The sequence below is a fragment of the Lissotriton helveticus genome, chromosome 6 (genome assembly GCF_964261635.1).
Source record: "Lissotriton helveticus chromosome 6, aLisHel1.1, whole genome shotgun sequence".
Lineage (NCBI taxonomy): Eukaryota > Metazoa > Chordata > Amphibia > Caudata > Salamandridae > Lissotriton > Lissotriton helveticus.
In genome coordinates this window covers 1,796,387,201-1,796,459,289 of record NC_136067.1, presented here as the reverse complement: position 1 = coordinate 1,796,459,289, position 72,089 = coordinate 1,796,387,201, and positions in this window count along the sequence as shown.

Below are 72,089 nucleotides of genomic sequence, written 5' to 3'. Positions count from 1 at the left end.
CATATTGATCAGGGAGCAGCAACCATCGCAACAGACTGAGCCAGTCTGGATACCTTTGAACAGGCGTTAGGGTGGTGGAGGGGTTCTAGGGCACAGGAGGGCAGGTTAGAGTGGGATGGAATGGGAGGAAGTAGGGGTAGGGGTCTTAAGGGTGTTAGGCACAGGGTGGAGGGAGAGCAACAACAAAAAATTGGAGAGGGTGCAAATAAAAATTTTGAGAGAGCAAATAAAAACAATCAAGAGCAATTACAGTTGAGAACATCATATAATTTAAGTGGGTAAATCATCATCTGCTCAATTAATGTTGGAGGACTTAATGATAAATTAAAACTTATCAGGGTTGCTGAAGTATTAAGAACGCTAAAAGTCGACATTATATGTCAACAAGAAATGCACATTCCCTGGGGCAAGCAAGACATTTTAAGTATAAAAGGCTATACCCTCATAGCATGTTCTACTCAAACCTCGACCATTAGAGGGGTAACAATTCATGTAAGAAATAGCATTGGCCCAGCTAAGCATGTCTTGGAAGATAAATGGGGGAAATTGGGGAGATGGGCGATTGCATTATTGCCTATGGGAATGACGATCTGCACGATATACAGATCAAATGAGAATGATCCACACATTTTTTAAGATTTAGAAATTGAGTTAGCACTATGGCAGGGCCCACTAATAATATGTGGAGATTTGAATATTCATTATGAAACAGGCAGTGTTAGAATTGAAGAATATTTGGGGAGAAAATCTCATGTTCATAAGGCTCTATCAGCTCTGAGGACTAGCCATGATTTGATGGATGTGTGGGGGGTAAAACATCCTACTGACCATAAATATACATATTTCTCAAATCCCCATAAGAAATATGTTAGATTAGATTACTTTTTGGTTTCTTCATCTTTGATTTTGGCCGTAGAAATAAAGAAATTACCGGAATTATTATCCGATCATAATCCTTTAGTTATGTACTTAGTTTTTCAAACCAAGGGCCGCTCACATATTAAATGGACATTTGATAGAACGTTACTAAACAATGAGCAGTATCTGAAACATATTAAACAGTGGGTGACAGAATACTATGAGACGAATCAATATAGCTCTTCACGTTGCATAGTCTGGGACAGCTTTAAAGCGGGCCTTCAGGGGGAAACAATTAGCTTTGTCGGTAAGGCCAGAAAGCAAGAGAAAAAAGAAACTAATGCTTTGATTGAAGAATTGGTAGAGCTAGAAAAAGAACATACTAGTGCAATCAGGCAAAAATAGGAGACTGTGGAGTTTTCATTCTGGCAGAAAATAATGGTTGCAAAAGCCGAAATAAACAGTTACTATAGCAAGAAAGGGGCATCCGCTTTCCAGGCACATAAAAGCGAGAGTTATGAATATGGGGAAACAGTGGGCAAGATGTTGGCTCTGCGGACTAAGCAAAGAGGTGTCAGGAATAACATAACTGAAGTTAAGGGACAAAATGGTACACAATCAAACAACAGGAGAGTAAGGGTATAAGTATTCACTCTCTTACCCCTAGTATTGGTATGGGGTGTACCATTTTGTGAAACAACATAAAGACACCTCAAAAAATCATGTGAGGGACAGACTGGGAAAAAGGTGAAGAGAAAACACACAGATTAGTTTTAAGAACCCTCACTCACCAACCTAGTGGTGACATGCTTCATCATCGGGTTCCCACTGGAAGGACCTAGCGTCCTTCCAGTGTGCTACAATGCCTGATGAATCATCCGGGCCGCGGCGGTGACAGGCTAGGTAGCCCGAGGGGAGTCGTCAGCGTGTCAATAACGCGGCGTGAAGATAACCCCCTGCCTTGTCTGCCCATGCAGTGCGGTAACATACGCCTCTTGTAACTGGCCTCAGCAAATAGCTGAGTTTGCCTAAAAACGGCGATTGCCGTGAGTATAAGTAACAGTTTTACTTTTTACTTTTTTCACACTAATATCCTCACGGTTGGGTGCACCTTAGCGCGTGCATACCGCCGGAGGATCACACTACTGGTCCTGAAGAATGCTGAGCGACTCGGGCTCTTTAAGCAGAAACATGTTGACCAAATTTGATTAAATTGAGGACTAGGGGTCTCTAATAAATGAGTCTAAACCTATGAGTCCATTCATCACCTGTTTTTAACTAGTGCTGGTTGGACTATTAATAAAATAGTTGACAGTCACAACTACGCATTTTTTAATTTCCCCCTTTTTTTGCACTCACTTAGCACAATTGGGTTATTTTCACCACTTCAACACACACAAGAACCAGCTCCGCTGTAATCAGGCGTTGTAGCACACTGGAAGGACGCTAGGTCCTTCCAGTGGGAACCCGATGATGAAGCATGTCACCACTAGGTTGGTGAGTGAGGGTTCTTAAAACGAATCTGTGTGTTTTCTCTTCACCTTTTTCCCAGTCTGTCCCTCACATGATTTTTTGAGGTGTCTTTATGTTGTTTCACAAAATGGTACACCCATACAGATATAAAAGACATTATTAAGGTTTTTGAGAAATTTGTTCAAGATTTGTATCGACAAGAAAGTCTTGATTTTTTATGTCTAATTAAACTGAAACAGTTCTAGGAAGACAGCGTAGGGTCAGTGAAGAAACTAAGCAACAGATGGAAAAAGAGATTACAATAGAAGAGATCTAATCAGCCCTATGGTCCGTGGCTCCAGGAAAAGCGGCAGATCCCGATAAAATTCCTTTGGAATTATATAAAGCAAACCATGAGGAGATAGCTCTGTTACTGTTAGATCTGTTTCTTGGAATAAAATACAGTGCAGTTCCTCCTGAATCCTGGCAAGGTGCAGATATTGTGGTCTTTTTAAAAAAAGGGAAGGCCCCTGACAACCCTGCATCCTACAGACCTTTATCCCTCATGAAACACTAAACTTTATTCAAAAGTTCTCGCGACTCTGCTAGGGGGGATCATAGCTCCTTAAGTCTCACCATGGCAACCCAGCTTTATACTGGTAAGAGGCACAACAGACCACATCAGACGTGCTATAGCCCTGTTTGATATAACTGAGATAACCAGTGAGAAGATTGCTATGATCCTCCTAGATGCAGAGAAGGCATTTGATCAAGTCTCATGGCAATATGTGTGGTCTACTACGGTACAAAAAGAGATCAGGCCTGGTTTTATAACAGCAATGTATAACAGCAATGTATCATAGATCGCATGCAAGACTAAATATAATGGGTCAAGAATCAAGCCACATTGACATGGCAAGAGGGACAAGACAGGGATGCCCTTGCTCTCCTATACTATTTGCCCTATATATCGATATTTTTATACAACAAATCCTCCAAGATCAGGTAATCAAACCAGTCCGCTGCAACGGTTATGAATCAAAGATAATGGCCTATGCCGACGATCTTGCGATGGTGACCACCGACCCAGAAAAGGCAATCATCCGAATTCAGAAATTGGCTAGTGATTATGGCCATAAATCCGGTTATATACTAAACACAGGGAAAACCCACATCTTATGTAACTCTAAAACTCCCTGCAATGATCCCTGAAGGCAAGATGAGCTAACTTATCTTGGAATCAAGATAAGTAGTAACGTAGATTCCATTTGGAAAATAAATATGTTGCCTATGATAATGTAAGATCGGTACGGATTTACGGTCTTTAGATAGACTCCATCTTTCACTTATAGGAAGGGTTGTTTGTTGTACTTGCTTTCACGGACCGTCTGCTGCTTGCTGGAGGGAACACTGGGGAGCCTGGGGGCAATCCGCCTCCTGTGAGGAGCTGCTGAATATTGTGGAGGTCTCCTGCTGCTGCCTTTGATAGCAGCGACACTCTGGTGGAACTCAGAGTACCAGAGTGCAACGCCGCTAATCACCCACACCTGCTGAAGGCAGAGGCGTCCCCATCACGCTACAAAGTGTTGCCTTGCAGCCCCGCTGCGCGGGATGCGCCGGGTGGGCCCGTCTGAGCCTACCCGAAACCGATTGAGCTGGGCTGGGCCACCCCCTTTAGTGCTTCCCTTAAACATTAACAATCACCAATAACCATTGCTGTGGGCTGAGGAGGCCTGGATATTAAATAGCCATGGGAAAATTTCCCCCCCCCCCGCTTACAAGGCCAAATACCAGGCAGAAAGCTCCCTTGTTAACTCCCATTGTCCAACCAACTGCTATTGACAAAATGCTGCAGAAGGCATTAGGAGCCATTACCAGTGAAACAGAGCGCACTGAGAGACGTCTCTTCCTAACACCGATCTGTCCAAATACCCTAACACCCTTGGAGCCAGAGTTGTCACACTCATCTGAAACACTAACTGTCCCCATAGACTCGGAGCTGCTGTGCCCCCAAGAACCTATAGCTCCAGATAACACTACTATGCCCTCCATAGAAGGAGGGGCTAAAAAGAAAGGAGGAACTAGAAAGCATATTGTCCATAAGGAAGGAAAACAAGTGAAACATACCTCTGGGATGTCATCAAACCGACCATCAGGGGACCAGTCGCTGATGAGAGCAGGCAGGAAACTTCAGAGCCCCCACCATGGGTATCTCACATGGCAATGGAACTTAAAGCATTTTTGGTTCAGTCTATCAAATTCAAACTTGATGCCGTAATGAGATGCATCGATAATTTAACAACATTGTTGGGCACATGGGGGAGTAAAGTTGATGTCATCTTACAGTCTATGGAATCTATTAATTATATAAATGGCACCACAATGCAACCAGGCAATTCCACTTGTTGTAAGGGCACTACCTCCCTCCAAAGGGCACAAACCAACAGTGCAAACCAATACGCCCACTGGGACTAAATCACCAGTCCCACAAAACCAGGACCTAGCCACAGGCCCTCTCATTGCACCGAAAATGCTTCTGATAGACAATCTCGAGCTATGCCTCTTCCAGGGGACATGGTCAAGGGCAGAATTACATAGAGTGGGATATGCCACATACTGTATTCCAGGGGGAGACCATCAGGGGGCCTATGCACCTGGGTTGGCATACATCTGGGATGTAATGTCAAAATGATAGATACCTCTTTCCTTGACATCTTGTGCATCCTTCTCTTCTTTTACAATACCCTGAAGATTGTTATTATCAATCTCTACTCTCGCCCAGTGAGACAGGGACAAACCTCTAATACGTTGGACTTTCTCGCCACCTTTCTCTATACTTTGCCAGAGAACACTCATGTAATTATAGGTGGAGACTTTAATTGGCACTTCGAGCCCCTTAATGGTATCACTACCACCATCTCAAGTGAGGAAGATTCAGTCAGGTCAATCCCTGAAACTAACATCCAGCCAACAAGGGGCTGGACCCCATTAGTGCTACAGATAAATTCAATCACATATACTCACTCACTAAGGGCATGCAATGGTCGTTTCCCTTCTGATAGTCCTGGAAATTTTACTTTTAATAAGTTAGGACAGGCATCTATAATTGATTATATCTTGGTAGACGTAGAACTATGGCACAAAACCAGAGACTTTTTTATCAAACCCAGACATGAAAGGGACCACAACCCGCTGATACTAGAAATAGCTTTCTCTGTACCCAAGGACCATTGTAGTACACCAACACATCCTGCTCCAAATCTAGTTTCAATCGAAGGAGGTAGAAGAGTACGCTGGGGAACATTTGTACAATCATCGGAAAAAGTGGCAACCCTCTACAAACAAATCACCCTCTTTCTAGAAATTGCATTTCGACTGTTCAAACACAACTGCGGTTTAGAAACTTTGTTGGCAATAGGACAAAATCACCAGGATATTTTTTTTTAAATGGCTGAGTTTTTCTACAATAGTGGTAAGTCTAGACCGGATACCAAACCTAAGCATCCCTGGTATAACAAAACGTGTAGGAAAGCTAAACATGCTCTACTAATGGGCATCAAAGAGAATGATAACTCACATATTAAAGAAACCAGGGCCCAATATAAAAAAACATAGCTAAAGCTAAAACTATCTGGGAGACAGATAAATGGGAAGCAATCAAAATAGCCTTAGATAATCGAGATATAGGAGGCTTCTGGAACCTAGTTAAAACAGGGAAACCTGAAGGCAACTCAGCTATTGCAACAAACTTGGGGGAAGAAGCCTGGAGATCCTATCTAAAATGTTATACTAAAGGTCTGTAGAAGGAGCTGTAACCGATAGGGAACTATTAGCAGACATAAATCTTCCAGACATTGAAGTGCCCCCTTGCACAATGAAAGAGATTTTAGCGGCAGTGGGTAACTTACTTTCAGCTGAAGAACCGGATTAACCCACTTACTGGGTCTCGGCGGCGGGGGAACAGCCCAAGTCTTCCATACCTTCCATACTTAGTAAAAGGAGACACAGGAGCCTTCGTCTGCAGGAGGAACCCAGATTTATTCAATAGCCCGGGCTATGGAACAGAGTCCCAAGCTAGTCAGAGACAAGACAGACGAGGCTGCTGCTTTACTCCGCAGCTTACAAGCCTTTTATACATTTTCATTCCAGTCTTTTGGCTGTTAGTTCATTGTTCAATCAGGGCAGTGTTTGCAGTTGATAACCAGATCCAGACGGCGTTTGTAGATGGTGACCTGGTCAAGGCTTGGTACACAAATCATTGTTCACTCGGCTTCACCAAGGCTCAGTCTTTCAGGTCATTGTTCAATCGCCTTGATCAAAGCCTGGTCTTTCAAGTCATTGTTTAATCACCCTGATCAAGGCCCAGCAGTCAGACCATTGTCCAGATAACCTGAACACGGTGTCAAGGATGTTTACCAGGCTGGGAGCAGGAGATGGAAAATAAATCATTTACTCAGGGTGTGAGTGTCTTGTGGCTTTCATTTTAACTGCAAAGAACAGGGGGGGGGTGCGACAGTTCCTAGGCAAAAATGCAGGCTGCAAGATGGCTGTTGTCGTGTTAGTTAGATTTTCCTCAGGCATCAGCAGAAACGACCAGGTGGGTCGTGTGGAAGTGTTTGACACAAGATGGCAATGAAAAAGCAATGGAGTCCCGCTACAAATGATGCCGATCAGAAGAACACTTTTCCTCACAGCCAAGGCACCGGGACTGGACAGAATTCCAGGTGACCTCTTTCGAAATGAGCCAACAGTGTGGACACCTTATCTATCCATCCTACAAGGAATGGCGCCGCCCCCGACCTGGGCAGGTGCAGGAATTATTCCTATTTACAAAAAAGGCACACATTAAATCCATTTACACCAACAAAAAATAGCAGTGGGTCAGGGAGCTAACTTAATTATGTATCTAAGTGGAGGAAAAAGAAAACTTGATTTGTTCAAAAACAAATGAAATCTTGCCTAGGGTACTCCCTCAATGTGAAAGAATTCCCATCAGTCCTCGACCGAGACCGCGCTTCATCATCTGGGATCCTTCAAGTTCTGAAGGTAAAATACCCACAACAGATTGGCAGATGCTTTGAACCTAATCTGAAGCGAGTATACCAGTGATAGATAGTTGAATGTGGGAGTGTGTCTGTGGACAACTGAGTAGCAGTGCAAACTAAAGTCAACGTGAATCAGTGAAAAGTAGAATACATTAAAATTGGGTAGTGAAAGAGGAAAAAAACTTTATTCTGCACCCCTTCAATCCCAAATCAATAAAAACAGTGCAAATGGTAGTGTAACAAATAACTACTAATGAGTATCTTAGGTCGACATGTTTCTGCAGACAGACGGAGCCAAATGGTCTCCTGCTGCTTCTTCAGGACCATTAATGCTACTGCTGTGAAAAAAAGAAGAAAACGGAATAATATCACCTGAGAGTGTGATATATTTTCATCCTCTTGACTTCATGGTTCAATGTAGATGAAGTAGTCCATCGGACAAAATCCCAGATACATAGAAAGAAAGACAGACAAACAAACCACAGTCAGTATCAGTGGTCTTGTTCCAGAATCTTTGGATCAATTAATCCGACTCTTAAGCCAGCTTGTACATGCCAGCCAACAATGGGCAACCATGTCTGCCCCATGTGTTCATTAATTCCATGCTCACTCACCTTTGTGGCAGGAGGGAACAGCCCCACCTCACCTGGCTTCCGCTCTGGTGGAAGGAAAATAGAAAAAGTGCCATTTGAACTGTGGGATTTCGTTTCCCAGAAGCGACAGTAATCAGCCAGTCATTCACGTCACCGCAAGGTACTGATAAACCTCTCACACAATCACACTATGGTAACGACTTCAGCATATATGAGCCATTAAAGGACATGTTCCTTACTGTCACAGGTATAATACTGCACACAGTGTATTACGTACAGTGAGTAACCAATCTCAGTCACATGTCCCCTGCTCAATGCAATTGTATAGCGGGATGCTTCTCACATCCGATACCCCTCTAGATAAGCCAGGCGTTCGGTATAGTGTTGGCCAAATACCATAGATGACTAAAGGTACTATCAGTTCGTTCTTAGAACAACACTATTGGTCACTGGCTCATGCCCATAATAACCTCTAATATAGTTGCGCTCTGCTGCCCGTTGAAATTAGCCTAAGTCTGACAGACGTACAGACGCTATTTGGAAAAATGTGACCCCCACTCACCTGTCTGTTGGCGCAAGCCAGCGGACAAGGGCGGAGCGATAGTCCTTTTGGACTCATGTACTTACCGCAATGAGTGCTTGCACCAACTGAACAATACTAAGGCCTATCGTAAACTCACCACAGATCCCACCGACAGACTCACGATGGTGATTGGACACATAGTAGAAGAAGCGTTGGCCGAAGGTTGGGTTACCAGCAAAGAGGCTCAATACCTCTGTACAGTGAACCCCAGGATGCCATATTTCTATGTACTGCCAAAAGTACATAAGGCACAACGGCCACCTCCTGGGCGCCCCATTATATCGGGCATAGGTTCATTGTTAGAACCTCTATCCACCTTCGTCGACTATTTTCTGAAACCACTAGTAAGGGAAATGCCAACGTTCTTAAAAGATACTAAAGATGTTCTTAGAATTCTCCCTGATATCGAGTTTAACAAAGACTTAGACATATTAGTGTCTTTCGATGTCGAAAGTCTATATACATCCATCCCCAGACTGAAACGCTGGAGGTCATTGAGGGGCTCCTAGCAGAGAAAGACCTGAACTCCATCACGCCGGTAAGATTAATCATGACATTAGCCACCCTGGCGATGACTGAATTTTTTTTTCAGTTTGAAGAGTCGATCTACCTGCAGGTTAGCGGGACCAGTATGGGCAGCGTTTTTGCACCCAGTCTCGCTAACCTGTATGTTCACAGGTTTGAGCAGGATCACATTTTCTCAGACACCAATCCCCATCTAGGGTGTCTGCGATTATGGAAACGGTATATAGACGACGTTCTAGTCGTCTGGCGTGGGACAGTGGAGGAGCTACAGCTTTTTCATACTTGGCTGAATGATAGGAACCGGTTCCTCAAATTCACAATTGAATTTGATGAACACCAGCTGGCGTTTCTAGATCTACTCATTACATCTACAGCAACAGGTCTACAATCTGAATTGTATCGGAAGCCCATGGCGAGGAACCCCCTATTGAGCTATGAAAGCTGCCACCCCAAGGCACTCAGGGATAATTTGCCCTATGGGCAATTCCTTCGAATACAGAGGAATTGTTCCACAAAGTCCGCTTTTGAGATCCATTCTAGGACGTTAGCGGCTAATCTGGCTGAGAAAAATTATCCTAAACGTTTGATTCGGAGCTCGAAGAAACGGGCCTCAAACAACAATAGGGAGAGCCTGCTAGAACTTTTGCCTCCCAAGCCGAAACAAGAACGGATTACATGTGTCAACACTTTTTGTACACAATCGAATCAAGTTCAGAAAATTGTAAGGAAACACTGGAGGATTCTGAACACTGGCACTGACACACTGCCGCCTCCTCTGTTTGCCTTCAAAAGAGGACAGAGTCTGAGAGATCAATTAGTTCATACTAGACCAAAAAATACCATTCCCCGAGCAGTAGGGACACTCTGGGATCTGCCGGCCGTGACGGGATATCACCCATGCGGTAACTGCGCAGCCTGTCCACAAACATCCAAGACTTACAATATTGATATCGGCACTGACCGACCGTGGCAGCTCAGACGATTCACTAACTGTAACAGCGCGAACCTTATATATCTGATCACTTGTTCCCGCAACAAAAAATATATAGGGATGACGACCAGAAAGATTAAGGTGCGTATCTCTGAGCACAAGAGTTCGATCAGATGCTCAAAACAAGCTACTAGATTAACTAACCACTTCTTGGAGGTAGGACATCTGCCCACTGACCTGCACTGGACGGTACTAGATCAACCATTGATTTCACCTCAGGTAACAGGCATAAGTGCCTTTCTGTTCAGATGCTCACAGAAATGGGTATTCAGGCTCAAATCTGATAAAGTAGGGCTAAATGAAGAAATTCCCTGGATGTCGCTTTAAGATAACATCCCGCAACTGTTATATGTATATCTACCCTTTGTGTGTATGACAAACTGGTTCTTGAGACGCTGTCAATAAAGTTAGCAGATTCAAGACCCGATCAAAAGGGGTGTAACGAGTAATATCCGAGAAAGACGTGAGCTTTTTTAATCATGATCTAGTCCCTCTTTTGATGCACATTGTCTCATAGCCAATTGCCTAAAATCCTTCATAGTTTAAGCATTAAAGTCGAAGCGAAGATGCATTGACTGAAGGGATCGACTACTGAACTACATTACCCATCCACACGAATGCGGGACGCTCAGGTGACGTCATACGCACGGGCGACGCTTCACTTGGAGGAATATAATGGCGGCGAGTGCACCTCGTCGGTACCTCCCCGAGAGACAGCCCAGAGGGACGTCCGGGGTACCGACGGGCAGGTGAGTGGGGGTCACATTTTTCCAAATAGCGTCTGTACGTCTGTCAGACTATCTCGGCTAATTTAAACGGGCGTCAGAGCGCGACTATATTAGAGGTTGTTATGGGCATGAGCCAGTGACCGATAGTGTTGTTCTAAGAACGAACTGATAGTACCTTTAGTCATCTATGGTATTTGGCCAACACTATACCGAATGCCTGGCTTATCTAGAGGGGTATCGGATGTGAGAAGCATCCCGCTATACAATTGCATTGAGCAGGTGACATGTGACTGAGATTGGTTACTCACTGTACGTAATACACTGTGTGCAGTATTATATCTGTGACAGTAAGGAACATGTCCTTTAATGGCTCATATATGCTGAAGTCGTTATCATAGTGTGGTTGTGTGAGAGGTTTATCAGTACCTTGCGGTGACGTGAATGACTGGCTAATTACTGTCACTTCTGGGAAACGAAATCCCACAGTTCAAATGGCCCTTTTTCTATTTTCCTTCCACCAGAGCGGTGCTCCATGTACCTGAGCTGAAGCCAGGTGAGGTGGGGCTGTTCCCTCCTGCCACAAAGGTGAGTGAGCATGGAATTATTGAACACATGGGGCAGACATGGTTGCCCATTGTTGGTTGGCATGTACAAGCTGGCTTAAGAATCGGATTAATTGATCCAAAGATTCTGGAACAAGACCACTGATACTGACTGTGGTTTGTTTGTCTGTCTTTCTTTCTATGTATCTGGGATTTTGTCCGATGGACTACTTCATCTACATTGAACCATGAAGTCAAGAGGATGAAAAATATCACACTCTCAGGTGATATTATTCCGTTTTCTTCTTTTTTTCACAGCAGTAGCATTAATGGTCCTGAAGAAGCAGCAGGAGACCATTTGGCTCCGTCTGTCTGCAGAAACATGTCGACCTAAGATACTCATTAGTAGTTATTTGTTACACTACTATTTGCACTGGTTTTATTGATTTGGGATTGAAGGGGTGCAGAATAAAGTTTTTTTCCTCTTTCACTACCCAATTTTAATGTATTCTACTTTTCACTGATTCACGTTGACTTTAGTTTGCACTGCTACTCAGTTGTCCACAGACACACTCCCACATTCAACTATCTATCACTGGTATACTCGCTTCAGATTAGGTTCAAAGCATCTGCCAATCTGTTGTGGGTATTTTACCTTCAGAACTTGAAGGATCCCAGATGATGAAGGGCGGTCTCGGTCGATGACTGATGGGAATTCTTTCACATTGAGGGAGTACCCTAGGCAAGATTTCATTTGTTTTTGAACAAATCAAGTTTTCTTTTTCCTCCACTTAGATACATAATTAAGTTAGCTCCCTGACCCACTGCTATTTTTTGTTGGTGTAACTGTTTAGATAGGGGTAATAGCAGGTTTGGTCGTTAAACTTCCCCTAGGACCCTCCACCCTCAGTGCTTTACACATTAAATCCAGCAAACTACCGCCCAATAATTTTTATAGACGTTACCCAAAAATTATTTGCCCGTGTCCTCCTTGGTCGCTTTCAATCTTGAATAGACGAAAATAATGTATTAACACCCTTACAAGCTGGCTTTAGGACCAAAACCTCAACTATTGACCAGATATTTAGATTGCAACTGATCCATTGGAAGACTGTGGTCCTAGAGGGTGGCAGCCTCTACCTCACCTTTGTGGATCTTAAATCCGCATTTGACATGGTCCAGAGGGATCAGCTGTGGGGCCTACTCCAAGACATGGGAGTACCAGCCTACTTATGCCACCAGCTGAAACGCTTGTACCAGGACACCTATGCGCGGATAAGATAGGGCAAAAAAAGCGAATTGACAGCCCCCTTCCCTGAAGAGAAAGGGGTGACACAGGGATGTGTTTAGCACCAACCCTGTTCTCCCTCTTTTTAAATGGTTTAATTGAAACTCTACTTGCAGGGAAAAACATAGATTCACTGAGGTTAGCGAACCACAAATTCCCAGCTTTAATGTTTGCGGATGATACGCTGCTACTCTCTAGGTCCCCTAAGGGCACGCAGCGGGTATTGGAGGAGTTTTGTGCCTTTTGTAGGAAGAGGGATTTGGAGATAAATCTCCAAAAAACAAAATACATGGTCTTCAATGCCAATACTACCAACTGCTCACACCCCCAAATGGAAGGTGGGGCCTTAGAGAGGGTGTCCATTTTCAAATACTTGGGCCTTACACTTAATAACAAGATGGATTGGGGGACCCAAGTAAAGAAAGCTAAACTAAAATTAACACAGTCTACAGGGGGCATTATAAAAGTACACAAAAATTGCACACAGAAAGTGATAGACCCCCCAGCAGAAATATATAAAACATAGGCAAGGGGAGCGTCACTATATGGAGCAGAACTCTGGGGCCATTGCACAGCTAATATACTATCTATGACTGAGAACACGTTACTCAGGCAGCTGTTGGGCCTCCCCATGAGCACTCCCTTAACACCACTAAGGATGCACTGGGGATTGGTCCCATTGCTGACATAATTTCCTCTCGACCACTTCTATTCTGCCGTTGTCTCTGGAGCACACTTGAGTTAGGCAATTATAGGGAGGGAAGAATTGAAGGATGTCATGACTATTCTGGGTGCAGGGAATATACCATGGCTGTCCCATATCAGAAGCACATGCCAAGCGTTGGGGAGGGCAAATATGTGGACAACACTCGAAGAGATCTGTCCCTCCATTCCCAAAAAGTCCCTTTATTTTGCCTATAGGGAACTTAAATTTGCCCAACTATGCCAGAGCATCAGTTCAAGCAGTCTGACCTCCAGGTTCCTGGATATCAAACAGCAATATAAGATCGAGCCGGTTCTGGATAGCATACAACCATTACTGGCAAAGAAATTGTTCCTTCAATTCAGACATGGAGTGCTCCCATTACGAGCATACACAAACAAATGGAAGGGAGCAACAAAACTAGATTGTCCAGGGTGTGACATGGCTGAAGAAACAGAACTTCATGCTCTTCTTTTCTGACCCGCCTATAGAAGGTCAAGGTCCAAGTGGGTGCTCCAACTTTGTAGAAATGTGGGGATTAGGCACTATACTGAGGCTCTTAGGTTGCTTAAATATGAAACACACCCATTATTTGTGTTTGCCACTTCTAGGTTTTTATTTGTGATGTGGTGTATACGCAGGGGCATTCTAAAGAAAAAAGAACTTGGACAAAATGAACTGTGTTTACCCATTAATTATGCTGCTAAGCCATGTTTGCACAACTCCTTAGTCAGAAATACTTAACTGAAACTTTTTCCTATGAGGCTGCTCCATCTACTCACTACTTTTTATGTACATGTCTTAATTGTATTAATGTCTTTTATAAACTATGCCTATGGATTACCAGTCAAAGATAGACATCTAGGTTGTCAATAAGAGGGAAATCAGTCGATGCTGGGCTAGGAAACTCTGTTAAAATTTGATTTTGTACTTAAAGTCTCTGTTATATGGATACTCTTTTTATCAATATCATGTGTATTTGTCTTTTGTAGTATATGTAATGCAACATTGTATGTGCTGTTATGGCTGTATAGCCGAAATACGTTTTTTGGCTGACTGACTTATAGGAAGATGTAATATACTGAAAATGGTTATGCTCCCTAAGGTCCTGTATATGTTTAGGTCTGTCCCTTAGAAATCGAAGACCTATTTCTAAAGAAGCTGGATGGTATTTTTAGCAATTTTGTTTGGAAATATTCAAAAATTCGAATATCCCTTAAATTTTTAACATTACCGCAAGATCGAGGTGGATGGTCCGCTCCTAATCTTAGATTTTACTATTTTGCAACTTTTTTTACAACAGATGGCCTTAGTGATCTTATCAGGAATCAGATACAGACAGCAGGATGCAAATAGGGACCTCCCTTCCATATACAAGTTGGCCATTAGCAAGGCAGCGAAGGGAGTACTTCTTCGACAGATAGAGGCCAGCTATTATAAAAAAGACCAGGTTTAAGGTGATAATAGCAATTTGGAAAATTAGGAACAAAATTGTTATGCTCATGCAAATACGAAAGTACAATAGATATACGCCTCTGTGGCGATCTCCCCTATTTCCCATATCAATCTATGATAACTTGGGTAGGCTATGAGAGGAAAAGGGAATCTTGAAGATGGAAGATCTATTCTCAATTGATCAGAGGCTCTCATTCATTGAGCTGCAGCAAAGGTATGGAATAGCAGCTGGAACGTATTTTAAATATAATCAGTTCTCCAGTTTTTTAAATCAAATCAATGAAGAAAAGATCTCCATGAACATGATTCTTTTAATGGAGGCTATGTCCCAATCCCAGATAAAAATCAAAAGTATCTATAAAATATTGATAGACACATTCCCCGATGATCTGGAGTCAGTAGAAACCAAGTGGGCTACCAAATTAGAAGACCCTGATGTCGATCTGTGCCAATCACTAGCATTAGGTAAGGGGACATTTCTTGCAGCCAACCTAAAAGCCCAACATTATTGTACTATATATGATCTCCCGCAAAACTTCACTAGTGGGAGAAAAAAGAAGATGACAAGTGTCCTCGATGTGATCAAGGGCCAGCGGACATAATTCATATGTTTTACGGCTGTGAGAAATTGGGACCCCTTAAAACGGGAATAGAGGAATTTTTATCCGCAGCAACAGGGAGCATAACCACTACACTAATGCTGCTAGAATATGATGAAATGGCACAATATGATCATCGGAGGAATACGTTTGTTTTTATCTCATTAGCTGTGGCCCAGTTGCTTATAGCCACACAATGGAAGGATGTGGACCCACCTTTGTATCATGCTTGGTTGGGCGTCTGCTGGCCATATATCATCTTGAGAAGTCACTATATAATTGTAAAGGCTGAGGTGCTAGCAGGAGAGGTAGGAAAATCTGGGCTTCAGTGAAGAAATGGATTACGAAGCAAAGCATAGGAAGGAATTGGCTGGTATAGGTTGAAGAACTTATTAGATCAGGCAGAATCCTATTGCTTTTACCACTTCTCATATTTCCTATCTTTTTTCTTGAGGTCCTTTCTTTAAGGTTTTTGGTCTTTCCTCTTACTGTAGGGATTAATTGATTATCGATGTTATCTGTATTGTATATGTATATATGAAATGTTGAAAAAATCAGATTCTCTGTAAATATATATTAGTTATAGTTGTATTTAGGTTTGCTCATGAACACATTTTTTGTACTTTGTATACTCTCTCCAAATACATTTTTAAAAAAAAGAGATCCAAAGATAGAAAATGGTGTGCATGGGGTGGGAGGGAGCCTCTCGACCCCAGTTATGGCAGTATGTTAGTATCCAAGTGGGAGATGGGTTGGCCATTTTCCTTGCTAGCTTTTAGCATGCTTGTGGTTGGCATGCGAGTCCAGTGTGACACATACTTTCTCTAATAAACCAAATAATATTAAAAGTAGAGATTCTTAAGTCCATCTTACAGTCCATCTAACAATGTTGTTATTATAACCTGGCACGGCCAGCACAGGTAAGAAACTGTGAGGCGGGTGGGAGCGGGAGACGACAGACAACGGGATGAGTAATCTGTCGACTTCCCCGCCCCACCCCACCGCTCTTACCTATGCCGGCCGCGCCTGATTATATTTATAACACCCTTTTTTTGCATTTTTTGGATTTATTTCAGATGAAAGACATAATATAAAGGAAACATATTTTCTACCCATTCAGCCATCTCCACGTTACTCAGAAGACTCGGCCTATTGTTCTCGAAAAGGCAAAGTTCAATCATGTTTGAAAACCTGACAGTCAGTTATGTTTGTAGCTCCATAGCTGCTCTGGACCCCGGGGACAATGATGGCGCCCGGGGGCAAGAACAGGACGAGTTTGACGAGCTGCATAGCACACTTTAGCAATACTTCCAAAATACCTCACGTTACTGCTAAGAGCAGGGCATGTTTTGAAGGCGTGCAGGCCAGCCATCTCTCTACCTGGGAGATGTTTATCATGACATCTGTCATATCACACACCCTCCTTCCTGAAACATGAGGGCCCTTTAAAACGCTACAAGGCATGAGTCATTACCAATGCATCAAAATGTTCAAAGTACACAGTTAAGGTTGCTTATTTCCAAAAACATTTCGTGAGAAAAATGCTAGGGGGCCTATTTAATTAAGGTCTTCGAAAGTGAGTTATTTGTGGCAGTAAGATTTCAGTGAAGTTGGTGTTGTGTAACCATCCAGCCTCTGCCTGTTTAGTTCGTATAGGAATAAGTCAGTGTGAAATGTCTCTATTTTTATTGCACAGATATTCACAGTACACTGGATTTGAACTTGTGAGCCATAGAAGAGCAAGCACATCCTTACCTGATATCAAAGTGCTTTATGATATTTTTTTCATAACCCATAACCAACACCCTTTTCTTCACACAAGATGAAGAAATAAAAGAAATTTACCACTACCACAAGTTTGTATTAAAACTTGAAGATTGGGCATTATTTGTTACTGTAAGTTGTATCCTTGGCGCTGCATACTTCACCTACAGACATGTCAAAGTAAAAGGTCCTCAAAAAAGCTCACTGAGGAAATATGCTAGTCTTTTTCGGATACTCGCTCTTTCGGTTATTCACTTCCCTAACCTCCTCTCCTTCCCTACCCAGGGCACACTGCGCCCCAGATGTTGAGTGGGGCTTCGCAGTTCCATGTCGATGCACACACCTAAGCAAATCAACATAAAGAAACCGAAAATGAATTTCTTCTAACGCTCCTTTCACCACCTTCTCAGCTAAAAAGTGCTTGGAGACAATTCGATTTACAGTGCTGTACTATCAGTGCTAGAAAGTAGGGGAATTCCGCCGGATGGATCCCACTTTCAGATGCTATTTCTGGGTCAGATCTGGGATCAAGTCGCCCCAGGGAAAATGCTGAATGCGTCCCTCTGTAATTTCCTGGCTATAGGACAAGGTGCTGCATCACCCGCATATTATCTGCTTTCTGTGTGTCGGGACAGGGAATTCTTATTTTTACTTCCAGCTGTGCCCAAAACAAAGTTGTGATTTAAAGGGCCATCAGCCCTTCTTTTGTTGAAGTATCATCCTAGCTCGGAGCCATATTGAATCTAACACCTAGCTGCTACTGCAATGGGAAGAAAAAAGGCACATAACTTATCACTTCACAAGTACCGTAGAGAAACTCTGACTTGGAGGAAGATTGTTCACTTTGTTCAGCCTCTCCCATGTAAAAACTGACCATGTACTGTACCACCAATTTATGGGTTCCCGGAATAATGTTTTCCAATTCCAACACTGGGTGCTATACATCTGTTCTTTCTTTATTTCTCAGTCACTCACTTTGCAGATCTACTGTACTTACAAGTTGGATTTGTGTAATGCAGCACATCACATACAAATCTTGCCAGAGTGATGAACTTTGCCATCTTACATACATTTACAAAGTGCATACATTGGTGTTCTTCAAAGAGCTTCAGACAAAGAGTTCAGTATGGAATGCAACATCAGTACAGTGATACCAAATTAAAGCCTCTTTTCAAAGTAAGGATAGTGTGTTTTTCTCCTTGACATCAAGGTTAGCAGTCTATGAGTGATAGCTTGTTTTCCCGTAGTAGAAAAACCACAATACCTCTCCCCTTTTACTAATTACAGAGTCCATTATTAGCCACAAACCAAGACCTTAGTGTTGCTACTGTTCAACATAAGAATGCTGTGCTGCATACAGGATTGAACAGAAGTTCCTAGGTCTTCAAAGTAACTGAAGGTGTAGGATTCAAGGCGTCAATTCTAGGGATCATCAGGCTATGTCGTGAAAATGAAAACTGAAAACCATCGCTAAAACTTAGGTTAGCCAGAGTACATACAAACACATTAATCAAACAGAACTCTGAGAAGAGCCCTACATGACATCACATGCCAATCACGATGCATCAGAAGTCACTGCTTACCTGAGACCTTATGAAATGGCACTGTGGCTCACATGGCACTGGTGAGTTGTGAGAGAACTGAGTCTACCATCTCAGAGAGCTGCTCAAGAATTTTCATTGTGAAAAGCTCATCTGAGAAACCTGGATCATTCTTGTGTTAATTCTCATTTTCAGATTAATATCTCTAACTTGCCCACATTTCTGCTACCTGCATATACTGCTGCCGACTGTGGGAGCGATCCGGCCTCTGCATTACTTTGTTACTCGGCCTGAGGAGATAAATGAATGGGTGAAAGGCTACATGGGGTCTTCGCTTGTAAGTTATTACAGTGTGTGCGTGTACCACTGAAGAGCGGCGGCCAGTTAGGCCCTAGCGGGGATAGACCAGTACCTCCCCCGCTACACTGGCGACAAGGCCAGTACCAACCCATGCCACCCCTGCGGCTGCTAAGGTAGAGGGAACGCCAGCGACTGCACCGGTCTCTCCGTAACCCATAACCATCCAACCATTTCAGTGATCCACTTCCCGCTAAGTTTCTCAAAGATATCAACTCGGCCATTCTCCTTCTCTGGACCCGGATCATTCAACAATCGCTCATAGAGGGGAGCATTCCCGACTGCCTTAAGACGGGGCAAACAGTATCTGACTACAGGAGGTAACCCTTAAACCTCATGGACACTGGGGCAGTAATGTGTAACAAACAACAATGTCTCAAGCAAGGGTGTTATTTGGCGAACAAGTATACTGGGTACAATTAATTTACATTGGAATAAATCAAGAGGGAAGGAAGCCAGGGAGACAAATTTCATCAGAAATTCAGTGTATTTCAAATGTTAATCATGTTAGACATATTGCAATTCATATGTACAATCACATGAGGAGGAAGCACTGTGTTACATTAAATGACATGTAACCGACAATATACAGTGTACAAGTGCTTGTGAAGTTTTGGTGACGTTGCAAGTGACACGTGAGTGGGTATATGCAGCGACTGTGGTGGGCGCAAACAAAAGGTAAGTGAACTTTAAAAGTCTTTACACAGTTTGAGATACCCAAACAATTAATGCTACATGGATACAAGGGGTAAGGCAGGGTATCCGCAATGGAAAGGCACCAGGAATTCTGCTGTAGAACTCGACGGCATTTCAGGCCAGTAGGAAAGTTAGGCCATCATCAGGCCTCGGTTAAATAAATACGATAACAGTGTCAAGGATCAGATCCAGGCTGTATCCTATGGGATAAGGAATGTCTGAGGCTTGAATGAAAGAGGGATACCAGGCAATTTCAGGATTCCCGCAAGCTATTTCTAGTCGTCAAGTTGACTGCATATGAGGCGGAGCAAATCACACGCTGGCATTAGTCAGGCAGTGCCTGACTAATGCCTCATATGCAGTTGCCTCATATACAGTCAACTTCACGACTAGAAATAGCTTGCGGGAATCCTGAAATTACCTGGAATCCCTCTTACATTCAATGTTGGGTCTCCCATGGGAGATAAAGACAATGGTCCACTATTCCAGCCATGTGAATTCCAGTAAAACCTTATCTCCCGTGCCCGTCTTACATAGGAAGTTAAAGCGGCAGTGGCCCCAATCGAATGGGGAAGTTGAGCTGTTTATGTGGACTTTCAACCAAGCCCTCCAGATAGGAGTGGAGCAAGGTGAGGAGACTAAATGTTGCCTACACAAGTTTCTAAATACATACCTCATGCAGCACTACTAACTGCGCACCAGCACATTTGCTATTTCGGGAGCCCCCACTGGACAGTGTTCCCGCCAGCCCAGATTGACACTTGGATGGATTTCGAGAGGGAGGCCACTCAAGCTAGAAAGGAAGTCACCAAATGGAAAGCGAGTATAAGTTTCAGAGCGCAGTTTTTCCCACTACAAGTGGGTGATAGTGTCATTGTTTAATTTATTTAGAGTTTTATAGAGCGCGAACCAGACCCGTGAGGGTATCAGAGCGGTTTACAGGATTGACAGGTGGCATACAAAAGACTTAGGAGGGGTGGATACAATTGGGATAAAAACAGGTAGATACATTATTCCAAAAAACAAGCAGATTCAATCTCAGGATACATGTGGGATAAAAAAAGGTTCATACATTATTAAAAAAAAAAGAAGAAGCAGTCTCAAAGTGCCGGGTAGGTATCATCCGGAAAGACCATGGATAATGCCGTAATAGTGGGTGGAATAAAGTCACTGAGGTGAATGTAATGCCAGCTTTAGGAGAGGAATTTGCCTATTAGGAAAGTTTTTGGCCTCTTTTTCAAGAATAGATACCCTGGACGAAAATTGAGGACACCCTAAGAACCGGACGTTTGTAGAATTGTTGTGGTCAATGGCACAATGATCACGGCGCAGCAAGGTTCTTGCGAAGTCACCAGGAATGTGCTGTGGTTTAAGAAGGTGGCTGCCTCCACACAGAAAGTTGAACGGGAAGCCGAGATGGCAAATAGAGAGGAGCCTGCCAGTGTGGAGATCCTCTATCCAGCGAGAAGGGGAGAATGCCCACCACCATACCAAGGACGTGAAAGCAGCAGCAAAGTGGCAGAAGTCTCAAAGAGGACACTGTGCATAAAAGCCTGCTTGAGCAGGGCCCTGGCAATAACTCCTGGAGCCAGATGTATGGTCTTCGGTTGAACCCTGCTCCCAGGCAAATCCTCAGATACTTTGTGTGCATCCTCCGTTTGCTATCCTTTGATGCCTGGAAAACCTTGTGTCAGCTACCATCATCTCTCACTTTGATTATTCTAATCTCTAAAAAGCAACTGAACAGACTATCAATTCAAAGCCAGGCCCCAAGAGCGTTGTGTTGGCCTCACACATTTTGTCATTTGGACCTATTATCCACACATTACATGCTTGTGAATTGTTCCTAATTGTTTATATAGGACAAGCACCCAACCTTGTCAAGACTCGTTTGAAGTTACACATTTTTCCGTGAGTGTTTCCCGTGTATCTAATGCTAATCTGCTAGCTGTTACATGCATCCGTAAATCTTTTTCTGGTGGTAAGTAATTTTCTTACCTTGCATCTAGCCAATGGAACCGAATTCCTCCCCATGTGAGGTATATTTCTTCTCCTCTCAGTTTTCAAAAAAACTTAAGACTTTTCTTTTTTCTCTTTAAATCTTTCTTGCTCTGTCAGTCCTTGCTTTAGCCCCAAAATACCTTCGAGTGGATGTTGCGGATTACAAATTTATGCTAACCTATCATGAAATAAGCCCTTCTTGAGCATGATAATGTTGATTAGGTGAACTCAAAACTGTCTGGAAAACCATTTTGGGATTACCAAAAAGAGATGTTAAGTAGTACAAATGGACAAGTGTATGTATGCATGCATGCAGTTTTTGTAGAGCACAAACCTAACCAAAAAGGCAGTAGAGTGCTGTAGAAGGCCAAAGGCAAGCATACAGCCAATCAGTGATAGGAGAGGAAGCTGGTTATTGGATTGTTACTGCAGTCAACTGTCTACAAAATGTAAGCAGTGTTAGAGCAGTCCTTATGGATACGCTGATGTTTTTTCTAGATCCCGAATGACTCTCTGGCTGCAGGTGTGTCAAGAGATGGTGAGCTTGTCCGCAAGATAAGTTACTCTACATAAATGCCAAATAATAAAAAATAACTAGAATAATGATTTGACATTGATTATTGAGATACTTCGAAAGCGTCGAAGGACGACTTAAGCTCCCCTTTAGGGCCCTAATGGAATTGCCATGTTTCTCTTAGAGTAATACCAGCCATTTGTGTGTGTTTTGAGGTTCTTGGATGGGCAAGAATCCGGAGCTTGAATAACAGTTTGTGTAAAGTCCCCTGTGTAATGTTGTGAATGGCTAGGAATGGACAGTGCCCAGTGACCACACTGGTCAGGCACTAGGACCAGCCCGAGGGAAAGCCGAGGGCGGGAGGAAAGGGAGGAGCTGGGGGAAGAAAGGGCAGTTCACCACTGACCACCATACCTGTAGGACCTAAATAAAGAAGCTCCACAGAAACCGTTGTCCGCGTGGTCATTGAGTCTGAAACGACTCGACAACTGGCGACGAGAGTAAACGCAGCCTGCGCGTGTGGACCCCTGCGGCGGCAGTGCCCTGCAGTGAAAGCCTACCGAGTGCCCACCTCGGCGGCAACAGCGGAATGGAAGCGCCCACCGAGTGCCCACCTCGGCGGCGAAATCAGATAAGAAGCGCCCACCGAGTGCCCACCTCGGCGGCGGAAGGCCCACCGAGTGCCCACCTCGGCGGCACCGGGACCCAGAAGCGCGCCTACCGAATGCCCACCTCGGCGGCACCGAGAGTCAGGAGCGCGCCTACCGAGTGCCCACCTCGGCGGCACCGGGACCTAGAAGCGCGCCTACCGAGTGCCCACCTCGGCGGCACCGGGACCCAGGAGCGCGCCTACCGAGTGCCCACCTCGGCGGCACCGAGAGCCAGAAAAGCGCCTACCGAGTGCCCACCTCGGCGGCAGAAGCGTGGCGAGATCAACACCCACCGAGTGCCCACCTCGGCGGTGAAAAAAGTAAAGAAGACGGACTGTTACCTGTCTCCAGCGGCCCCGGTGAGTGAAAACGCCGACCCAGCCAGACTCCCGGCAGCTAACTGCCTGAGATCGGCCGAAATCCCGCCGGAAACGAGATTCCCGGCGGCCATCTTGAAGTCAGGCGGCTTCAACCAATCCCCTGCGAGGGATTCCCGGCGGCCATTTTAGGGTCAGGCAAAGGCCCTAAAGCACCAAACAAGCACTGGTGAGTGCATCGAAGGACAAAAACAAACACTGGCGAGTGCACAGAAGAGGATAAACAAGCACTGGCGAGTGCAAGGAAAAAAAAAACGGAAACACCAAACAAGCACTGGCGAGTGCAACGCAGATCATTAACAAGCACCGGCGAGTGCATAGAAGAGGATAAACAAGCACTGGCGAGTGCAACGGAAACGCCAAACAAGCACTGGTGAGTGCAACGAGACCGAATCAAAGAGGATACACGGACTGAAGTAGGCGGCAGACACTACGAGCAAACAATGACCGACCCTCTCCCTGAAAGCATGTCGAGAGCATCTCTCCTGCGGCGCCCTGAACCCCTCATTATCGAATCCGGCAGGAGCATGAGCCTGCGGTGGCAAGAATGGATTGAAGACTTCGACGACTTCATAAAAGCTTCCAAGATAACTGACGAGGAAGGACAACTACTTTTCCTCAGGAACCTGATTGGCAGGGACGGAGGCCGGGTCCTGAAAGAACTGCCAGAAGAAGCGTTGGAGTCCTACACAAAAGCACGAGAAGCGCTGAATGGTAAATTCCTGCACAGAAAGAACGTCGACTTTGAGAGGTACACCCTCAACAGAGCGGTGCAAGAGCGCGGGGAACGGATGGAGGCGTTCGTGACTCGTCTGAACCGCCTAGCGAAACACTGCGAGTTTGACAAATTTTCAAAGGAAGACGCTCTGCGACTAAGAGTCATCGAAGGCTGCCTCTACGAACCATTAAGACGCAAGCTACTGAAGAAAAGCTACACACTAGCACAAATCGTGGACATGACGAGAGTAGAGGAGCAAGCTGATGACTACGCCAAAAGCATGGAAAGCGGGAAAAGCGAGAGACCGGAACAAGCATTCAGGATGCAATCTCGGCACGAACACAGGCGGTCTCCACCACGTGACCGCTCGTCCAGGTCTAACAAACACCACCACCAGTCTCACAGAGGGCACAAAGACACGAGATACACGAAAGGACGCTCGGACAAGCACAGCAAATGCTTCCGATGCGGATACGACTATCCACATGCAGATGCATGCCCAGCGCTGGGTGAGAAATGCCGGAAGTGTGGGAGAGACAACCATTTCGAAAGCATGTGCGGGGCAGTGCCGAAGAGTGATCACAAGGGAAGTCACCGACGATACCCAGAAAGTCGCCATCATGCCAGAGCCGTCGAAGCCAAACGTGACTCATCGTCGGGGTCGTCACAATCAAGCGACCGCTCCTGCAAGACCTGTCGGTCTCGGCGATCCTCCTCCAGAGGATCTCAATCTCCACCACCCGTTCCTCGAAAAGAATACCTCAATCGAGTGGCAGACCTTGACCAACTAAAGGAATACCCGCGTCTGGATATCAACATTGGCTCTCACCCCACGCAGTTCGTGCTCGACAGTGGGGCAACGTTAAACTATCTGCCAGCCGCTGAATATCACCGGATGAATCCCCAACCCGAACTAATGGAGGCCTATGTGCAGGTGTACACGTACATGGCCGAAAAGCCACTGACATGCCTGGGGAAGTTCGAAACTGACTTGTCATATGAAGGTCAGACAATACCAGCGTACATCCACGTCATTGAAGGGCCCGAGGCTGACTGCCTACTGAGCCTAGCAACAGCCGAACGTCTGAAACTGGTAGACATCCTATTCAGAGTCACTGACAAACCATCACTCATCCGAAAGTTCCCAAAGCTGTTCCAAGGACTAGGAAAATTGAAGAACTGTCAAATAAAGCTACACATAGATGACCAAGTCACGCCGGTGGCGCAACACCACAGGAAAATACCATTTCATCTACAAGAAGCCGTGGAGAAGGAACTCAGCGACCTGCTAGAAGCAGACATCATTGAGAGAACGGAAGGGCCGACGCCGTGGGTCTCCCCGGTCGTGGTAGTCCCAAAGAAAGGAGAAACGAGTCAAGTTCGTCTGTGTGTAGACATGAGAGCGCCCAACACGGCCATCGAAAGAGAGAGACATCCTGGACCACACATCAGTGACATGATCACGTCCCTCAACGGAGCAAAGGTGTTTTCAAAACTGGACCTCAACAAAGGATACCATCAACTAGAGCTGCATGAACGATCTCGGTACATCACAACATTCTCGACACATCTCGGCCTATTCAGATACAAGAGGCTAAGTTTCGGAGTGTCATCAGCAGCAGAGATATTCCAAGAGGCCATCAGGAGAACAATACACCACATCCCACAGGTTTTGAACTACAGTGACGACATTCTTGTATACGGAGCAACGACAGCTGAACACAACAAAGCGCTGAATCAAGTCTGTCAAGCCCTGCTAGACGCGAACCTCACACTCAACGAGGCTAAATGTGAACTGCACAAACCAACACTAAAGTTCTTTGGACACCTATTCTCTGGAAATGGAATGAGACCTGACCCAGAAAAAGTAGCAGCGCTAAACGACACACCAAGCCCGAAGGACGTGGGCGACATTCGCTCGTTCCTAGGCATGGCCAGCTACTGCTCAAGATACATTCCCGACTATGCTACATTAAGTTACCCGCTGAGGAAGCTCACTAAACAAGGGCAACCCTTCCAGTGGTCCACCCAGTGTGAAGGAGCATTTCGCGAAATTAAGAGAACTGTGGAAACAGCAAAGAATTTAGCATACTTCAGCCCCACAATGAAGACAGAGATAACAGTAGACGCCAGTCCGGTAGGGCTCGGAGCCATCCTAGCCCAGTATGACAGGGAAGAAGACCAAAGGCACATAGTAGCGTATGCGAGCAGAAGCCTGACGGACACTGAGAGAGCCTACTCGCAACCAGAAAAAGAAAGCCTGGCGGTTGTCTGGGCGTGTGAACACTTCCACATCTTCATCTTTGGGAAGCACTTCACACTCATAACTGATCATCAAGCCCTGATCACGATCTTTGGAAACCCAAAAGCAAAAATGCCACCAAGAATAGAGCGGTGGGGCCTAAGATTGCAAGAATATACATATACCATCATCCACAAGCCTGGCAAAGATGCAAACCCGGCCGACTACATGTCACGACACCCCATCAAAGACAACAAGTCAGAACAATCAATAGCGGACGAATACATTCACTTCGTAGTGAATCAAGCGAGACCTCCGGCGGTACCTCTGGATGCCATCTGCGACGCGACCCAAAAGGATGCCACTGTGCAGGAAGTAAAGAACTTGATCCAAACCAATGGCTGGAGACGCCAGACAAGCAATGGACAAAACGACACGGACATGGCGGCATTCAAACACGTCCATGAAGACCTGTCGATCGCTGCCAATGGACTCATTCTACGAGACAAGAGAATAGTAATACCACGAGAACTCAGACAAGGAGTCATTCACTTAGCGCATGAAGGACATCGGGGTGTGGTAGCTACAAAAAGAGCACTCCGCGAAAGAGTCTGGTACCCAACCCTATACCAAATGGTGGAGGCGACATTGAAGGACTGCCCGCAATGTCAACTCGTGAGTCGTCCGGACCCCCCTGCACCGCTGCAAATGTCCCCACTACCGGAGGGCGTCTGGCAACACATCGCCATTGACTTCTTTGGGCCTATCAAATCGGGCCAATACGTCCTAGTCATCATGGACGAGTACTCCAGATTCCCCATCGCCCAATTGTGCGCTTCCACAAAAGCATCAAGTACCATACCCATCCTAGATGAGGTCTTCGCCGCATGGGGAATCCCCCTAGTGGTGAAGTCGGACAATGGACCACCGTTCAATAGCCACGACTTTGCTGAGTTCGCACAACACCTCAACTTCACGCACCGCAAGATCACGCCGCTCTGGCCACAAGCCAATGGAATGATTGAACGCTTCATGGCCACGATCAAGAGGACCTTCCAGCAAGCAGAAATCACCGGGAGGCGCATACAGACAGCACTTGACGAAGTGCTGCGGGCATATAGAAACACGCCCCATTCTACCACGGGCAAATGTCCCGCTACCGTCATGCTAGGACGCCCGGTGCGCACTAGAATACCAATGATGACCCCAACGGCGCCAGAACTGGATACTGACTCTGATTACGAAGAGATTGCGGCAAGAGACAAAGAAAAGAAGGAAAAGATGAAAGACTATGCGGATGAGCGACGCCACGCGGCCCCCCCGCAAATAAAGGAAGGAGACTGGGTGCTAGCGAGACAAGAGCAACACCGGAAGACAGACTGTCGATACAGTGAGATTCCCCTCAAAGTGATCCAACAGAAAGGAACCATGATCACAGCAGAGGCCGAAGGGAAGCGACTCACCAGAAACGTGACATACTTCAAAAAGTGCGGACCCAATGTCACCGAGTTGCTGGCTGATCCGAAAGCGGAGCCAGAAGACCGCGAGACACTGACAATCAACAGCACATTGCCCAGTGGACCCACTGACGAGAATGAGAGTGACAACTCCGACCCCCAAGCACGCACCAGACGGGTGATCAAGAAACCATCGCGCCTGATTGAAGAACCGTAAAGAAACGAACTCGTGACTTGACCAGGGACAATGCCACTGTGTCATCATCCACCGAGGGGGGAGATGTAATGTTGTGAATGGCTAGGAATGGACAGTGCCCAGTGACCACACTGGTCAGGCACTAGGACCAGCCCGAGGGAAAGCCGAGGGCGGGAGGAAAGGGAGGAGCTGGGGGAAGAAAGGGCAGTTCACCACTGACCACCATACCTGTAGGACCTAAATAAAGAAGCTCCACAGAAACCGTTGTCCGCGTGGTCATTGAGTCTGAAACGACTCGACACCCTGTGTCTCCTTTTACACTGCAATTCGACCTCTATTTGTTTGAACACATATTTGATAATAGTCTAGAGTAGGCAGCATTAAACTTTTTTGACGTTTTGTTTTCATACTGTATTTGTTAATTTCATTTTAAATGCCAAAAGGATTTTTTTTTTTTATGATTTACTTGATATTTTTTGGTACCTGCCTTAGCATGAAAATACCTTCCAGGCCAGTAAAATACTGGTCATGTGGCAATCGTAGACCCTACAAAATCTATAATCTTATTCAACTATATATTATATAGGAAGCAAAAGTGCTTTAAATAGCAACAATAAAATGGAACCCCTCAAACTTTTTTAAAGTTGTGGGTTTGGCTACTGCCATCGCACGTGGTCACTCACTCAGTGACAAGGTTCTGAAATATAAGTGACTTATCTGTACTTTTTCAAGCAAATATTTGCATGATGTTATCATTTCTTGTCACACATATCATTGTCGTCAACTAGTGGCTGGTGCTGGGAGCATAAAAGCTGGGAAATTTTTAAGGCTAGTTAAACAATCACAAATCACCCCCAAAAAACACCAGGAACAAACATGGCAGACTAATAGGCGGAGAGGGGGGGAGCTTTTGCGCCTCTCCACCAAGGAAGCACCCACAGACCTCCTTTAATGTTTATAGCTTTATGAGCCCCTCTGTCAGCATTGTGGTGTTGATGTCCATGAATTCAAAACAGGAAACGAACACCCTCCTGTGCGAAGGCAAAAGCAAAGAGGAAGCGACCCTGGCTGCGAGCACACGCCCTGCCAGGCGACAAAGGGTCATAAACAGAACAGCGCCCATAAAGTAACAGCTTTCTACCACAGGAAGTAGAACCCTGACGCAGCAGAGGGCGCCTCGCGTGCCTGAAAGATAAATACAACGATGCCTTCTTCAGGTAACTGGATGCATCATTTTCAGGGTGTTTTAAGAAGTGCATTTACACCTCTGAGTTAGCAGCTGCTGTGACATCGGTTCAAATATGGAAGGCTTGAAAGGGTCCTTCGAAAACGTAATCAGCTGAAAGAACTGAGAAGGAACAGGCCAGGAAGGCCTTTCTTTCACACTGTCACATGAAATTATACCCATAACGAGGAGGGATTAAGTAGTTCAGTATGGAAGCCTACGTTTCAGTTTACATAAAATGTACAAGGTTTATGAAAATCAACTAAACAATGTAAAAAAAGGTCATATAGCATAGTACTCGCTTTCTCTGAATCACCACCTCTATCCAGACTCTATCCAGACTTTCAAAACAGATCCTAAAACTCTTCTCTTCCAAAGACACTTTCAGGAATAATTCATCCAATTTCATGACCCTCACAGCCACTTGGCATTCACTTTAGCTCAACTTTGTGAATATGTATTCTATACCTGTATTAAATTAACCCAATTTTGCCACCTTTAATTCTTTTAATAATCCTGTTTGCATATGTAACTTTTTAGTGTGTAAATCTCCCTTTGTTACTTACTTGGTTCTATTGTAAAGCACTTGGACACCTTTGGGTAAAGTTTGCTCTGTATAAAACTGCATTAAATAAAATAAATACTTGCACGCATTCACAGCATAATCTGAAAAATGTTCATCTATTACAAAGGGTTGTACTACTGATTATCGAGATGCAAGACAATCGTGGACAAAATCTCGATACACAAAATATCAAAAAGTAAGTGCATATAGAGGAAGTATAGATTTTACTGTTCCTAAATTCACATCTACATACCTTGAAGGTATATATATCAGCTAGCAATAGAAATGTATATTGTTTTTGAGTTACCCAAAAAATACCTGGAGCACTGCTGGGACGCTGCAAAATTGATACCTTCCCTCAAGTGCTCACAATCATATAAACATTTAAGCCTCGATCACAAGGGGCTGGTTAATTGGGAATCGGGTCATAAGTGCTGTTCAGAACAGTGTAAAGACCAATATCAACTAGGATTATAGAAGCCAGAAGGTGACTAAAACAGCTTTACGACACAATGTGCAATGCAATTGCATTTTTATACTAAATGGATTTACAATTTCAGAAACAGAGATAGAGTCATTGCCATACCACATATTTAATTTCTGATCAAGTGCCAAAACCACCGTAAACACAGAGGCTCTCCTGTTTGGCTAAGCATCTTAGTCACTAGCACATTTGCCCTACCAGTTCAACAATATTAGTGATGACCCTTGTAAAGAAAAAAATTATATAAGCCATGCAAAGCCAATCGTCTCGCTTTGCCTTTGTTGAGTGGGTGAGGTGACCGATTGACGAATGGCCGAATAGCCATGTTAAAAGTATAGAAAATCTTATTTCTATTCTTTCAAGATGGCCTACGTGTTTTATGACTCAGCATGTGCTACATGGTTATGCAATGCTGTGGCTATCTTGAAAATATATATAGCAATGTTCTCTTTTTTGACAATACTTTAAACACAACTTATAGCCTCTATTGCCTTTGCCAATGCTGGCAAAGCTTAAAAGTCTCTGGCACTGGGAACGTAAAGGCCGGCTATCCCCAAGGAGAGGGGTTTCACTGGATAGTGCAATGGGACAACATCCATAGCATCACGTGGCCCCATTTGGCGTATGACCCCATCTGGCACCTGTCGCTGTCGTGTAGTTCCTATAGAAAATATACAGGATCTGCGCGTTTAGACAACATACACTATAGGATTGATGTCAGACGAACTCTGATCACCCACACCGGGTATGCTGGCCCTTTTGTACCAACTAGCTCACAGTTCCACTAGAATCTCTCCTTACCAAGGAGAGAATAGTTCTTGGCAACCATCAAACATGACAACCCTGAACCCTGAGGACCATGGAAACAATATACTACATTTCGCTGGGTCAATCGGGCTTACTTAGTTTGTCTCAGAGAGATACACCGAATAAGAGAAGCTGGGCGTTTTCAATAATCATGTCTTGAACAGTTGTTATTCTGGTGTAGAATAGATGTGCTGCAACAACCGGTAGACAGTATAAGATATAAATGATTAGCAGTATTACAAAAGTAAAAGGATGTTAGAGTTCTACCATCTTACTAAAATCATGAATACTTTCAAGTATATAAAACACATGATAAGAGATGCATACTCCTATGATGCCTCCCTATCTAGATGTACCTAAGTGTACCTAGCATGGGGTAGGTGTTAAGTCAAAAATTCCTCTAGGTACTAGGTAACCACATTACCTTAAGTGAGACTGTGAGAGCCGTCCTGGTCTCGAGCTGGACACCCCGCAAGGGATGTTAGACCACTGTGAGCTAGAGTGTCTGCATGCAGGAACCTCAGCTTCTCTGGTCAGTGTGTCGGCCGGGAAGCCTTGCTCTCCTCTAGCTATTTTAGCAGGATGTGGTGTATATATGCCCATAGGTCTCCCCAGAGGTCCTCCTTGCTGTATTACTGGGTCGGCCTAAGGATGACATCAGGCATGAACTTTATACATAGATTTTATACAAGAGATGGCAGTCCTGCTGTGCTTCCAAGAACCCTCATGCATAATGTATGAGATTTCGGACTATGGAAAACCTGCATTTTGAATGCAGTTTAATGTCTAGATAAAAGGTCAGTTCCTATAAACCGTGACAAGTGTAATGTAGGGAGAGAATATAGGTGAAGGGTAACAAATTTACAGAGGCCCATATTATAGTACTTATATGGAATATAACAGCGCACTCCAGAGGAACATCATAAGGGAGTGGTGGAGGGAGGGAAAGGGCAAGTAGAACATCCAGGACATCTTAAAAGCCACCATCCAGTTCCTGGGGCACCACCGAAGAGCAATGGCATGAGTCAGAAAGGATTAAAGTTAAGAGCACAAGTGTGCTCTGAACACCAAGACATTCAATACCATGGAGTTCTAAAAGAAGTAAGGAAATAAAATGGTTTTTTAAAAGTAATTCTATCGCATCAGCAGTGAACGCAACACTGTAGTCATTCAAAGGCAGTGGTAAACAAGTTATGTTCGAAGTAGAGGCCCAAACACAGGAAAGCGGGGAAACCAGATTGACTAGAAAGCCATCTAGTCATGACCAATAAAGTATTTCATATTGCGCTTCCTACAACAGACAGCTAGAGCCGTCTGTACTAAGACCCCAACAAGATGGATTAGGTGCACCAGATGATGAGCACGTTATTTATGAATTGTCACTTTGAAGGGCCCAGCATGACAATAAGGTTGAATATGTCAGTAGTGAGAAGGCAGAGAAGGGTGGTGTATAACATGGGCTCTAAACTAAAACAAGATGGCAGCTTATGATTCAACATGGTGGGGTGCTATTATGATGGCTTTAAAATACATTTTCGTGCAACTTCTCAATTTCAGTCCCTGGGATTTCACTTCTTGTCAAGTCATATGCAAATTAGAGGGGTGTTCCATGTTCACTTTTGCCCAGGACCCAAACACCTAGATGGGTGCTCTGCACATCTATCTTCACCGCAGGCCACCAACCAAAGGTCCTATTTCTAATGCCATGTCCACTTTTACAGTTTTACCAATTTGACCCAGGTCTGGTGTCGAGGTAGTTCATACACAATGGTTTCTTCATTTATAGTTATTATTTTTCGATTCCAGATGGGGGACTATGAGTACAGGCATGCAAAAGAAATACAGGGAGGGGACGTGATACTCATGCATCACATGGAACACCTTGGAGTTTCTGATTTTATTCTCCGGTGTAGGAGCTACGAGCCTAGTGCTTATGGGAAAATGATGGCATTGTCCAAGTCGAACACAATAGGGCATATTTTCAAGGGAACCTACTTTTAGGTTTGTAACACGTTAAATGGAAACTGCAGTCTTGACTATACATACTATCTTTTGTTTTGGAAATTCACAAAGATCTTCATTTGAATTAGACACACATAGTGCATTCTGCCCACAGAAATGGTTGCAAATGCCAGGCGGAGTACTAACTCAGGACCAAGTGAAATGAGTCTATTTAATTAATTCCCAAAAACTTAAAAGAGGACGTGTTTCTGTTGAAAGTATTATCAAAAGAAAAAAAATAGGTATTTAATTTCGCCCCAATAAATTTCTTGATATAAGTCAGGTCAGAAAAGGCGAAAATTGTTTACAGGATAAGCAGGAATAATTAATTTGCTCCTTTTTATGACTCAGCATAGTGTTCTGTGAGATTTGCTTCTTTGTGGTTGTAAACCACTTTTGTATTGCTTGTCTTTGGTGACTGGTTGAACATTTCTATTTAGCATAATTCTGTATTTAGTTCCAGCGTTTTATGCATCCATTATTTTACATATTCTTGCGGTTTGTATTTGGCGTGAATTAATCTGTCTGTGTATGTAATCAGTGCACTCAAAGATTACCTTGCACACACACAGAAATATATGCTAATAATATTTTTTATTTGTTATAAATTAGTCTTGTTTTGCCAATACACAAATACAGGTTTATGGTGGGCAAATTAATTTACTACCAGTAAAATAAACTTGTGAATCAGGTGCATTGAGCCCCGCTCAGTGGGGCACATAAGCCTGCATGTCATGTTAAAGATATTCTCTACTCACCCCTTGCAAAGGCCTTTTCAGTGTCACAATTGCAGCAATAGGGTCAGGTAAAAGGACGATATACTGTCTTTCCCATACCATCACATCCCTTTCCTGTTGCAGCCTTCCGTGTAGCCCCAGAGCATTCCGCCATCCTCAAAATTATCAGCAGTTTACCTCCTTTAGTGTTGGTTGAGACTGGGCCCTCCTTGTTGTTGGCAATGAATACCATGACACTCTGGGGCATATTTACAATGAAGTGGCGGAGTGAGGCGTTAGCCGTCATGGCTTAACGCCTCACTTCGCCACTTCTGAAACGCAAGGCTGTACCATATTTACAAGTATATGGTGCAGCCTTGCGTTTCCCCCTGCGCTGGCGCTACACTTAGCAGTGTAGCGCCAACACAGGCACTCTTGCACCATAGTGCAAGGGTGTCTGCATGCAGGGGAGGATTGTTTATGTGTAGGAAGGTGTCCCTTCCTGCACATAAACAATCCTGAAATTACCTTTTGTCACTTCTATGTGTGGTGCTTAATGCAGCACACACTGAAGTTACAAAAGGCGATTTTTTTAAAGGATTGTTTATGTGCAGAAAGGGTTACCTTCCTACACATAAACAATCCATTGCATTTTGCTATTTCCATGTGTGCTTCACAAGGCAGCACACATGGAAAAAACTAAAACGAGGAAAAATAAAGCATTTCTATTTGTTTCGCTAACTTAAGACCAGGTTTTTCCTGGTGTTAATTTTGGTGCTGCCACCTATTTACGCTGCCCTTTAAGTGGCTTAACGCTGCCTTGTAAATAAGGCGAGGTCCCTATCGCAACCACAACGTCACTGAAAGTGACGTTATGGAGGCGATAGGGGCTTGTAAATATGGCCCTCTGTTTTATGCTACTCCACATCTGGGTCAGTTATCTTTAACACCAACAAAAGCAACAACTCTATTTAATTTGTCATGTCCTTCTCCTGTAACATAGAGAAAACTGTCACAGCACAAAAAAAACTTTCATGAGTTTTCAAATTCTTTTATCTGGCCTCCCATATTACCATGTCTCTTGCAAAATATAATTAAAATAGCTCCACAACCCTATGCTCCAGACACTTTTTAAGGTCATGTACAAAACCTGATTTTACCCTCAGCTTTCCGCCTAGGACTTGGAACACTGGGCCTTCTAGAAGCCAAGGCTTCATTTATCCCTTCTATTGCAGGAACAATTTATATAAATCACAAAGGTAAATCTATGGATGGAAATTCGAACATATGTAGATTTACACCTAGGTGTAAACCTTGTAAATCTCCACCTACGTACAAATCAGCAACTTCATAGTCTACCAACAGGTCCCTCTGCCTTGCATAAGGTGGTGGGGACAAGTACAACTTACAATATGACTAAAGGTACTACTAGTAACTGTACAGGCATATTTTAGTCATAAATTCACCAAATGTGGTTTACAGGGAGAGATCCACCTATGCTACATAGAACTACGAACTGAAAAGAATAGGGAAACAGGCATCACCTGGGGAAAATAATGCATAGATACACACATAGATGTGCGGTGAGTTCTGAGTTTAGTAAAATTCATTAACAAAGTACTTATTTGTAATTTGCTATGTATGTTTACTCTTTTATAATATGATTTGTAAGTCTCAAGGTATTTTTACATTTTTTTACAATTTTGTTTTTTATAATTTTGCAGTGCCACGTTTATGGGTATCAGAAATATCTAAAGTTATTTAACCACTTTTTTAGACTTTATTTACTTGTTATTTTTTTCAAGTATTAGGATTTGTGATGATAGCGGTATTCCCTGCATCCATTAATGACTATGGGCCATATTTATGACCCCGTTTGCGTTATTCTTGCACCACGCAACGTGGTGCAAGGGCAATTCAAACTTTAAGTCATATTTATGAAGCCATGCAAGGACACTTTGCATGGCTTTGAGTGGCTCAAAAAATATGGAGTAATGCAACGCAGCGCAAATCACTGTATAACGTTACTCTACCCTGGGTAGGCGTTCTATGGGCATTGCGCGGGTGTTCCCATGCAACTCCCATAGTTTTTGACGCATTCCCGGATTTAATAGACCCTGTAAACCTGGGTATGTGGCAAACAGATACTCCTCCATCAGGAGAGGTGTAACAAGGAGAAATATCTTTATTTTTCCTTTTTTCCCCCTCTTTCTATGTGTGCTGCATTGTGCAGCACACATAGAAAGAGGAAAAAGCCTCTCAGTATTTTTTTTGTGGAGGAAGGTGCCCCTTCCTGCACAGAAACAATCCTGCCTACAACACAGGCACCCTTGCACCATGGCGTAAGAGTGCCTGCGTATGCGCTGGGCTGCCAAAACGGTGCCAGTGGAAGGAAAAAGGACAGAAATGCACTGTATCGGATAAATATGGTGCATTCCTGCCCTTTCCCTATAACACTGGACAGCACAGCAAGGTGACTTGCTGCCCCGCCCTGCAACACAAGACTCATGACTATGGCATCTGTGTTTCCCTAGCAGTACTTGTGAGTAGTCACATGAGATGTGTGACTTACTCTAAGACTTAGCTTTAGTTGGGCCCAGTTGGTCTATAGTGATACTAGAGTAGAACTGAGTGTCACTTCAATGAACTGCAGCTGACTGACCCTTTCATAGAAGTGTTTTTGCCTTTGTATCTCTCCTTGCCTATCCTGTGGGATGGAGAGGGTTCCTTATCTACCAGGCCCTGGGCTTCTTCAGGCCCAGGCCTGTGTGCTGCAACATTTGTTTTTTAGATTTTAAAGCAGACCGGCCATGTTTAGTAAAAAAGGCACCTGTTGGCTTTAACATCGCTTGTTTTCCTGAAAGCTCTCTGCATGTTGACCCCTAAAAGTCTGCTGTACTTTATTTCCCTGTTTTGGTTTGTTTAAAATATTGCATGAGTAAACATAGAGGTCTAACAACGTATGTAGATAACACAGCTCCCTGAAAAACTGGCATCAATTTTCGGCTATACCACAGGAGGCGGAACACATTTTTCCTCTCCTGCCCTATTCATTCTACACCCCTTAGAGCCATCTGGTAATGGTGTCCTATCCTCTTACTGAGATCAGTGCCATCTTAACGCAGGGGCACGCTGGGGAGTTGCCCAGGGGCCCCACTGGCATAGGGGTCCCATGCACACCAGAATTAAACACTAATTTTCCCCTTTGCCCGGGGCCCTATAATGCAGTAAAGACGGCCCTGACTGAGATAGTCTAAAGATGGCAGCATGCACAGTCTCAAAGACAAAAATCATGGCACACGTTCTGTATGGAAACCAGTCATGGTTTCCCTGGTATGGTTTTGCTTTTTACCAGCAGCAACCACATGATCTGGTAAAAGGAGGATAGAACCATACAAGTGCAGCAGGAAGGATTAACTTTGGAAGCGGATACGACGCAGAAGATTGCCCTTTGGCACCACCAGCCTTCCAATGAGACAACGACATGCAAGTAAAAAAGGACAGGATATAAAGGGTACATTTGCACTGGCTTCTGGTGCGATTTAAGGAGCTGGTATGTTGTTTTGTTTACACTCGTGACCTTGAGAACTGTCACAGGGGGGTGACTTGTGGTCAATAAGAATCTCAGCTTGGAAGCATTCTGAGAGGTTTATCCTGAGCACTTTAGTCTTCTCAAAGGGTACAGAAAGCGCCTTGTACATGTCAATGCAATACAATATATGTACTTGAAGCGTTTCCATGACCCGTTGCACAAATCATTTTGTCATTCTACACAGATATACAGCGCATATTCATGCTGTACTTGTGCCCTCATCAAGATTTTTTCACTCCCCTATTCCTGCTATATCGCTTTCTCCATATTTTTCCGCTATTGTAATCATGTCCATTCATAATGCATTTTTCACCTTATCCTGTCTTTCCATGTTTTCCCCCATTTCAAATGATCTAGTTTCCTAATTTCAATATGGCAAATGATTCATTTTGATAACATGAATTCTTGTAGCTATCAGCCATTAGCAAAGCAAGGCAAGGCAGTAGAGTGACTGGAGCGTACTAATTGTAAATTGTAGTTATATAGTGCCTAATACCCCAGACGAGGCACGGAAACACTGTGCGACACGTAAGACACTACTCCGGCATCCAAGGTTAGAGGTAAATAGGTAGTAGATTAGTAATATGTGCTTCCTTTTACTTGTAGGATTAGTTGTGTTAAATGTGTTAGGTTTGTGTTCTGGAGCGCTCATACATTTATGTACTCTAGTGTTTTGAATAGGGATAGACAGGTCAGAGAATAATAGAAGGTAGAACTATTTACATAGTGCACAGCACAAAGAGGAGAGACTCTTCACATACAGCTAGAAGGAATTTTTAAATGCTCAAACAATGATACTGATTGTAGCGATCTTGGAAGGTCCCACAGATACATTGAATTAAAATGACACATAAGCACACACTGTAGCTTCATATGCATGCCACAGTTTCTATCCTGGGGTTTTTGTACTGGCAAGCGGTGATGATTTGAACACTCACTGTATTTCTAAATCCTTTAGATAGAAAAAATGCGGATCGTGTGTTTGTCTTAGCATTCCTGCTAGAAATAAGGACTTTAGACAATATGTGTTGAAGAAAAATCCCATAAACTGTGATGCACAATACAGTGACACAAGTAATATCAGCTATCCAATAAAGTCTGTTATGAACTTGCTTGGCTTCGGATTATGGCTTCCCTACGGCGTCGCTAATCATGTTGTTAAAAGGGATCTTTTAAGAGCTTCAAAACCGCAAAACTTTTACTGAAGTGGAGCCGAGCTGAGGAGGGACTTTCTAAAGCGCAGAGTTGTTCACTCTGAAATAATAGCTGCCGAGGGAAACCCCCTGGGAGGGAGCCATTGTGGCCGGTATTATCCTCTTGCTTTGGGGGGTTTGAGGGAGTAATTAAATTGCTCTGCTGTTTCCTGTTTGAAACGCGGTAATTTTAGGTCCTGGGTACTGTCTGCTGGCTTGCACAGAGCAGTGAGGGAATGAAAGCACGTGCGAGGAGGGCTGGCGCGCGCACGGAGAGGCGGGGCTTGCAGCCTGCACACCAGCCCACAGTCAGCACGGATATTTCTTTTCGCACCAATCTCTGCAGTCATTCTTCTATGGCTGCTGACCCCCATCTTTACACTATGGTCCTGGAGTTCGACAAACCGCATCTTTCTGTTCACAGATATTGCCAGGGCTTTAAGTGGGATGAAAAAACTGGGGGGTCTCTCAAAGGGGCGTGACCAGTGTAATTAGGGGCGTGGCTTTAAAACACTCACACTAAAAATCTGTGCTTAGCATAGTGTGCCGCCCGACTTGTTTTTTGCTGTTTCGGTCATGGCATCCAGATATGTGATACAACAAGTAACATCATACCTACAACAAGTAAGGACTATTGGCTTTGTCAATGGTATTAGTTGCAGAAGATAAATAAGCTGCAACTATGGCTTGTATATAATATTGACAAAGCTTCCAATTAAAGCCCTGGTGACGCTACCACAATGTTGCTGCTCTTGCGTTTCAGAAAGAGAAGGGAAATCCAGAAAGAAAATGACTTTTTAAACGATTTCCCTTCCTCCACAACGCTCACCTGGCATGACGTCATGCCATAACTTCTCCACTAGTGAGAAGTAAGCAGTGTGAGCAGCGCACATCGATGTGCATGCTGTCTCGAAACGGGTCTCTATCGGGCTTTGTTTTGTGCCCTGGCACTTTTTCTCGGACTGCATTAACAGCAAACTGCTGTCACTGCAATCGCGGGAAAAAAACGGATCGCCTGCGCCAGGGCTCAAAACAGAGCCCAAAAGAGACCCGTTTCGAGGCCCCCTGAAAAAAACTGCCGGTGCTCAGACCCCTTGAGACCCGGCCCACTTAAAGCCCTGGATATTGCATATGCATACAAGCCAATATTTCAGAAGAGCAAAGTGGGAGATTTAAAAAAAATAAAAAATTGGGAGAATGGGGCCTTGAATCGGGTTACTGGCATGTATGGACTTTGGAAGTGTGCTGCTGCAGGATCGTACATTTGAAACGCAAATGCACGTTGTTTTCTTACCTTGCAGAAGCATGGAGCATAATGGCAGGCAGAGAGAGGGTGATGTTAGTGTTGTACACCGGCCACTGGCCTGGCAGGTTGCTGGCAGTGAATGCAGCACACCCCACCCCCCCCTATGGCAGCCCGCGCTGAACTGAAACAGCTTCCCCTGCACACACACAGCCCCCCCCCCCCCACACCGCCCCAGTACTTCACAGGTCTTTAAAAGACCATTCCCTTGTTAATGACGCTTTGTTGGTTTTTCACCCCTTCGAGAGCCCGTGCATTGCCACTCTTTGCTGGAAGAATTAGCACTTTACACAATACCAAGCCCTGTCAGCTGAAACCCTCAAGGAATCGGGTTTTTGCTTGTAGGAATCGGGAGGCGGGAGACTAGCGTTGAAATCGGTAGTCTCACGCCTGAATCGGGAGGGTTGGCATGTCTGCATATGCTACTCTTAGTTTCTTGCACCCAGCCCTCAAATGGCCTCTGCAACGCATGCGCACCATCTGCGGCCATAGTGCTTCATATAACACGCACTGCCCAGACCCTCCAGGTTTTCGTGATTTGCTGCGAAATCAGCACTTTTGTAAAAATGTCGCGATTTTTAAAAAAGTGCCCAGGAAATTGAAGGAATGCGGAGACAAACTAAAACGGCACTAGACTAGTGCCGTTTTAGTTTGCCTCCGCATTCCTTCCTAGATGCAACTGTGCAACTGCAACAGGCCTCAGATATTCTCCCCTGAGATGCAGGCACGAGCACTAAAAATGCTTGCAAGATAACGCCTTGAATACAGCCTACTCTGAACAAAGCTGAGAGGTCATTCTTTTGAATGGTCTGGCACTATGAAGTGACTAATTGTCAGAATCCAGTGATATACAGATCAAACAATAAAATAAAAATAAGTCAAATAAATACTGTAGGAATTGGGAGGCAGACATATTGAAAACGAGTTCAGGGAGAATCTCTGAAATTCTAGATACTGCCAGGAGAGTTTTTATTTTAATTTTATTTTTTTTATAATTTTTATTAGGATTTTGAGAGTTTTACATCAGTCAGATACATTTCTTGTTACGGTCTGGTTAACTCTTAGGAGAGTAATAAAGAAGGAAAGGATAGTACAGACAGAGGGTAAAGAGAGAGAGGAGAACTAAGCGGAGAGGGATAGGAAAACCCTGTATGAAAGAGTGCTGTATACAAGCTAGGCAACCTAAACAAAAAACACAATCCTGACCATTTCCTGCTACAGATTATGCTGGTCAAATGTAGATCATATGCGTCGGACCCACGATACCTTGGCGCCTTTGGTGGAGAGTGAACTCAGGACTGGGTGGGGGGAATAGCCCCTTTTTAGGTTTCGCCTGCCTAAGGCTGCGCTCTGCGCAGCTTTTCGGCACAGGCGAAATCTAATGTTTACAATATGGAATACAGGAACGTCCCCCGGCTCCTATTGGCTAGCTCCATAAATGGAGGCTAGCCATTGGGAGCCGGATCTGTCCATCAAGGCCGGACCAGATTCGGGGGCGTTCCCGCGATTTTTTCGCTCTCCACCCACTTCTGATCGTCATCGCGGCGGTGGGTGTGTGTTATTTTTTTTTTTCGAGTCGGCCTGTTTTCTTCTTTCTACAAGTGTTTGTTGTTGGAGTTGGCTGCAAGATTTGAGTTCCCACGAAGCGATCAGGTAAGGAGCATTTTCTTTATAAATGTGTTTTCACTTTGTATGTGTACGTATTTTGACGTTTTCACTCTTAATGTCTTTTTTCTGTTTCCTTTTCTTTTTATCCCGTTCCCGACCCCCCCCCGCTGTCCGTTCCCGCCCCCCCGCCTGCTGTCCGTGTAGCCGCCCGCCCCCCTCCCGCTGTCCGTGTGCCCGCCCGCCCCCCCTCCCGCTGTCCGTGTTTAAGGTAGGCTTGAGCTGCACCTCACGGGTCTCAATGGTCGTCTTGGCCTTCTTTATGGCTGCGCATACCTCTATCTGCTTCCTCCAGTGCCTGGGTAACATAGCTTTGGTGGAGGGCGACTTTGCACTTTAGCTGCTGGAATTACCAGCTAAAGGCCCCATTCCATGACGTTTTCGTGACGCACGTTGTCCCCCGGGATTTTACTATACTTCCCGTTACCTGGCATGGACATTGAGCGTCCAGCTTTTCCAAGCCCTTACTGTATATTAACTTTTGTGATTTATACTCACACCGACCTTGGGGTTTAATAATATCTCACTACTTTCCGGCTATTTATAGCATTCACCCCGGCACACCAGGCACTGATCTCCGCATTCCAGTATGGCCGCCCGAATGTTGAACCTTTTTCCCTGTGTACGCTTCACTCCCCCGTCGTCCATGACGTATTCAGGATGCACGTTGTCCTGCGGGATTTGGCGCGATCTCCATCTCACATTTAAACTGCGGTGCCACGTACCAGGGATTGCCCCGTCTACCCGGACATAGCGCGTGGGTAGGTTGCCGGCGCTAGTTCTAATTAGAACAGGTGAGTGCTTTCACGATACTGGGTGGCAGCAGTATTACCCTGGACTGCTCCCTGAGTCTAGGGGTTACCGACGCGGAGCCTACACTGCCTACGGACTAGCAGAGCATGTGGGCTTGTCTCTTTCCAAGTGCCCTTGGAGTGCTTAATTACTGCTCGAGGGGGACTCTGCCATGATGCCACCATCTACTGCCTGCGCGGCGGAGCACGGTTTGGGACGTATCCTGTCACCTGACGGGCATTGGCCTGATTCGGCTCCGGTGTGACGGTCTCGATGTCGGTATTTTTTTGGACTACCCTTACTTGGTGTAAGGAACCACACCCTTTGGATACTGTGGCGAGTGATTGAGCCACACGCAGGTGACCCCTTTGGGCTTGGCACCTCCTTGCCTTTTCCTTCCCCTGACCTCACAGGGTCCGGTGAGTTGACCTTTAGGGTCTCCAGACTCTCTCCCTTACCAAGTGGGCCACTCCTCCTCCCCCACTACTTTTGTTTGTAGGTGCATCTTCATGTCTTTCTCTCTCCCTTTCCCTACGACAACCACCTTGAGGTGTCCTACGCCGGGGAGACGACAGGAGTAAGCGCACCTTTTGCTCTGGGTAAGTCAGGCCTAACGACAGTACGCTTCATTTGTGTGTTGTTAACCAGCCATGTTTGGCCTCCTCCCGTTTTTAACTTGTCCTTCCCACCTGTGTATCCTTACTATGTAGACTGTATAACACACTGTCTCTTACTGTGATGGATGAACCTTACTATGTTACTAAGTACGCTATGACATAACTGACCCCACGTGCGGCTCTTGGAATTATGCTCTGGCGCTCTGTGTGTGTGGGTGTCTGGCTCTGTGTGGGTGTCTGGCTCTGTGTGGGCGTCTGGCTCTGTGTGGGCGTCTGGCTGTGTGTGGGCGTCTGGCTGTGTGTGGGCGTCTGGCTGTGTGTGGGCGTCTGGCTCTGTGTGGGCGCGTCTGGCTCTGTGTGGGCACGTCTGGCTCTGTGTGTGGGCGCGTCTGGCTCTGTGTGTGGGCGCGTCTGGCTCTGTGTGTAGGCGTCTGGCTCTGTGCGTGGGCGTCTGGCTCTGTGTGTGGACGTCTGGCTCTGTGTGTGGGCGTCTGGCGCTGTGTGTGGGCGTCTGGCGCTGTGTGTGGGCGTCTGGCGCTGTGTGTGGGCGTCTGACGCTGTGTGTGGGCGTCTGACACTGTGTGTGTGTGTCTGGCTCTGTGTGTGTGCGTCTGGCTCTGAGTGTGTGTGTGTGTCTGGCTCTGTATGTGTGTGTGTGTCTGGCTCTGTGTGTGTGTGTGTCTGGCTCTGTGTGTCCGGCTCTGTGTGTGTGTGTATTTGTGTGTGGGGCTCTGTGTGTGAGCAATGCCAATAGCTCTAACTTTTCCAAAGGCGAAACCATTGCATTGTAAATGCTTGTTATCCCTTCTGATGATCATCAGATGCAGTCAAGCTTCCTTATTTTGGGAGCAAAGCCTGGTTTTAGTCAAATGGCTAATACACATGGAGAGGCCTACGGGTTTTGTAAGGGGTAGCAGTTCCGTATATTCTTGAGAGAGCACATATTTTGTGACAGGTCAGAGAACCACACGTTATGGTACCGTTCAGGTTTACACATATTCTAAAATAGGTCAAAGGTCGAAAATTCTGGGAGAACTCTGATTACACTGGGTACACTGATTATAAAACAAATTATGAAATCACAGTATACAACCCAGGTCCATGTTTTTCTAAGACAACTCTGGGGCAACACATTCTGGAAAAAAGGCTACGAGAGACAGATTCTGCTTTTGGCAGCAGTATACAGGTCATGGCACAGGTTATTGTATGCACATATCCCAGGCAGGCAGTGGCCACACGTGTTGTCACTTTTTCTAGGACAAGTTGAGAGCCCAAAGATTATGGGACAGACCAGGAGGCATGAACTATGAAACACATTGGTGGCCTAGACTATAGGTCTTTTCCATCTACGCACCAAGGAAGAGCAGATTAAATGCAGGCCGCCCGACACGGAGCCGCAGGTGACCCTCATAAGAGGGCGGGCACCTTAGTTCCACAGGAGGGCCGGCGCACCAGCCTTCAGGGGTCCAGCGGCCGGAGGCCACTGCCATGGCCATGACGTCATGGCGCTTTAATTGGGGGGTGTGGGGGGACAAGGTATTTATGTCTCCTCCACGCCTCCGAGCGGCCTCTTTTGTTCCCGCTGCCCTCGATGTTGGTTTTGCTGCCCAGGACTTGAGGTGAGTGACCTTCCCCCCCCCCCTTTTTTTTCCCAGGCGCGCTTAGCATGGGGTCCCCACTGGGCCTCAGCCAGCAGTGGGACTGCTGCTGTGAGGCTTGGAGTCAGTTGCAGATGTATTGGGTATGTTTTCCCTTAGGTTCAGTGTGGCGGGGCGGTCACTGGGGTCACGCGGCGTTCGCCTTTCCTCCGGGAACTCCTTCAGCAGCTGTTGTAGTGTGCGGGTTTTCCCTTTTGGCGGGGCGGGGAGAGGGGGATAGAGGGTTAACCCCGAGTCAGTTGCAGATGTGTTGGGTATGTTTTCCCTTAGGTTCAGTGTGGCGGGGCGGTCACTGGGGTCACGCGGCATTCGCCTTTCCTCCGTGAACTCCTTCAGCAGCTGTTGTAGTGTGCGGGTTTTCCCTTTTGGCGGGGCGGGGAGAGGGGGATAGAGGGTTAACCTGGTTTTTCGCCGGGGTTTTTTTAGGTGTCTTCAGATGTTGCATTGGGAGGGTTTCCCTTTTGGCGGGGCGGGGGGCATAGCGTTGCCTTTTCTCCCTTTGCGGGTCGTTTTCTCTGGGGGGGTATTTCCGTGGCGTTGGGTAGGCCTGCTTGGTATGTGCTTCTCCCCGTTTGTACTGTGATGGTTTTTCCTTTTGGAGGGGTGGGGGGGTGGGGGTAGAGGGGAACTCGAGTATTCTCCGGGGATTTCTGTGTTTATGTGCACCAGGTTGGGGGGCAGCATTTGTATGTGACTGTTTCCCTCTTGTCCCTTAGGGTGTACTACTCCATGTTTCGGGCTATTTTGGGTAACTGGATGTGTCGATATCTGTCAGTTATTAGACGGGTCGCTTAAGGGAAAGTCATGACAGTATTTCAGCAGCGCAGTCCAGGCACGCTGGGGGGCTCGGCTCCTCTGATGGCCGGGCTGGGGGGGCGTCATCCACCGAGGCTGTGCGGCCCCTGCACCCATCACAGGGGGGGGGTGCACAGTGCACGAGCTCGGCCCAGTTCAAGGACTTTAAGATGGATGGAATTTGGGCGAGCAAAGGGTCGTGCCCGGTGTAATTAAGGGCGTGTTTCAAAAACACGTAATCTAAAAATTGTGTACCTAGCATAGTGTGCACCAACCCCCACCGGAATGTTGCTACGTCTATCAGCGCATCGAGACAGATAATACAACGAGCATTTTCTGCGCCCGGGGAGTAGGGGGGGCAGCGCGGCTATTTCCTGAGCCCTCCTACACCCTCCGACTGATGGCCATAGGTGCAGGAGGTGGCCGCCTTTGCAGGACCGGGGAGCTCGTTCAGCGCAGCTGCTGCGGGTGGGTCTGCATGGGCAGCCCCTAGTCCTCCAGGATCGGAGAGTGGCTAGCGGGTTGAGCCGCCATGTGGACCACGAGGGTCATTTGACACGCCCTGCGGCCATTCTCGTAGGTCGGAGAGTGACCAGCGGGTGGGCCGCCATTTTGACCACGAGGGTCAGTTGCCACGCCCTGCGGCCATTCTTTTAGGGTCGCGTCCTGCCCGGCCAAGGGGGAGGGGCGGGGAGAGCGGCCATTTTGGTAATCTCCACTTCTGGCCGTCATCGGAAGGGGCGGGGGGGCGGCGGCTGTTTCGCTACCAGTGTGGGTCGAATAAGCAATAGTGGCAGCAGTATACAGGTCATGGCACAGGTTATTGTATGCACATATCCCAGGCAGGCAGTGGCCACAAGTGTTGTCACTTTTTCTAGGACAAGTTGAGAGCCCAAAGATTATGGGACAGAGCAGGAGGCATGAACTATGAAACACATTGGTGGCCTAGACTATAGGTCTTTTCCATCTACGCACCAAGGAAGAGCAGATTAAATGAAACGAGGGGCTCAGACTAAGTTTAGGGTGCCATTGGCATGCATTGCTTCCTAACAACAAGCATTGGAAATGCAATAGGTCTCGCAATAACGCGAGTCTGAACTATTAGCATTGTAAATGATAATGCCCTTTATTTTTGCGTTCTGGTTTTTGGAACATAAATAAAAGGCTTTGTCATTTACAAGGCCTATAGCTTAAATTTGCGTTAAAACGAGACCTATTGCATTGCAAATGCTTGTTTTCCTTGATGTAGTGTGTTGGAGTGGTGCATTGTCATGCCTTTTATTTAACCGTACACTGTCAAATATATATGGCTTATGTGTTGTCAGAATGGTAGCAAGGAGGTTCAGTTTATCGTGTTCTCTATAAAAAAAAAGACAGATTGTAGGCGAGACAGTAACAATGTAGTTAATGCTGGGGGTAAAGTGTGGTTACATTTTCTATGCCTGCTCAAATACATCATAAAATATTAGTAAAAAGTACTATGGCATCATCAAGACCGTTGTATTTAAGAATAATAAGGCTAGAGGCCACTTTTTAAAAAAAAACATTTAGCAGTTAATGGTTTGGTAAAGAATGTAGTGTACACACTTGTAATTAGCTTTGATTTATACGTGCTGTACAACATTTTTAAACACCGATTTATTACTGAAAAGGCAGTTGACAAAACTCATGGAAGGAGAGGCTAAGAGCACAAGGGGTGGGGGTGAGGGGGGGGAGAGATAGAGATGCAAAGGCAGGGAAGTGCGGAGTTCGGAGCGACACAGTGTGAGGCCAGATAAAGGGAGGAGCGTTGAAGGGCGGGAAGAGGTGAGGAGACAGATGCTGGAGTCCCGAAGAGGGAGACCCACCAACAGGGACAAGCGTGGAGTTGTTATTCAGAGAGGGAGACAGAGACTTGGGATTTGGGAACGCTGAGATCCTGAAGATCCCGAACAGTAGACCACGGAAGAAAGAGTTCAAGCGAGAGGGGGAGGTTAAGAAAGATGCAACGGCGCTGGAGAAGCCAGAGTAGAGAGAGGGTGAACGGAGGAGACATGGACATGAAAGAGCAGTGACAGGAGGCTAGACGTTGACAGCTGTTGAAAGGGAGAATAGATTTGATTTATTTTTTTATTTACTTTATGCGTGTTTATATAGCGCGGACTTTACCCGAAGGTGTCAAAGCGCTTCACAATGGGAACAGTAGCGTTACATGAGGAGAAAATTACAAGTGGACGTGTTACAAAAGCAAACGTTACATTGCATGAGGCAAAGATGACAATTGTGCATGTGCCAAAAGCAAACAAAATACAAGAGGTAGCAAGCGATACGTTACAAGAGGAAAAAGTGACATGTGTGCAATTACAAGTAGAGGTAAAAAAAAAGGCAGATAACAAGACCAGGGAGACATGGACGAGAAGGAAGACACTGGAGAAGAGACGGAGCAAGAAAAGTCAAGGCAGGAGCTGTATGAGGTTGTTCTAAAAAAACAAATTTTCTGGTCGTGACGTGCGATCATTGGAGGGGGTGCAAGGGATGAGGGAACACGGCCCGGGGGAAGCTGGCTGGGGAGGGGGAGGAGAAATGCAAGGAAGTTAGGGGAGGAGAAGCCGAGAAGCCGCAGAGCGCACGCTGGGCGAAGCCCTTTGATGTGCTGTGCGGCAAATGGAGGGAGGCTGATGCGCGTTCATGTTTGAACACGTGGTTCACATGAACTGCATGAAAACGCCAGCAAAAAGCATTTTGAGCACTTGAATTCTCGTTCCTCAATGCGCGTGCGCGCATTTAAGGTCACGAGACCTAAAAATGAAGTAAGCCTGCTCAACTCGCGCCCTAAACAGGGGGTGCCCAGAAGTGCTTGTGTGATCCTGTGTGTCAATTGGCAATAGATCCTATAAACAAAGGGGCTGATTCACAAAGGTTCATGTGCTAACATTTTGCAGTGGTGCAAATATTTCATCTGCTGTAATGGCATAATTCGGGAATTTCACGTTGCAATTGTCACGCAAATTCTGATTTGCAGCGGCCAAATAGCCTAAATTCACAAAGAAAAGTACAAGCAGAGCTCTAAGACTCTGTCTGAATGTATTTTTACACTTTTCCCCAGTTCACAAAACAGATGTGACATCTGGAAAGCCATGCCAGCTGTAGTATTGCATCTCTCACGTGTCTTTTTTTTTTTTTGGATGCCCATTTTTCCCTGTGTTAAATTATACAGTTTGGTACCGTGGTTTTTTTCTTCTCGGTAAACAATTTTTCCCCGTGGAGAAAACCCTTCCACCTACCAGCATAAAAAACACAAAAAGCATGGTGATGTCTGGCTAATGTAGAGGCAACCAGAACAGAAGTTGATTATTAATTCAATATACATTAAAAATGACTATTACCTGCCGCCAAAGCCTTTCTTAATGCTTTGGGGGCCTGAAATAGTCGGAATTGCCACACTTGTATGAGTGTGATGGTTAGTAGTTGTGTTGGTACTGTCATTGGCAGCACTGGCAGGGTCAATGTGTGCTGCAAGCTGCAGTGGCCTCCTGATGAGATCCCTGACACCATTTTTTTTTACAAATTAAACACGGCGTACTAAGTAGATACAAATCAATTTATGTAAGAATGGCACAGTGTACAAGCTGAAAGTAATACAAAGATAAATACTGCATGATACACACAGTATATTAACCTGGCACCCTTAATACTGTACACAGAGCTTTGGTGTAAACTTTCATGTTGTAAAATACCTCCTAAAAATAAGGTCTCTGCGTTTGGTGTGAATAAATTACAAAATAAAGTGCCGCAAAATGCAGCTAAATTCCCATATTTGTGCAGCTAAATTTCCATATTTGTGCCGCTAAATTTGCTAATCCATGCCGCAATATCTTGGGGGGTCTGACTGCCATGTATAAACACTGTAAATAGCAGGTGTTACTATTATCCAATGGTACTTCATTTACCAACCTCAGAAGGATAGAAGTCTGAGTTGGCATTTCCAACAGAGCTACCCTTTGGCATTAAAGCTGGACCCACACCCAAGGCACAGACTTTTAGAGGGGCGCAATAGCTGCCTGCAGCAGTCTCCTACTGAATTTGAATGCTGTTTCTGGAGGCTGCTGGGTCCTGTGTCTGCATTTTCACTGCTTTCCTTCTCATGACTCCTTCTCTTTCCCTCCTCACCTTTCAGCTAACGCTCCCATTTTTTACACAGTTAAAGAGAATTAATGAGAGGAATTGCCAAATTTGGTTTTGTCCAGGATGCTCTCTCAGCAAAGACCATCTCTGACTGCAGACCTGTCAACTCACACGGTGCCACTGTGTGTCTCACAATATCATTTCCCTTCACACGGTCACCTAGTGAGAAGACAATATCACCCAGTAGCAGGGAAAATTAGGTGGAAACCACTGTAAAGAGTGGATTTCCAGCTCGTCTTTCGAGGCTTTGAATAGCTGATGCCCCTTAAGGAGTGTGAAGACACCCCAGGACTTCCCCACCAGCCTCAGCATTTTTTTTGAGGTGGGAGTTTGTTGGGGCAGAGGCAAAAATGCCTCTTAGGTACTTCTCAGCAGAAGGCCCACCCCATACAAGGCCCCGCCCTTCCTTACATGCTGACTTTCTTTTTCAGCTGGCAGGTCTGTATGGTCAGGATTCAGCCTCATACCCTGCAGATTCGAATATATCTCACTATTGAGTATTGCAGTTTTCTGAGCCATCCTGCCAGCTTGTAGTGATGCAATGGAGAAACAGTCCCCTGAAAGAAATTGCTCTTGATCTTATCAGTCAGTGCAAATGTTGTTTTAAAACGAGTATGACCATCAAGTGTTAGCATTAAGATGACCACAACATCCTAGTCATGTTGAAAACTGTCTCCAGTCCAGTATGTTACCCCTCAAATCTGTGAGTTCAGGTGTATTAAGCTAGTTAGTGCAGGGGGTGCATACCAAGACACCACCCAGAATGCAATAAGCTATATCCAGTGCAGGAACTGAGGGGGACACAGGTGGATCCTGGACCCATCAGCTATTATTAAGTCAGATAGAGGATCCTGGCTGACCTCAAGAAAATATACTGAATTTGTCCCAGTGTAATATGCCGGCACCCAGACATGTTCAGCAGCGCCCACCTTATGTCTCTGGTTTCTGTTGCTTCGGAGCAGCAAGCTGGGCAAAAACCATAGACCTCATTTAAAGTGGCCTTTAGCACTCCTTTTGTTTGAGTATCTTCCTGGCTGGGAGTATCTGGAGCCTAGCATTTAGATGTCCATGCAATGAAAGGAAGCAAAGGCACACAGCTTGTTATCACTTCACAATTACTTAAGAGAAACTATCATTTGGAGGAAGTTTTTTGACTATACTCAACACCTGTATGTAAGTGACATGCATGCACTGTAAGAATGTCTGGTGTATCGGTCTGCATGAGTACACAAGTACCCTCCTGGTAATTTGTTTTTATGTAATTCTTTGATAGCGCTACTCACCGCGATGTAGGGACTCAGAAAGCTTTACATCACATGCACAGATTATACAGAGACAATAAATCACACAAGGCATTAAAACGATGTACAGAATATATTACATTAAACAATGAGGTTACAAAGTGAAGGAGTCGCATAGCACCTTTACTGTAGAAATTACATGTTAAGGGTGCTTGGTCCGGAGAAATACAAAGTCAGGATTTAAAACATAATACAGTGTCTGGGGTTGTCTGTATTAATAAGACTTTGATAGCACTGAAATTAACGCTTTTTCACACCGTAGAATAATAGAAACAGTTTGAGAAATAATAGGGTTATAAACAAATCAAATGCGTTGATGTTTGCTCATAGCTCCTTGATGCTGGTTCAAAGCTCACTGCTTTATTAGACGGATTGCAATTTATGAACTGGAAATAACATCTCAAAAGCAGTAGCTCACTTACCTATTTACATAGAATATAAATCAGTGATCTGTTTATTACACAGTGTGCTTTGCAGTATGCCTATTAACTCTATATGTTACTATGTAAGACAAAACTGTGACTAGGCAAACAGATTAACCACCAGTGTTATCGTACCAGTATTATTATTCCCTTACATTTGCTGGGCGCACAAAATCCCTGCAAAAAGTGCCTCAATCCCTTAAGATATTTTAAAATGCAGCCCCTTTGAGATAAATTAAGTAAACCGGAACAAATTTGCGGTCACCTTTGCCCATGTTGCCAATTTTTTTGCGCAGTTTAAAAAAATTAAATAAATCAATTGATTGTCGGGTGTGCTTTCATGGCTTCACCTCTCATGAATCCGCCTCTTTTCACATCCACACATTGACCACCAATTTATGAGTTCCCAGAGTAATTCTTTTGCAATTCCAGCTCTGGTAGCATGCAAAATTCCAGGACAAAAAACAGTGTCAGTGATGACCTAAAGGACGGTGGACACTACAGCAGAAATAAAATGGCAGTAGTACCACTACAATCTATCTAATCCAGAAATGCATGTGGCACTATCACCTGTACCAACTACGTAATACATCTCCTTGTGTTAATGTCCCATTGTGAGGTACCTCTCAGCGCTTAGCAGCCCAGCTAGGCCCTGAATCCCCACAAGACCAAAGGATCAACATGGCCTTTCAGTGAATAACTTTTCAGATGAAGTTAATAGTGACTGAGCACTAACGTAATTACAGGAAGCAGTTAAAAGACAGATTAATTCATAACATTTCGAGAGCCTTCTCAAAGGAAATTGTGGTTGTCGGACCCACCACAAAAATCAGGAAATTAACTGTAACGAAAGGGGGCTCACAGTGTGACTCCCAGTGACCACCAATCCTGGGCGCTCACGAGTTTTTGTGACTCTAGTCTGCCATTAGGGAATTGGCCTATAATGATAGATAGAGTAGGTAAGTCTTGGGTAGTTAACTCAGCGGGTGATATCCTGATATTGTTCTCTGTGAAAATAATTGGCCTATTGGCTGGAGTTAGATTATCCTTGTTTTTAAATAAATTATGAATTAATGTGTTAGTTTGTTTACTTTAAAATGTCATAGCTAAGAGATGTGAGAACTGTAGGCGGCTTTTTCACAAACAGTTTACACACTGGGCGATGTAGTTTAACTTTTTCCATCGTAAATATATATGAGAATCAGGATACAAAAGATTACGGAGCAAACATCCAAGTTCCCCTGCATCCAATGTTGTGGGAATAAACCATTAATCTATACCTACACTTGCACTAACGTGCCATCCCTAAATATGCATTTTTCGGGCAAGATCAGTTAAGGTGTCAGTGTGTGAAGCCTTTCTAAGAAGTCTCTACGTATTAGTTGGGTCAAACAGCATAAAGCTACTAAGACAGAGTTTGCTCTTAACCCGTTAACCGCGACGGGCGTTTCCGTGCGCAGGTGGGGCCGCGTCTGCCGTTGGACGTGCTCAGCACTATGAAGGTAGCACGCAACGGGTTAAAGTCTCTCTCTCTCTCTCTCTCTCTCTCTCTCTCTCTCTCTCCTCTCTCCTCTCTCTCTCTCTCTCTCTCTCTCTCTCTCTCTCTCTCTCCCCCCTCCCCCCCCCTCTCCTCCCCCCCAAGGCAGAAGTCTCAGGGCTCTTTCCCTAGTTACAATAAATCAATAGCACAGTTGGTGTCCCAGGATCCTCTGCAAATCACACCATCCTGTCAGGCCCCCTCCTCATAGGTACGTGTTTTAAGCCACGCTCTTAATTACATTGACCACACCCCTTTGAGAGACCCTCCAGTTTTTTTATGCCACTTAAAGCCCTGGGGCCACCTGTAAGTCACAAGAGGCTTGAAGGATTCCAGTGCTATTTACCTCCAGGAACTACATATTACTGAGCAAGGAGCGTGAATTATATGAACAAAAAGCTGCCAAGTCCCACATCTCATGTGTGACAGCACTGGCTTTCAAACATATTTTGAACGAAGAGTCTAGCGTTTCCAACTTCTCCACTAACTTCCAGCGTTTGTATCTGCTCCTGGTTGCGTCATGACGTCAAACATGGCGTGTGGTATCGAATAACCCATAATTATGTGCTTCACCGACCGAGAGCCACTAAATTAGGCTGGTTCGAACACATAATGGACATTTTGACGAAAATCGCCCCAGTGAGTTTTGGCATATTACTGAAAACCTGATTGCGATTTATTAGTTGCTTTCATACTCATCCTTGTTCAAGGCTATTTATATGATCCATATATGATATTAGTGAAGGTGGTTTATCCCTCGCCCTGTGTGTAGGCCGAATATGTAAGGCTTGCGAAATAAATAAAGCTTTCTGGTATCCTATCAGTAAATATAGCCGTCCTACGTACGTGCGCAGGATAAATTGTAAGGCTTGTCAAACTAATAAAGTTTCTTGGACGTCAAGGCCATAATAAAAGTAAAATACGCCGTCCGACGTACGGACGTGCAGAGGGAGTAATCACATGTCACGGCGGAGGGCCGCCGATAGGTAGATTACAAGTATTTAAATTTCCGCCTTTTCCGTTTTCCTCTTTTAATCATCGCAAAGAACAAACTGGTACATAGGGAGCAGGGAGGCCGAACGTAATTTTTTGGGTAAGTGAAAACGTTCGCTTCGTAGGAGTTCTTCGCTCCCACTAATTTACTGCTCTGCTACACTGTAGCATGTAATATAACGCGGGAGGGCAACAGTATATCTTTTTATATCCTCTATTTTTGTTCCGTCCTAAACAACATAGCACACATTACGTATCTTAGGTGTATTTTCTGTTATTAGTATTTAAGGGCACCTAAGTTCAAATTGACTATATATTTTCTGTAGTACCAGGTGAGAATTAAGAGCAGCAGTTTTATGCCACGCAATTACCGTCAGAGAGAAAGTCTATTTCGCCATATGTAAGAATGAGCCCGCGGTTTGACAACCGTTTTAGCACTCGTATAATGTTTTTTGTTTTTCCGTAATGTGTATGATGGTTTTTATCACTAATGTGCTCAGGCATATAATTTATTTCAGTCAGTCAGTCAAAATACTTTATTTCGATAATTCAATATCATAAAAAGACGGTGATGCATACAATACAGTCAAATACACTATTAAAAACAGTTACAAATTCATGTAATTAAAAATATTCCACACATTTCATAAAAAGATAAAAAAGGAAACCATTTTATAATAAAATTTAGCTGCCATATTACATTGCACAATTAAAAATACAATACAAAGAATTCATCTTTTTAAAAAATACAATCAGTTACAGTTTAACGTTCTCTGGTTCCTAACCCTTACAGCACCCACCAGATAACTGGCGACATGAAAAATAACTCTAGGGCTGTTTAATAATTGTAGGTATAGGAGAGCAGGTTTAGCTTTGAAAAAACCCTACCTCCTTAAGGATAGGAACAAGAAACTTCGTCCTTACAGCCGTGTAATGATCACAAAACATCAAGAAATGCATTGTGTCCTGCGATGAAAAATTATCACAGGAACACTGTGGGGCCTGTTCAGGACTACTCCATTCAGAAAAGTAACCTAAGATCAAATGAATCATATTAAAACGAAAACGTGTTAAAAGAAACCTGTGGTAAGAACGATTAACTAAAACAAGATAAAGTTCAGGTCCTGGGGGATTGGAAACAATGAGGTTAGCCCTTACAGTGGGTTTTCTGAGCTCAATTTCCTCTCTGTTTATGGACAGTATCTGTAGCATCGCCCCCTTTATTAATGCTATGTCCTTGCGAGTTATTTTGTCAGGTGAGAAAAAGAGCTCCGGTCTCCCTAGTCTGTAAAACCACTGTTTAACATAGGATAACCACATGATTTTATTTACATTGTCCAGTGTGAGGCAATCTTTAAGGATGGCATGATTCAGGGAGAGTTCATCATTCAACCAGGTCTTCAGCCAGAATATTAAGGGGGCTACTCTTATCATATCTGTAATAAAACCGGCCCCTAACTCAGAGTGAATTATATAAGATGGGGTAGACTGTGGGACTGATAAAATCGATCTCATAAATTTATTTTCCGTGACTTGCAAACAGTCTATAGAGCTATAACCCCATAATGAGCTGCCATACGTGGCTACCGTCAAGCATTTGGCTTTATAAATGTTCAACAGAGCCACGATGGGCCTAGCCCCCAATTTTTTGCTAAAGCCCATGATTGCTGAGGATGTTCTAACAAAAGCAGTATTTCTATTTTTAATCTGTGGTCCCCAGTTTTCCTTCTCCTCGAAGGTAATCCCCAAATACGGGAATATAGGGACTCTGCAGAGTTCCTCCTCACAACAAAAAAACGTTTTCAGGTTTTTCTTTCTGGGACCACTTCCCATGATCATGATCTGAGATTTGTTTACATTAATTTTGAGGTCCAAGGAAGTCATAAAAAGGCCAAAAGCATCCAGCAAACGTTGGAGCCCAACCCCGGTCCGTGCCAGGAGGACCGCGTCATCCGCATACAGGAGAACCGGTATGCCGAGTTCCCCTATATGCGGAATATCTGGCGCGGCCTCCCTAAGCACGTGTTCAAGGGCGTTTATGTAAACTGTAAAGAGAAGTGGGGCCATGATACACCCCTGCCTGACCCCCCTTTCTGATTTAAAATGGCTAGAGCAATGCCCATCTGTGTTCACCCTAACAGAGGCCAAGAGTCCGGAATGGAGGTCCCCTAAAAAGTTTACCAAAGCATGGTCAAGACCTAGATCAATTAAGATCCGCCATAGTATAATTTATTTCAATTGTATTTCAATAATGAGAGTAAATTATACTAAATCGAGTCGTGTGTAGATACGACACTTAGACTAACCCCAACAATTTTTTTTTCTTTTGGCAAATAGGTAGCATACCATTAATCTTATTATATACTTATGTTTAGCTGGTAAACTAGCAGTCCACTACGAGACTTATTAAAATCATATAGGCTAAAACTCCGAAGAGTGGACAACCAAGTATAAAAGACAGGGAATTTAAAAAAAAGAATAGAGCAATGTAAAAACCAACTGAATTAGTGATTGAGAAAACCTCTTTTTTTATAATGAAACTATACCATAATATCACCTTTTTCAGACTGTCATAAATACTGACCCGTTTCGGGATGACAACCCCTGAATACCACATGTCTTCGATATAGGTAAACACCTGATCGTGGTTACGGCATCATACTCCCCTGCCACTTTTTAAACCGGTAAGCGTTGTAGTGTAACCTTTGGGTTTAACAACAATCCGAGTAGCTTAATATTTTATTAATTATCCTTTATGTACATATATTTTTTCTTAGAGTCTGAAGTGACAGTAATCTCTGATAATGGTGGCTCTGATGTACATCAACGCACCCTCATATTGATGACCTGAGGTATTTTTGTTATGAAAGAATCTAAGAATCAGGAATATATATCCATTGAATGATGTAATTTATGCTGAATTTCAAAAATATTCATAATTTTTTTTTTTACAAAGGGTAATGCTATAGAAGTGACGATCGGTACCCATAAAAAAACAGTTGGGACCTGATGATCAAAGAATCGAAATTGACATTTTGAATCCTTTCTTGTACCTCTTGAAAGTTTTGTTTGAGGTATGTAATCAAATGGAGGTCTGTACAGTTGTTACGTCAGTAGCCTCTCTGTATAATAATATTCTTGAAATATATGTTACTAATGGATACATACATATGTTCTTCCTTAGTCAGCAGTTACATCTTTTTAAATTGCTCTGTGCTCTGATAAAAATAAGATGTTAAAAAAAGGACTTAAAAGTGTTAACAGTGCCAGTTAAATTGTTTGTTGAAATAGCATATAAGGAATTTAGAATATATGTGATGAATTGTATGTTTTTTGCTATCTAGAATTGTCCTGAAGAAGGTGTTTTACTCTCAAAAAACCGAAACACTGCATCGACAACTGCTTCTCAAAATTTGTTACTACCACAAAAGAAAATGTAATTTTAATATGTGTTTTTATGTTATTGTTTTTTATGAATTTGATATACATTATAATGTATTGTGTTTAATAAAATCATGTTTTTTTTTAAAAAAACGTATTTTAATTTTTTTTCTTCAGTATGCTTTTTTTTGATAATGTTACATTGACACTGTGGCACTAGTGTTTTTATCTGAGCCTAATAGTTGTGAATTCAGCTTGACTAAATAGATGCTTAGCATCTACTCTTGTGACTGGGACTTGTCAGTTTTTCGATATTTCCGGCGATGTTCCCTGCAAAACGGCGATATGCTTGTTGATACGACCATGTGGTCATAACACAAGAATCCACCCCCCCCCCCACATGTTAGGTATATGTTAGTCATGATTTTTGCAGACATTCGTTTTTGGCGAAAACAGCGGTTTTCGCCCAAAACTAACATATGCTAAAATGTGTGGGCCACCTTGTAAATATCGCAATGTGCACATCAGTGATATTTACACCCTCTTGTAAATAGGGTGATATTTTTATCTTCGCATTTTTGGCCTTAAAAGCCAAAAAAGCGGAGATATGGCCCTTGTAATTATGCCCCTTGATTGGTTAATAGCAGTGCTTGAAATGGAAAAATAGAAGTCCAGTGTACCAGAGTACCTGCTTGTTTCTAAGAAGTGCCGGTACTCTCCAATTAAAAGTATAGCATTCCTTTCATTTTCAGCTCTTAAAAAAAAGACACAAGGGTGATACGAAGAGCTATATATTTAATAGAATATTTCAGTTTCAAAGTCGTTTCTTTCTACAATCTATGTTAATGATTTCTCAATATACATTTTACCGTTATACAACTATTTTTAATTATAGCACTCTTCCCAGAGTTATTTCATACGTTCTTATCGTCCAATCAGACTAGAATGTACTGATTCTGCGTGCAGTTATGTCCTGCAGTATAATAGCCAGAAATGCCCTCCTTACTAGTAGCATGGTAGATCACAAAAAACGGTTAAAAAAAATGTCTACTTCTGCATGATTTTTATTTTTGCTCAAAGCCTTCATGCATCATTCAAGCAGCATGCCACCTCCCGCAGACCGACAGTATATTATGCTGGCCGGTGGCCAGACAAGAAATGTGGAAACTATTACGCAACTATGTCCCAGGCGGCTGCACTGGCGGACCCATGCCATCTGGTTAGGCTATTTTTGTTGTCCTTGTACCATTTACAGCTGAGATCACTACAGTGTAATTTCTCACCACTGTAATGTTGGCACACAGGCTGTAAGCATGCAAACCCAGCAGAAAAGTTGTGTAAAGGAGTTTTAAAAAATGGGAACAGCAGAGTCTTATGCGCAAGGTTGCATCACGGCACCGAAATCATTCTGCAGGGAAATGATAACACCCACTGAGTGATCTAAACTTTTCTGCATATCTGCTACTCTCTGCTTTTTGCTGGTTCCTGCTTCTCTACATCAGAAATTGTGCATGAGTGAGCAAAGTGCAAAAGAGAAGAGTTTCCTGTTGGCTTAAAGAAAAAGAGGAAAATAATATCTCCATTCTTAGGCCTAGTGTGACAGCAGAGTTGTCTGCAAGATGTATTGTTACCAATTCTTCAAATAACAGTGGGGCTTGGATCTCCCCTTAGGAGTATTACCCCCTCACATCCAAGCTGCTGGTTGTTTGAAGTATCATTCCCCTCCTGTGGAGTGCTTGCACTGTAATGTATGAGGGACTTTTGTAGGATTAAAATATTGTCTTAGCTTAACTATAATACCCACACCCATCTTTCCGCTTACTGCTAACCAATGCTACCAAGTTGTACCTGTCTTTGACGTCGAAAGCCACACTCTAGTGGCTGGCATTGTAAGCGAGAAATTCCTGAATAGCTTGCTCTGTTCTGTAAATTTACATTTTTGTGTCAGTTTGAACAATAAATGTGTACTCCACCATTTCAGGTTCTGCACATTATCTTGATTGAAGCCCTGTGTATGAAAAGTTATATTTGGGTTCTGTAAGTGTATGCTTTAGCTTTGATGCTCATGGGGGGCTTCGGGAACTCATTGTAACCCGTGATTCACAGATTATTTTTCATTCAGTGTTAAATATTTTCAGAGTTCTGAATCGACAAGAGGGCAGGTTTCTTTCACACTATATTACACATCGAAAGTACTCTGATTCAGCACAAATTAAGTTTGCTCTTTCGTAGATCCATTGTATGCAGCAAGAACACGTTACATACTTTCGGTAGCACTCTTTCTAGTGGATACTCTAGGTAACCACAGTTTCCTTGCCTTTAGAATATCCCCAGGCAACAGAATGGGTCTGGAAAATATAAAACAGCTTTCTGGAAAATGTAAAACAGGTTTGCTCCTGCAGAGCAGCAGGATGTGCTGTGCGGCTCCACCTTGACTTTTCTCAGTTTCAACACTGACAAGGGAGCTGCATATAAGCACCACCACTTTGTGTCAGCATCAGTTTCTTTCTTGACTCTGTACATGCCTCTGTCCATGCCCTGGATGGAATCTGAGAGTTTCTCCTGGTAATGGGCACACCTAAACATCAGGTTCCACTACAAAGTCCGCATGTAGCACTTGGTATAGTTGATGTGCATGGTGCAGGAGGCCAAGACGACCAGAAGCCTCAGAGCCACTCTCACTGAGACCGAGGACAGAGGGTGTAACATCAGGATCATTGCCTGAATGTCCTGCACCCCGAGACGGCAAGAAGGCCTGGACAGCAATTTGCCTAGAAAGGCTCCAGTGAAAGGGAACGTCTGTGAAGGAGTGGTAGAGGGTGAAAATGCTCTTGGGTTACCGGGAACAGAGTGTAACATCTGTGAGACTGCAGGAAGGTCACATGAAAGTATGCACCCTGCAGGTCCAGAGCAACAATTCAGTTGCCTGGAACCAGGGCAGACAGAATGTGGGCCAGTGTGAGCAGTTTTAATTTGTCGTTCCATGGGAAGGCATTCAGAGGGCAAAGATTCAACAAAGGATGAAGGGCTCTGCCCTTTGTTGGCATGAGGAAATAACGGGAGTTACAGCCAGTTCCTATTTGCGAGGCTTGAAAACTCTCTATGGTTCCTTTGGCCAATGAACCTGCTCCTCCTGAAGCAAGACAGACAGATGCTCCTCCAAAGCTACTCTGATGTACTGGTTCAAAATGGAATGGCAGGCTTAGCCCAATTAAACTATATAAAGAACCCAACTGTTGGATGTTATATATATCTCACCAAATTTGAAGTAAAAGCTTGATCCTGCCTTTCACAGAGTGGTCGTGTGCCATTAAGGATGAACTTAAGTGGCTTAGTGGCTGATGCCTCAGGGGGGAAGGACTGGGAAGTTTGCTGCTCCTGGTGGCTTGGACGCTGTCTGATTGATCCCCGCCCCTGACCCCAAAAGGACTGGGGTGCCTGTTGCAGGGACAGTGGGCCTTTGCAATGTCGGTATGCCAGACCTCTGAAGTAGCCCCGAAAGGATCAAAACAACTGAGAATTATGACTTGCAGGAGTAGAGAGTACCAAGGAATGTGCCATGTCCTCACCTTATTTGAAGTGTTCTAGTGTGGAATTGACCATTTTGCTGAAAAGACGAAATCCATCGAAAGGCATATCCAAAAGTGAGGCATGCACATCACCAGAGAAGCCTGTGGATTACATCCATGTATGATGCCGAAGCACCGTGCTGGTGTCTATCAGTAGTGTCCAGTCCAGACTGGATTACATATTTGGCAGCATCCTGACCCTCATGGAATGTCTGAGCCAGGCTTTCTCAAAAACATCTTGCGTTCTATGTCCCATAAACCATGGAAATATCTACCCAGCAAAAAGCTGGTATAGATTGATTGATGGGCTAGGATGTGTCGTATCTTCGTCGTGGGCCCCACACCGGACAATGACCCACAGGACACAGGTTGGTGCAATCACGTATCTTTATTGGCTTTTTAGATGCAGCTGGTTGTATACACGTCCGTCCCCCTGGTCGCCCTAGCCCGATCTGTCCTCTTCCTGTCCCCTGACCGGATGTGGTGTCTGGTGACCTGGTCACCTCCCTCATGACCCACAGTGTCCTAGTGTCCTGTCCTCGGTCCCTATTTGTCAGGTCGTCACATCTCCCCCTTTGTTGTAAACAAATATTCATGATGCTGCTTTCCTGACCATTTCCGCCCCTTCAGCCCTTGACTGCATTTGCTTGTTGTTATGGTAACGAGAGAGAGAGAGAGAGAGAGAGAGAGAGAGAGAGAGAGAGAGAGAAAGATGTTTTGTCCGTCTCGTCAACCCTTCTCCCCAGTCTCTGCTTCCTACTTTTTCCTACGTAGTTTCTTTGTCCCCTTGCTCTCCTTCTTTGATTGTCCTTTTCTGCCATCATCTTTGTTTCTGCTTTTCTGTTGTCCTCCGTCTGCTCTCAGTGTGCCAACCGCTCTTTCTCTTCGTCGTCGCTCTCCCCTTTTTGCCTTGTTTCTGTTCTTCCGTGGTCCTCCTTCTGCACCCTTTTTTTTAGTCTCTCGTCGTCTTGATCGTTGCTCTCGGCCCTCTGTTTTGCTTCGTGTTCCTTTCTTTTTACCGCCGCCCTTTGTTGTATTTGTTCCTTCAATCACTCTTTTTTGTTCTCTTCATCTTTCTTTGTTCCCTGAGTCTTCTCTTTGCTTGCTCTCAGCAGGTCTATTGTTTTTGTTATATGTCATCGTTATAAGGCCCATCGTTTTCGCTGTGCTGTTGCTCATCAGGCATGGCCCTGGGACATCGCCTTGTAGAACATGAATGTCCTCTCTTTTTATTGTGTCCTTGTATCTCAGTTCCTCTGTGAATTTTCCCCAGTTGGTTATTTGTTTCCTTGCCCCCAGGTAAAAACCTTTGCCTGGGACGCTCTCAGGGCCGGCTTTACTTCCATTCTCTCGTATTCCGATATACACATGACATTGCATGTTGCACCACTGTCCAGTATAAAGTCTGTTTCATGCGCTCGTACTCTTATCTTTGCCTGGTCCATCTTTCCTCTGGTGCTTCTGTCTGCTGGCTGTGTTGTCTCTCCTGCTTCTTCTTCCTCGCTCCGCTCGATGTGCACCTCCGACATGTGGTATAATCTTTCCACTTTCACTTCTTCCTCTTCTTCGCCTGACCCTCGTGATGAACTTCTCCTTTCATTGTCGATGTACCTGACATGTCCTGTTGTCGATTCCTGTTGTCTTCCTGTTCTCCCCTTGTCGTCTCCTCTGAACTGTGCGCCTTGGCACATACTGGCGTAGTGATTTCTTCCACCACATCTTCTGCATGTCTGGCCAAATGCTGGGCATGGACCTCTGTGTGGAAATTCCATTCCACACTTGTAGCATGTTCCTTCAGGTCGTCTCCTCTCTTTTTGTTCCCTCCGGTCATTCTTCCATCGGTCTGTGCGATATCTGTTTGTCGTAAAGTGTGCGTTTCCGACTTCAGCGCTTTTCCCTCTTTCCATTTCTTTGGCATGTTCCATTGCTCTCGCCTCTGCTCTTGCTAGGGACAGGATCTTCTCCAATGAGGTCGGTTCCTTTAGTATTCTTGCTCTGAATCCGGTGTCGCGACAGCCTTCTATGATCCGTAGTCTGATTGCTTGCTCGTTATCAAATTTGTCAAACTCACAATGTATTACCAACTTTCTCAGCCTTGTTGCGAAGTAGTCTAGTGTTTCGCCGACTTGTTGACATGCAATGGTAAAAGTATATCGTTCGAAATCAATGTTGCGCTGTGGGTCGAATTTGGCTGTTAGACATTTCTTCAGTTGGTCATATGTTTTTGTTTCCTCGGTAGGCAGTGTCACCAGGAGTTCTTTGACGTCATCCCCTGCTAGGTTTAACAGTAATCCTCGTTTCTTTCCGTCTGCTACATCTGTATCATCTACATATCTTTCAAACCGTCTGATCCATTTCTCCCACCTTATTCCTGTTTGTGGCTCCGACAAGTTGAAAGGTAGTGGTGTCCTGTATTGCGCGCTGGGCTTTGGATCTGCCATTCTTTCCTTCTTCCTTTTATCTGTACTCTTTCTTTCTTTCCTTTTTCTTCTTCTTCTTCTGTTCTTTATTTTATTTTCTTGGCTTTCCTTGTCTTTTCTGCCTTTTCTTTATTTGGCCTCTTCTGGGCTTTCTTGGTCCTTTTTCCTTGTGTTATTTCTCTGTCTCTTTGTTTTATTTCTTTATGTCTCTTTGTTTTGTTTCTTTGTCTTCTCCTTTTCTTAGTTTCTTTTCTTTCCTTTTTCTTCTTATATATATGTATATAACATTCTGGCACTCATTTCTGCCTTCTTTTTTTGTTTTCTTTGTCTTCTTGCCTTGATTTTCACTTTCGGTGCCCTTTATTCTTATGTGTGCTTTCTTTCGTCTATTTTCCACCTTTATTTTCTTTATTTCTCCGTTGTTTGCGCTGTGCCTGACTCTTTAAAATGGCCTCCGCCGTTTCCTTCGATTTGATTGGCTCCTGCGCCTGCTCTTAAGATGGCCGCCGGTGTTCTCGCGAGACTTTGCGTCCAATCAACGCGATGCCTGACTCCAAAATGGCCGCCGTCTTTTTCTTTGTGGTGATTGGTTCTCGCGCCTGACTCGAAAATGGCCGCCGAGACTCTCGCGAGAGCTCGCGCCAATTTCCTTTCACTTCGCGCTTTCTGCTCGGCGCTTACCGGAGTCAGCAGGCTTCTTCTCCACATCAGTCGCGGTGGGCTCCCGCGTTGAAGGCACTTTCCAGTCGGGGTGGGCTCCCGCGTTGAAGGCACTTTCCTCTTCTTTCCTCACGACGCGATCCAGGGTGGGCTCCTGAGTTGAAATCTCAAATGGGCACACGTCGAGTTCGCCCTCGTCGCCAGTTGTCGTATCTTCGTCGTGGGCCCCACACCGGACAATGACCCACAGGACACAGGTTGGTGCAATCACGTATCTTTATTGGCTTTTTAGATGCAGCTGGTTGTATACACGTCCGTCCCCCTGGTCGCCCTAGCCTGATCTGTCCTCTTCCTGTCCCCTGACCGGATGTGGTGTCTGGTGACCTGGTCACCTCCCTCATGACCCACAGGGTCCAAATGTCCTGTCCTCGGTCCCTATTTGTCAGGTCGTCACAGGATGGTCGATGAAAACATCTTTTTTCCAAATCCATGAATTATCTTAGACTATCTGCCAGGGGAATTAATTGGGGTGTACCCTGCTAGTGGAAGCGTCAGTGACCATGTATTCTGGCAAAGGGTGTTTCGTCAAGAAGCCAGAGTAAGCTGGTGCCGGCCTGTGGTGCCTGGCTACATGCCTATTTACTGGGGGGGGAACAAAAAACAAGGCTTAGACCAGGTGCCATTTAATGTGTCGGCCAGGGCTTCATTGAATGGCAGTAAAGGATCAGAGGAAGCCTGTTCATTTTGTAAAACCTCTGCAAGAATATTAGTTTTAACTTCCATAAATGGTAGATGTAATCAAAAACCTCAGCTGCACATCTTAAGAACACAGCAAAGTAAGCACGCATCCTGGAACTGGTCTCAGGGTGTCACCCCTCATTAGCCTGGCTAGCTTGAATCCTGTGGCTTTGAGAGCACGGGATCCATATCTGGGTATACCCCTCCACTAAGTGCACAGACGTGGTTCACAGCTCACTGTACCACTGAATTCAAGCTAACCGGGTTGATGAGGGGTGATACCCAGACACCAGTCCCAGGATGCATGGTATGGTCCAGGGAGTATCTGGCTTCGCACTTCGGGCTGGACTGTTCCCAAGAGGAGCAGGATTAAGACTGATTTGCATACTGCTATGTCTAAACTGGAGTGGCTTGGTGAGCAAAAGAACAATGGATTTAATCCAGATCTCTTGACTGTGGGTGAATGTTTGATTTGTTCCACACGCAGTCATCATTGTGTGTCTTTTGCATAAATGAAACAAAAACAACCCAATATGCCTAATATGATCCTATATATACATGTTTATGTGAAATGCTGGTTCACTATGTGCTCATTTCAAAAGATACTGCAATGTTTAAGGCAATTAAATTGCATAGTACTGCCAGTAAAGGTCATGAAGTACAACACCAGCCCCTCCAAACGTCTAGTAGGTGATTTCATACCTTTCACATCTATAAAATGTATGGGTACATTCAATGCACCCTATCTTTTGCAAAGAACAACTTCCATGATGTTGCCACCTGGATGAAGAACGGTTGCTTCAAGCTCAACTCAGAGAAGACCAAAGTCCTCATCCAGGGCCCCACCCCCTCCACCTGGGATGACTCCTGGTGGCATGCAACACTTGGAACCCCTCCACAGCCACAGACCAAGCATGTAACCTCAGCATCATCCTGAACTGCTCGCTCACCATGGACCGACAGATTAACGCTGTCTCATCATCCTGCTTCCATAAGCTACGCCTGCTCCGAAAGATCTTCAAGTGGTCCCCACCGATTCCAGAAAGACGGTCATCCATGCACTCATCAGCAGCAGACTCGGCTACGGCAACGCACTCTTTGTCAGCATCACCCAGAAACTCCTCAAGAAACTGCAGAACATTCAAAATGCCTCAGCCAGACTCATCCTCAACATCCCCTGCAGAAGCCACATCACCGACCTCCTGAGAGACCTCCACTGGCTCCCAGTCAACAGAAGAACCGCCTTCAAGCTCCTCAAAATGCCTCTAAAACGCTACATGACATGGGACCTGCATACCTTAACTATCGCCTCGCTTTCCACGCACCCACCAGAAACCTTCGCTCCGTCCAACTGGCCCTGGCCTCTGTTCCAAGTATCTGCAAGACCACGGCCGGAGTAAGATCCTTCTACCTCGCAGCAAAGACCTGGAACACTCTGCCTCTCCACCTCAGCCAATCACCATCACTGCCTCAATTCAGAAGGACCTCTTTTACTGAACCACAGTTCCTTGGACGGATCAGCAGTCCCCCTCCCCCAGCACCTTGAGACCCTTACAGGTGAGTAGTAGCGCTTTACAAGACACCTTGATTGATTAAGGCATGGTAAAAACCTGAATGATCACATTTGTTGAAAAATCTTCAAACAAAACTCTCAAACTACCCTTTGGGGTCTGTCACTACGCACCATCCCTGTGGCTGTTGTTCAGCCTGCAGAAATTCATAAATGAACAATAGCACTGACTTTGGTCTGTGAATACAGTTGGAACAACAATCTTGCACTTATTCTAATTGTGAAAACGTTATCAATGTTTTGACTTCCACTTGATGGCTTAAACAGGGGCGGCTGGAAGGTAAAAATATTGGTGGATAGGGTAAATGGGTGGTGGGAGGGTGTGTGCAGGCAGGCAAGTTGAGTGACTGTGAATAAAAAAAATTAAGTCACTTATCTTCCTTGCTGCACATCAACGTCCTCCTCGCTCCGATCCCTCAGCTCCGAGTGCTCCAGCCAATTCCATTAACCAATCCTGGTGCTACTCTCATGCTGGTAACCAGTATGAGAGTAGCACCAGGATTGGATGGAGTGGGCTGGCTGGATGCTTCTTCAGGCTCTGTAAGCCTGTGTTTGGTCTCCACCAAGCTGTCAAAGGCAGCTGAGTGGAGAGCTTCAAAGTGCGCATGTGCCTTTGGCTGGCGCAAAAAAGCCAGCCAAAGTGACATGCGCACTTTGGAGCATCCAGCCAGCCATTGCTCCTATCCTCTGCTGCCGCACTACATTTAGCATATCTCTACATACTTACACATTCTGGCTCTTGTTTAGTAGGTATTGCTCCTGGTTGCCTGGTTTGGTCCATGAGTGGGGTCCTCGTGGGACATATTCTTCCATCTTTGTTTTCCCTTCTTCCCCTGGTTTACTGTTGTTGCTTTGACTTAGTTGGGTATATCAGTGACCGGTGGAAGCTGGAACTCTCATCCTTGCATGATGTTGCTGCTGAAACGTAAGTGAGAGTCTAACACTCAAGACACTTAAGTCTAGCTTTCTGTCTAATTTTATGAGCTGTCTGTAAATCTTTTTTGCAGTTTGAAAGACCCTAGTTCTGTGATTATGCACTTAATCTTCACAGTGGCGGCTCCTCCTTTGGAGTGGAGGAACGTCGCCCCAGTAACCAAAATGCCCCCAAAAATCCCCAGGGATGAAAAATGAAATGGTAAAAAACTCAATTTATTACCAGTTTATTTTTCCGCCACCCGCCCGAACCGACTTTCAGGCAGTTCAAACTATGCATGTCCCTTTGGCTGGTCGTCTTGCAACAGCCAGACATGTGCACTTTAAAAGCACTAACCCAGTGTCGGGTTTGCCCCACAAGACTCACCTTTGCTTGTGGCGCGATTCCGCAGAGACGACAAGAGCACCCGTCCCTGTACCCACCTAACCCTCGTGGACGACAACACCCAGCAGGGATGAGATGGACGCAGGGATGGGAGCCAGGGTGTAGGGTGAAGGATGGCGTGGAGCTGGTGGGGCGTCCCGGAGACACTGGAAACCAGAATAAGAAAGATCAGAAAGGGAAGCAGACCCGAAAGGAACCACCCCACGAACACACACAGGAACAGGTACCCCTTGAGGACTTACCAAGGCTTCCGAACGAAGAGCTCCCGATGACTGCAGCTCCGGTTGCGTAATAGCGAGGAAGGCGCTCCTGCGCGTTTTCGCCAAGTACAAACTAAAGAAAGCGCTCCTGCGCATTCACCCAAGCTAAAACAAAATGAAAGCGCTCCTGCGCGGGTTGCTGGAAACGGGAAACAACCACCCAGCTTGTGGTATCCCTGGAATGGTGAAAGGATCTGTAGACGGAGTTATTCCCTGATAGCGCTCCGGCGCGATGGGATAACAAAGTAAAACCCCAAAACACAATCTTAGATCCAATTAATACCCTTAGGGCGCTCCTGCGCACCAAGGGACTTGAAAACAAAATAACAAGGCTTTTCCTGGAACCCCCAGGTGAAGTAGGACACAAGCGTTCCTGTAAGGCGCTGTCTAGGACAAGGAGGCGCTTCAGCGCGGCTTGCTTCCTAGACGTTGAAACAATGTTGCAAAGCAGCGCGGCTCACTCCAGCGCGGCTTTCTGTCAATGCCGCTGATACAAAGTATCACTTCAGCGCGGCTCACTCCAGCGCGGCTTTCTGTGAAAGCCGCTGATACAAAGTATCACTTCAGCGCGGCTCCCGTGAAAGCCGCGGAAACAACGTAGCAATCCAGCCCGGCTTTTCTCCGGGCATGCAGGTCTCAGGAACGTGAGCTTTCAGCTGGAATCCGGAATCCGAAGCACTCAGCCGGCGGGAAACGCGCAGTTTATGCGTTTTCCCCCGGAAGTGCTTCTGTGCCTGGTTTCCCCAGAGGCTAGACCGGGTACTCGACTTCCGCCGGAAGTAAGTATCCCGGCCTCCCGTGTGTGATGCGGGATGGCCGGCCGCGGCAACGCCGTGAGCCGTGACAGTACCCACCCCCAGAACAGAACCCCTCCAAAGCCACCCCCTAAGTCAGAAAAGAGAGACAGGGCGAGGACACAGGGGATGACGGAGGTGGAAAGCACGGACCAGAACGGGAGCATGGCGCACATGGGATAAGGGCTCCCAGCATCGCTCATCGGGACCGTACCCCTTCCAGTCCACAAGGTAGAACAGCTTGCCCTTGGTACGACGGGACCCCAAGATAGCCCTGACTTCATATTCATCATGGCCCTCCACCACCACCGGAGAAGGGGGAGACGGAAGAGAACCGCCAGACTGAACTGCCCGCAGCAGGGAGACGTGGAAGACCGGATGGATTTTCATGTGCGGAGGCAGGGACAGCTTCATGGCCACAGGGTTGATTACCTTCTCCACAAGAAAGGGACCCACATAACGTGGCAACAGTTTTTTGGGCCCATGCACATTCAGGTGCCGAATAGAAAGCCACACGCTATCGCCTTCGCGATACGCGGGTTCTCGTTGTCGATGAGCATCTGCTCGCTCCTTGTAGTTGTCCTTTGCTTTGGCCAACTCGAACCGTGCCTTTTGCCACAGGTCGCGCAGTGTCTCATGGTAAGAACGCACGGTGGGTAGGAGGCTGTCCTGAGGCTCTTCCCATGCCGACGTGCGGGGATGGCGTCCATGGAGGCAGAAGAAAGGGGACATGCCGATGGCCGAATGCTTGCTGTTGTTGTACGCATACTCTGCCATCCATAGCACTTCGGACCATTCCTTCTCGACTGACAACAGCAGACAACGGAGGTACTGTTCCATGGTGTGGTTTGTCCTTTCGGCCTGGCCGTCGGTCTGGGGGTGGTAAGCTGAGGAGAGACGTACGTCCATCTCGAGTATCCTGCATGTCTCCTTCCAAAAGCGGGACACAAACTGCGATCCCCTATCCGTTATGACCACGGATGGAATGCCATGGAGACGAATCACCTCTTGTACGAATATCAAGGCCAGCTCGGCCGCCGTGGGAAGCTTCGTCAAGGGAACGAAATGCGCCATCTTGGTGAGGTGGTCCACGATGGTGAGAACCGTGGTGTGCCCTGTTTTGGTGAGTGGGAGCTCAACCACGAAATCCATGGAGATGGTATGCCAGGGAGAAGGAGGCACAGGAATGGGCTGTAAACGACCAACCGATGGTTCGGATCTGTTCTTGCCAAGCAGGCAGACGGCGCAGTTCGTCACGTGTGCCTTTGTATCCGTCACCATCGTTGGCCACCAATACTGCCTCCGCACAAGGTCGAGCGTCTTGTGGTAACCAGGATGGCCGGAGAGTACATGATTGTGACACATGTATAGGGCTTTTGTTTGATCGGGTACCCCGGTTAGATGCGTTTGGTTTCTTGTCCCTCCTTCTTCGTCCCCTTCCGAGACAACGGGAGCGGAACGAACAGGAGCGATGATGCCTTGGAAATGTTTGTCCGGTAGGATCAGGCCAGGCTCATGGTCTTCAGCGTTTTCTTCCGTTTCAGCCAGCCGTGATAGTGCATCTGCTTTGGCGTTGTCTTTCCCGGGCCGGAATGTAATCAAGAAGTCATACTCGTTGAAGAATAAGGTCCATCGGAGCTGTCGGGCTGTGAGGGCACGTGCTGATCGTAGAAACTGCAAGTTTCTGTGGTCTGTATAGATGGTCACCTTATGTTTCGAGTCCTTCAGGAAGTGTCGCCATTCCTCGAAGGCGGTCTTGATGGCTAGTAGCTCCCGATCAGACACGGTGTAGTTGCGCTCGGCGGGTTGGAGTTTCTTGGAGTAAAAGGCCACGGGATGCAGTCGGCCCGTCTCGCAGTCCCGTTGTGAGAGCACACCGCCTATGGCGTCCTTAGAAGCATCAGCCTCTACGATGAAAGGCTGCTCGGTGTCAGGGTGCACCAGAACCGGGGCCACGGTAAACCGTCTCTTCAATTCCTGGAAGGCATTGTCAGCTTTTTGGTCCCATTCAAAGCGTACTCCCTTGCGCAGCAAGCGCGTAATGGGAGCCACCATCTCAGAGAAGCCTGTGATAAAACGACGATAATAGTTGGAAAAGCCGAGGAATCGTTGGACGCCCTTCACCGTCTCTGGGGTAGGCCAAGACAGGATGGCCTCCACTTTTTTGTTGTCCATTTGGATGCCTGCCGGTGTGATGATGTGCCCCAGGAACTCAACCGAGGTGACGTGGAACAGGCTTTTTTCTAACTTCACGTATAGACGGTGTTTCTCCAGTTGCTGTAGGACTGAACGAACATGATGGACGTGCTCTTCAGTGGTTTGCGAATAGATCAGGATGTCGTCGATGTAGACGATACAAAAGACGTCGATGAAGTCCCTCAACACCTCATCAATGAAAAACTGGAATGCGGCGGGGGCGTTGCAGAGTCCGAACGGCATGACCTGGTATTCGAACAGGCCGAACTTCGTTCGGAAAGCGGTCTTCCATTCGTCGCCCTTCCGGACCCTGACAAGATGGTACGCCCCCCGAAGGTCTAGTTTGGTGTATATGGTGGCGTTTTTGACCTGGTCCAAGAGGTTGGTTATCAACGGTAGCGGGTACCGGTTTTTAATCGTGATGGTATTCATCGCACGAAAGTCGATGCAGGTCCTTAAATCCCCTTCCTTCTTCGACACGAAGAAAAGAGGAGAGGAAACCGGAGATCGGGAGTGACGTATGAAACCGTTGTCCAGGTATTCGTCCAGATAGGAGCGGAGGTGGATGTTCTCTTTTTCTGTGAGCGAGTAGATCCTGCTGCATGGCAACGTGGAGCCGGGAATCAGGTATATGCGGCAGTCAAAGGATCGATGGGGTGGCAACGTGTTGGCTCCCTTCTTATCGAATACCCCCGCTAGGTCCTGGTATTCCTTCGGTATGGTCCCTTGGGAAACCATTCCCATCCCAACCACAGGTAACAAGTGTGCCTGTATGACCTGAGGACCTGTCAGGTCGATGTCTGTGTAACAGGTGCTGGTGCAGTGCTCTGATTCTAGATGGACGGTTCTGGTCACCCAATCGATGCGGGGATTGTGCTTCACCAACCAAGGCAAACCCAGGATCACCTTGAACTGAGGGGCGTCTATGACGTCGAAACATATGGACTCGGTGTGGTTGTTTGAGAAGACCATGGTCAAGCTTTCGGTTCGGTGTCGGATGGGGCCGGAAGTAAGGTCCGTTCCGTCAACGGCCTTGACGGGTTCAGGTTGGGCCTTCGTCACAGTGTTGATGCCCAATGCGCGGGAAAACGCAGTATCGATGAAGCAGCCTGTCGCCCCAGAATCCAACATGGCGGTCACCACCCAGGTTCTGCCCGCCTGATTCCGTAAGGACACGTCCATGCCGACATGTTGACTACCGTCGTATACCACAGGGATCGCAGATGTGCATGACGAAGAACCCAGAAGACGGATCCCTGTGTCTACTGGGTTTCCTCGTTTCCCGTCTTGCCTCCCTTGCTGATGGGCAACACAAACGGCCTTCTGTCTCGTGGTCTTGAGGGCTTAGCAGGGCATTCCCGTACGAAATGGCCGCTTTTGCCGCAATACAGGCACTGGTTTTGCTTCCTCCTTTTTTCCCGTTCTTGACTGGTCAGAGGTCCTCTGATGCCGCCGATCTGCATGGGTTCGGACGCTTC